General features: G+C 45.1%; 1 protein-coding gene across 1 annotated transcript; it reads left to right on the top strand.

Annotated features, from left to right (window-relative positions):
• The first annotated feature begins 34,499 nt into the window (after positions 1-34,499).
• Positions 34,500-53,685, top strand: UCMA (upper zone of growth plate and cartilage matrix associated). The gene is made up of 5 exons (XM_073619510.1): positions 34,500-34,663; positions 35,616-35,681; positions 35,845-35,937; positions 38,683-38,781; positions 52,895-53,685. Exons 1-5 carry the CDS (start codon positions 34,606-34,608, stop codon positions 52,990-52,992), a joined length of 414 nt encoding a protein of 137 aa, XP_073475611.1. The 5' UTR covers positions 34,500-34,605; the 3' UTR covers positions 52,993-53,685.
• The last annotated feature ends 2,432 nt before the right edge of the window (positions 53,686-56,117 follow it).

Genomic DNA, 56,117 nt, shown 5'->3' with positions numbered 1-56,117 from the left:
CAAGTACAGGGATATCCTGGACGAAAACCTTCTCCAGAGTGCTCAGGAACTCAGACTGGGCCGAAGGTTTACCTTCCAATAAGACAATGACCCTAAGCACACAGCTAAAATAACGAAGGAGTCGCTTCACAACAACTCTGTGACTGTTCTTGAATGGCCCAGCCAGAGCCCTGACTTAAACCCAATTGAGCATCTCTGGAGAGACCTAAAAATGGCTGTCCACGAACGTTTACCATCCAACCTGACAGAACTGGAGAGGATCTGCAAGGAGGAATGGCAGAGGATCCCCAAATCCAGGTGTGAAAAACTTGTTGCATCTTTCCCAAAAAGACTCATGGCTGTATTAGATCAAAAGGGTACTTCTACTAAATACTGAGCAAAGGGTCTGAATACTTAGGACCATGTGATATTTCAGTTTTTATTTTTTAATAAATCTGCAAAAAAATTTCAACAATTCTGTGTTTTTCTGTCAATATGGCAATATGGGATGCTGTGTGTACATTAATGAGGGAAAAAAATTTACTTAAATGACTTTAGCAAATGGCTGCAATATAACAAAGAGTGAAAAATTTAAGGGGGTCTGAATGCTTTCCGTCCCCACTGTGTGTGTGTGTGTGTGTGTATATATATATATATGTATGTATGTATGTGTGTGTGTGTATATATATATATATATATATATATATATATATATATATATATATATATATATATATATATATATATACTGTAAGCTGGGTAACAGGTACAACTCTCCCTGGGATAAGCAGTCTCTCAGGCACAGATGCCAAATCCAGTGAGGTAGTGGCAAAACAGTGTAGTGTTTATTAGTGAAATATACAAGTGCTGTACGCTGTCTCAGAAAACGAACAGAAACAAAAATGGCGAAACAAAAACCTATCCGTGTCTCGGCACTAAGTATACAAAATCTACCCTCACTACCAGGCTGAGCAAGCTTACAGCTTGTCAGTTTCCACATATACAGCTTGATAGCTTTCACCAACCTTTTGCTCTCACAGACAGGAGTTGTCTGATTTTTCCCAGGCAGAGAGCGCTGGCTGTCTCAGGTAAGTTTAAATTGGCCTGGGGTGAGGACCAAGATCTGAACTGGATCGTGGATCAGAGATCCATGAACGTATATGAGAGGAGCCTGGGAAATGTATAGACCCCGAATAGGACTTTTCCCGATTCTCTGGGACACTCTGCTACATATGCCGCTCTATTTGTTTCAACCCCAGGGTTGGAACACCTGTGGCCCAACAGCAGTCAAAACGGGACAGGGCATCTACATTCCCCATCTCGACACCTAGCCTGTGTTTTACTATGGATGAATAATCCTGTAGAGCAAAAAACCAACGGTTCACCCGTCTGTTAGTCTCCTTTTGAGCCCTTCATTTCATGGAAGCATGGTCCGTTACTAAATCAAATTGGCGCCATAACAAATGGTACCTTAGCGTGTCCAAGGCCCACTTTATGGCTAAACATTCCTTTTCAATTACTGCATATTTTTTTTACCATGTTCATTCAGCTTTCTGCTCAGGTACACCACAGGGTGTTCTTCCCATTGTGTACCTGTGACAATACTGCCCCGCTACCTACAAAACCAAAAAATCCTTGGAGGAATCGAGTACAGCACTGGCTGTGCACAAAGCGCCTTCTTCAGGACTTGGAAAGACTCCTCTGCTGTTGGGGACCATTTCACCATTACTGAACCTTTTCGTTTCGTAAGGTCCGTCAGTGGGGCAGCTATAATTGCAAAATTTGGGATAAACCTTTTATAATATCCCGCGATCCCAAGAAAGGCTCTGACCTGCTTCTTGTTTGCAGGACATATGGCCACTCTTGGATGGCATCTACTTTGTTCAACTGAGGTTTTATGACACCACGGCCAATAGTGTAGTCCAAATACCTGGCTTCCTCCTAAACACATTTTTTTGGGTTCGCCGTAAAATCTTGTTTGAAGAGGGAATCGAGGACAGCCTGGACACGGGGCAAGTGAGACTCTCAGTCAGTGCTATGTACCACTATATTGTGCAGATATGCTGCTGCATACTGTCAGTGAGGTCTTAGGGTCCAGTGCATGGCCCTCTGTAATGTGGCAGGGGCAATTTGCAACCCAAAAGGCATTTTTTTGTACTGAAACGAACCCTCTGGGGTTACAAACGTAGTCTTCTCTTCGGCGCTACCAGTCAGGGGTATTTGCAATATCCTTTGGTGAAGTGCAAAGTGGTCAGATAGCGGGTCTTGCCAAGTCCGTCTATAAGTTTGTCTACCCTGGGCATTGGGTACGTGTCAAACTTTGTCACTGCATTAAGCTTTCTGAAGTCGTTACAAAACCTCCAAGTACCATCCGGTTTTGAGACTAACATAATGGGGCTAGACCAGTCACTATTGGATTCCTCAATGACATCTAGCTCCAGCATCCTTTTAATTTCATCACTGATGTCCTTTCTCCTAGCTTTGAGAATTCAGTATGGTTTGAGCTTGACACGGACCCCAGGTTCAGTAACAATATCCTGTTGAACCGCTGAAGTCATACAAGGTAACTCTGAAAATTTCTCTCTATTCCTTATCAGGAACTGTATAGCTTCATGTTTTTAGGAATAAGACAGGGTGTCTGAAATCACAACTTCAGGGACCAGAGGGGACTCAGTACCCCTAGGCATTACAGGGACGGACCTCGCAGTCAGTGCCATCCTATCCTTCCAGGGCTTTAACAGGTTAATATGGTATATCTGTTTGGGCTTCCTTTTACCTGGTTGATACACTTTGTAATTGACCTTCCCAACTCTTTCAATTACTTCGAAGGGACCCAGCCACTTAGCCAGTAATAGGGATGAGCTTCGTGTTCGACCCGAACATCGGCTGTTCGATCGTTCGCCGAATTGCGAACGATATGGGCCGTTCGCGCCAAATTCGTGTGGCGCGTCACGGCCCATAATTCACTGCGGCATCGCAGTGCATTGCTGGCTGATGATTGGCCAAGCATGCACTATGACCCGCATGCTTGGCCAATCACAGCGCCGTCGGTAGAGAGAGCTGTAATTGGCCAAAGCCAGGGTGGCTTTGGCCAATTATGGCTCAGGAGGTTTAGAACACGCCCCACACTATATAGGGCCGCCTGCAAGGCGGCCCTGTGTAGTGTGTTCCGGCGTGCTGAGAGATAGAGAGAGAGACAGTGTCATTTCATTTGAGTTAGCTAGATTAGGTAGGACAGTCAGTGAGTTAGCTGCACTTACAGTGTATTGTGTATATATATGCATCCCAGGTGTTGCATATATATATACACTGTATTCAGTTTAGCTAGATCCGTTCCTGTTATCTTCCTACTGACAGGCAGGCTTGTCTTGTTACAGTATTTACAGCTACCTGAAGAAAATTGCTGGTGTTCTTTTGATCCTATTAGTACCACAGTCAGGCAGCTAGACTATTTACAGTTAGTGTAGTGCGTCCTGCTCACAGTGTTCAGCTAAAACTACAAGTTAGTGTAGTGAGACCTCTGCACAGTGTTCAGCTAAAGCTACAAGTTAGTGTAGTGCGTCCTGCTCACAGTGTTCAGCTAAAACTACAAGTTAGTGTAGTGAGACCTCTGCACAGTGTTCAGCTAAAGCTACAAGTTAGTGTAGTGCGTCCTGCTCACAGTGTTCAGCTAAAACTACAAGTTAGTGTAGTGAGACCTCTGCACAGTGTTCAGCTAAAGCTACAAGTTAGTGTAGTGCGTCCTGTTCACAGTGTTCAACTAAAACTACAAGTTAGTGTAGTGAGACCTCTGCACAGTGTTCAGCTAAAGCTACAAGTTAGTGTAGTGCGTCCTGCTCACAGTGTTCAGCTAAAACTACAAGTTAGTGTAGTGAGACCTCTGCACAGTGTTCAGCTAAAGCTACAAGTTAGTGTAGTGCGTCCTCCTCACAGTGTTCAGCTAAACCTACAAGTTAGTGTAGTGCGTCCTGTTCACAGTGTTCAACTAAAACTACAAATTAGTGTAGTGAGACCTCTGCACAGTGTTCAGCTAAAGCTACAAGTTAGTGTAGTGCGTCCTGCTCACAGTGTTCAGCTAAAACTACAAGTTAGTGTAGTGAGACCTCTGCACAGTGTTCAGCTAAAGCTACAAGTTAGTGTAGTGCATCCTGCTCACAGTATTCAGCTAAAGCTACAAGTTAGTTTAGTGCGACCTCTGCACAGTGTTCAGCTAAAGCTATAAGTTAGTGTAGTGCGACCTCTGCACAGTGTTCAGCTAAAGCTACAAGTTAGTGTAGTGCGTCCTCCTCACAGTGTTCAGCTAAACCTACAAGTTAGTGTAGTGCGTACTCCTCACAGTGTTCAGCTAAAACTACAAGTTAGTGTAGTGCAACCTCTGCACAGTGTTCAGCTAAAGCTACAAGTTAGTGTAGTGCGTCCTCCTCAGTGTTCAGCTAAAGCTACAAGTTAGTGTAGTGCGTCCTCCTCACAGTGTTCAGCTAAACCTACAAGTTAGTGTAGTGCGTCCTGCTCACAGTGTTCAGCTAAACCTACAAGTTATTTTTTTGCGAGCTCTGCACAGTGTTCAGCTAAAGCTACCTGTAGAAGGTTGGTGGTGTTTTCCTGATCCTATCACTACCGCAGGCAGCTAAATAAGCTACAAGTTAGTTTTTGGCGAGCTCTGCACAGTGTTCAGCTAAAGCTACCTGTAGAAGGTTGGTGGTGTTTTCATACTACAGGCAGGCAGTTGATTTTGCTAGCTGCAGTATCAGTACATATATCCCAGCTTAGTGCAGCTACAGGCCATTAGTATGTCTGGAAGGCCAACAAGGAGAGGCAGACAGTCACAAGCCAATAAAAGAGGGCAAGCAGGCTCTGTGTCTAGTGCTGGTCGTGGAGACGGTGCATCCTCATCAGCACGTGGCCGTGGGACACGCTTGGTCTTTTTTTTGGCAGCTGGCTGTGTTGAGTCGCAACATGCGGAAGACTTGGTCGAGTAGATGACCAAGCCGTCCTCATCCTCCTCATCCTCCCCTACCCATGCTCAGGGTACTTTGGCAAAGCAGTGGCCTCTTCCCTCAACTCAATGTCATCAGTGACTCCTTCCCTAGCCCCAACATGTTCTCCTGAGGAGTCCCTCGAACTGTGTGACCACAGTGTTGGGTACATGCTCCAGGAGGATGCCCAGCGTTTGGAAGGCTCTGATGATGATACTGAGCTAGATGAAGGCAGTAACGTGAGCACGGACAGAGGGGGTGCCCAAGAAGGACAGCAATCTGGCAGTCATGCTCCCCCTGCTGCAGCATACTGCCAGGTTTGCTCCAGTGATGAGGAGGGAGGGGATGATGAGGTCACTGACTCAACGTGGGTGCCTGATAGGAGAGAGGAGGAGGAGGAGGAGGCGGCGGCACATCACCAACGAGGCAGGATGCCCTCCAGGGGCCAGCCTAAGGGCAGCACACTGACTGCATCACACCCCAAAGCTCTGCATGTGCAGGGCGCTGCAGTCTCTGCGCGTTATTCAAAAAGTTCTTTGGTGTGGGCCTTTTTTGAGATGAGTGCATCAGATCGCACCGCTGCTATTTGCAACATATGTCTCAAGTGTATCTCGCGTGGCCAAAACATCTCCCGCTTGGGTACCACATGCTTGACCAGACATATGTTGACCTGCCATGCAGTTCGTTGGCAAGCGTATCTAAAAGACCCACACCAAAGAACAAAGAGGACCTCTCCTTGCTCCTCATCAGCTGAGATCTCCAACCCCACTATACCTTCAGTCCTCTCTGAGACCTGCACTGAGAGGAATGAAGGTGTAGAATTAGGTGTGTCACAGCCTAGTACTTGTGGGCAATCTGCTTTCGGTACACCGACGTCAGATTGTACCAGGCAAATTTCCCTGCCCCAGCTGCTGCACCGCCGAAAGAAGTTTGCTCCCAGCCATCCACATGCCCAGCGGTTGAATGCTAGCTTGGCAAAATTGCTAGCACTTCAACTGCTGCCTTTTCAGTTGGTAGACTCTGGCCCCTTCCGTGAGTTTGTGGAATGTGCGGTTCCTCAGTGGCAGGTACCCAAACGCCACTTTTTCTCACAGAAGGCGATTCCGGCTCTCTACCGGCATGTGGAAGGCAATGTCCATGCCTCGCTGGACAGGGCGGTCAGCGGTAAGGTGCATATTACCGCTGACTCATGGTCCAGCAGGTATGGACAGGGACGTTACCTAAGTTTCACGGCGCATTGGGTGACTCTGCTGGCAGCTGGGAAGGATGCAGGACAAGGTGCAGTAGTGTTGGAGGTTGTTCCGCCACCACGCCTCCAAAATGCCACTACTAATGATTGTGACACACCTCTCTCCTCCACCCCCTCCTCTTCTTCTTCCTCCATGGCCTCTTCCTGTGCTTTGTCCTCGGAACCGGTGGTGCTCCGTAGGCGTTCAAGGGGCTACGCATGTACGCAGGCCAAAAGATGCCATGCAGTGCTTGAGCTGGTGTGCTTGGGGGACAGGAGCCACACTGGGGCAGAGGTTCTGTCAGCTCTGCAGGGGCAGGTTCAGAGGTGGTTGACGCCACGCCAACTTAAGGCAGGAATGGTGGTTTGCGACAATGGCACCAACCTCCTCTCTGCCCTCCGACAGGGACAAATGACCCATGTGCCCTGTTTGGCTCACGTCCTTAACTTGGTGGTGCAGCGGTTCTTGGGCAGGTACCCGGGCTTACAGGATGTCCTGAGGCAGGCCAGGAAAGTCTGTGTGCATTTCCGCCGGTCATATAATGGCTGGCGGACCTCCAAAAGGTGTTTAACCTGCCCAAGAACCGCCTAATCTGTGACATGCCCACCAGGTGGAACTCAACGTTGGCCATGCTGCAGCGGCTGCACACGCAGCAGAGGGCCATCAATGAGTACCTGTGGCACCGACTATGGCACCAGGTCAGGGGAGCTTGGTTTTGTTTCCCCACGCCAGTGGGCCATGATCAGGGGTGCATGCACTGTCCTGTCACCATTTGAGGAGGCCACGAGGATGGTGAGCAGTGACAGTGCATGCATCAGTGACACTGTCCCCCTTGTCCACCTGTTGGAGCACACGCTGCGTGGAGTAATAGACAGGGCACTTGAGGCAGAACAGAGGCAGGAAGAGGAGGACTTCCTTAGCTCTCAAGGCCCCCTTTATCCAGACAGTGTTCCTGCGTGCCTGCCGATCACACAGGAAGAGGACGAGGAGGAGGATTATGTCAGTATGGAGGTGGAGCCTGGCACTCAGCATCAGCAGCAGTCTTTAAGGGATCAGTCCCAAGAAACACATGGACTTGTACGTGGCTGGGAGGAGGTGGCTGCGGACTATGTCATCCTTAGTGACCCAGAGCACTCCGGAGCGAATGCCTCAGCAAACCTACGCTGCATGGCCTCCCTGATCCTGCAAAGCCTGCGTAAGGATCCTCGTATTCGTGGTATCAAGGAGAAGGACCAATACTGGCTGGCAACCCTCCTTGATCCACGTTACAAGGGTAAGGTTGCGGACCTTATCTTGCCGTCGCAAAGGGAGCAAAGGATGAAACATCTTAGGGAGGCCTTGCAGAAAGGTTTGTGCAACGCGTTCCCAGAGACTGGGAGGTTACAAACTCCTGTTTCTGGACAACGTGTTGCTTCGGTCAGTCAAAGAAGGAGCGGTGGAGAAGGTGGCCGTCTGACCAATGCGTTCAGACAATTTTTTAGTCCACAGCCCCAAGGTATGATCGGTTCCAGCAAACATTGCCAGCGTCTGTTTTACATGGTGCAGGAATACTTAGGGGCAAGATCTGACTTGGACACCTTTCCCACCGAAAATCGTCTGGGTTACTGGGTCTTGAGGATGGATCACTGGCCAGAGCTTGCACAGTATGCAATTGAGCTACTGGCCTGTCCTGCATCCAGCGTTCTTTCGGAACGCACATTCAGTGCTACTGGAGGCTTTGTAACCGATCACAGGGTGCGTCTGTCCACAGACTCGGTCGATCGACTGACCTTTATAAAAATGAATCAGTCTTGGATCACCACCAGCTACCAAGCACCTGATGCTGATGTAACCGAATAATTTTTTTTTGAAATCTCAGATCCCTTCAAAGACTGCCTATGCTGATGCTGAGTGACTATCCTGAGTAATTATCCTCTTCCTCCTCAATGATCACGCTGAAAGCTTGTAAGAACATTTTTGGTTCTGGGCGCTGTCACCAGTGCCTAAGGCCCAATTATTCAGCCCCTGTTTAACAGGGGCGTGTAATTACAATTTTTGGTGCAATACTTTGCAGCAGGGCTAGTTCCTGCGTTCCAACTAGAGTATCTGTGAGGGGTTGCAGTGTTGTGGCACCAGCACCAGTACCTAAGGCCCAATTTTTCAGCCCCTGTTCAATAGGGGCATGTAATTACAATTCTTGATCTAATATTTCACAGCAGGGCCCGTTTCTGTGCCCCCCAAGAGCGAGTGAGGACTTACAGTGTTGTGGCACCAGCATCCCCACCACCACCAAAGGCCCAATTTTTCTGCCCCTGTTCAACAGGGGCATGTAATTACAATTCTTGATCTAATATTTCATAGCAGGGCCCTGTGAGGGCTTACAGTGTTGTGGCCACAACAACACCTAAGGCCCAAATTTCTGCTGAGTATATAGGGCAGGCCCCTACTTTCAAACATCCAACTTACAAACGACTCCTACTTGCAAACGGAAGGAGACAACAGGAAGTGAGATGAAATCTACCCCTAGGAAGGAAAAATTCTCTCCTGTAAGAGTTAATATGGGAAAAACATTTCTCCTTTCCACTAATGCTTTATCACCAATCCTTGTTTCACAAAAAAACCCACATTTTCAAAAAACATTTGTCATTGGGACAAAAAGTGAGGTGAAATCTTCTGAAGAGGAGCACAGACAGCAAAACAAATGTCACAGGGGTGATGACCCTTCCCTATGTTTTCCAAAAAGCTTAAAAAATATTTTTTGGCTGGAGCTAAACACGTTAAAAATGTACCCGTTCAAAATTACAAACAGATTCTACTTAACAACAAACCTACAGTCCCTGTCTTGTTTGCACTGCCTGTATACTGCTGTTCAGAGTATATAGGGTCTGGTGGCCCCACACCTTTCCTTCTTTTAATTTGGGTGCGGGGTTCCCCTTAATATCCATACAAGACCCAAAGGGCCTGGTAATGGACTGGGGGGTACCCATGCCGTTTGTCTCACTGATTTTCATCCATATTGCCAGGACCCGACATTACATTAAACCCGCAAGCAGTTTTAAATTACTTTTTTTCCTTTAAAAATGACATTTTGTGCAGGGACTGTTCTAAGCACGGGAAACACGCGCCACTTTACAGGCATACTATAGACACCCCCCAGGTACGATATTTAAAGGAATATTTCACTTTTTTTTTTTTTTTACTTTAAGCATCATTAAAATCACTGCTCCCGAAAAAACGGACATTTTTAAAAGTTTTTTTTTGCATTGATACATGTCCCCTGGGCCAGGACCCGGGTCCCCAAACCCTTTTTAGGACAATACCATGCAAATTAGCCTTTAAAATTAGCACTTTTGATTTCGAACGTTCGAGTCCCATAGACGTCAATGGGGTTCTAACGTTTGTGCAAATTTTCGGTCTGTTCGCAGGTTCTGGTGCGAACCGAACCGGGGGGTGTTCGGCTCATCCCTAGCCAGTAACTTGCTTTCAACAGAACTAACATCAGGACCTTGTCACCAGGTGAGAAAACACGGAGTTGGGCCCCCCTGTTGTTTATGCTCTGTTAGGCTGAATGGGCCTGCAGTAAATGTTCTTTTACCATAGGCATGATCGCTGCAATCCTGTCCTGCATTTGAGCGACATGCTCATTGACACTTTTGTGGGGTGTCTGCTCTCCCTCCCAGGTTTCCTTGGCTATGTCTAAGAGATCATTTCATTGCACTGGTGGTCATTGCAAGTTAACCCCAAATGCCTTCTGCATAGGTGGTCATGGCAGTAAAAGTTAATCCCCTCCCTCCCTGCATTGGTGGTCCTGGCAGTGAAAGTTAACCAAATATACTGGTGGTCATGACAGTGAATGTGTTAACATCCTACCCCCCCCCCCCCCATTGGTGGTAATGGCAGTGAAAATTGTAACCCGATCATGTTGGTGGACATGGCAGTGAAAGTGTTAATCCCCCCCATTCCACCACCTCCACGGGTTGTCATGGTAGTAAAATTGTTAACCCTGCCCCATTGTTGATCACTTATCCATCACACACTCCTGTGCCACTTTCTCTGGGCTGGGACTTTACTTGTACTGTGGGTGGAGATGATTCCACCCACAGTAGAGTCTCTTTCTTTCAGTTCTAGGTGCTGGAACACAGCCACTCTGCAATCTGACTGGTGCCCAACAGCCCGTGGGTTGCATGTAAATGACCAGTGGGCCCTAGACCATCTTTCCTTCCAAAAGTGGTTTTAGTGTTCCTTCCCGATGTGGAATGTTCTGCCATCCTTGTGCCCTGTGCCTAAGCATCCATAGGAAATCTTTTTACATTGCATGGATGTTGTTAAAGCCATTAGAGTGTACCTAAAAGCTACGGCTTCCTTTCAACTGATTTCCTGTTTGGACTCTTCTTGGGTCCACACAAAGGACATCCTGCTTCAGAGGCCATCATTGCTAGGTGGATAAGGATTTTGATCATTAGAGCTTATGTATATGTTACATGCACATTCCGCCAGATCTGCTGGAGCATCCTGGGCCTTTAGGCACCAAGACAAAAATCCCCACAAAAAGCTGAATCCTAGGAATGGTATGTGAATTGGTGCCTATGCCCAAAATCAGAGGGGAGATGCTTCCAAATACATGTACATACCAAAACACCAGAAAGAAAAAACAGCACCTACCAAGACTACCAATTAACCACTTCAATACAGGACATTTATACACCCTTCCTGCCCAGACCATTTTTAGCTTTCAGCGCTCTCACACTTTGCATGCCAATTACTCAGTCATGCAACACTGTACCCAAACAAAATTTTTATCATTTTTTTTCATACAAATAGAGCTTTCTTTTGGTGGTATTTAATCACCACTGGGTTTTTTATTTTTTTGCGACATAAGTGAAAAAAGAGCGAGAATTTTGAAAACATTTTTTTAGTTTCTATGATAAAATTTTGCAAATAAGTAATTTTTGTTCACAAATTTGGGCCAAAATGTATACTGCTACATCTCTTTGGTAAAAATAACCCAAATTAGTGGATATTATTTGGTCTCTGTGAAAGTTATAGAGTTCACAAGCTGTGCTGAAAATCATTGAAAATTGATCACACCTGATGCACTGACGGCCTATCTCATTTCTTGAGGCCCTGAAATGTCAGGAAAGTACAAATACCCCCCAAATGACCCCTTTTTGAAAACTAGACAGTCAAAGGTATTTAGTAAGAGGCATGGTGAGTTTTTTTAAGTCATTTTTTTCCCACAATTCTTGGGAAAATTAATAATTTATTTTTTTCACAAAATTGTCATAATAAGTTATTTCTCACACACAGCATATGCATACTTCCAATTACACCCCAAAATACATTCTGCTACTCCTCCCGAGTATGGCAATACCACATTTGTGTGACTTTTACACAGCTTGGCCACACGGAGAGGTCCAACATGCAGGGAGCACATCAGGGGTTCTAGGAGCATAAATTATACATCTAATTTTCTAACAACCTATTACATTTGTGAAGGCCCTGGAGCACCAGGACAATGGAATTACCCACAAAATGACCCCATTTTGGAAAGCAAACACCCCAACATCTATTCTATGAGGCATAATGAGTCTTTTGAACGGTTCATTTTTTTTCACAAGTCTTCAGAAAACATGGAAAGAAAATGAAAAATTTTTTTTTTTTTACACAAAGTTGTCAATTTATAAGATATTTCTAACACATAGCATGTATATAGCAAAAATTTACACCACAAAACACATTCTGCTACTCATCCTGAGTATGGCGATACCACATGTGTAAGACTTTTACACAGCCTGGCCACATACACAGGTCCAACACTGAAGTAGTACCTTCAGGCCTTCTAGGAGCATAAATTACACAACTCATTTCATTCCTACCTATCACACTTTTGAAGGTCCTTGAGCATCAGGACAGTGGAATTACCCACAAAATGACCCCATTTTGGAAAGCAAACACCCCAACGTATATTCTATGATGCATGGGGTGCAGATAGGTACTCTGGTACTCTGATGGGCTGGTGACAGGCACTTGGTTACGCTGATGAGCTGGTGACAGGTACTCAGTTACTCTGATGGGCTGGTGACAGGTACTCGGTTACTCTGATAGGCTGGTGAAAGGCACTCGGTACTTTGATGGGCTGGAGATAGATACTCGGGTAGGCTGATGGCCTGGTGACAGGTACTCAGGTACTCTGATGGCCTGGTGACAGGTACTCGGGTACTCTGATGGGCTACAGATAGGTACTCAGGTACTCCGATGGCTGGTGACTGGTACTCGGGTACTCTGATGGGTGGTGACAGGTACTCAGCTGGGCTGTGACAGGTACTCAGATGGGCTGTCTCAGGTGCTCAGTTACTCGTATACTCAGATAAGCTGTGACAAGTACTCAGGTACTCACATGGACTGTGACAGGTATTCAGGTACTTGGATACTCAGATGGACTGTGACAGGTACTCAGGTACTCAGATGGACTGTGACAGGTACTTGGGTACTCATGAACTGTGACAGGTACTCGGGTACTCAGATGGACTGTGACAGGTACTGAGATGGACTGTGACAGGTACTCAGATGAACTGTGACAGGTACTCGGGTACTCAGATGGGCTATGACAGGTACTCGGGTACTCAGATGAACTGTGACAAGTACTCAGGTACTCACATGGACTGTGACAGGTATTCAGGTACTTGGATACTCAGATGGACTGTGACAGGTACTCAGATGGACTGTGACAGGTACTTGGGTACTCATGAACTGTGACAGGTACTCGGGTACTCAGATGGACTGTGACAGGTACTCGGGTACTCAGATGAACTGTGTCAGGTACTCGGGTACTCAGATGGGCTGTGACAGGTACTCGGGTACTCAGATGAACTGTGACAGGTACTCAGGTACTCAGATGGGCTGTGACAGGTACTTGGGTACTCAGATGGGCTGTGACAGGTACTCGGGTACTCAGATGGGCTGTGACAGGTACTCAGGTACTCGGGTACTCAGATGGGCTATGACAGGTACTTTGATGGGTGGTGACAGGTACTTTGGGTGATGACAGGTACTTTGTTGGCTGGTGACAGGTACTTTGATGGGTGGTGACAGGTCCTCTTTATGAGGGGGGGCAATCACTGTGGTTGGTGTACACTGTGAGCGGTAACAAGATGTTACCGCAATCTCCTCACACACGATCGGTGTGTGAGGAGGAGAACCCGGTAACATCTCGTTACCGCGGTTTGTTGACATTCTGTGACCAGCTGTGATTAGACACAGCCAGTCACGTGGTAAAGAGCCAATTTCATTGGCTCTATACTGCGATCGGGGTTGGGCTGTGTCAGGGTGACACGCCTTGTCCCCAACTGCCGCTCTGTGCATGTGGGCAGTACGTGTGACCGGCTGGGATTGGACTAAGCTGGTTACGTGGTAAAGAGCCATTTTTTATTGGCTCTTTACACAGATCTGGGATGGGTTATGTCCGAGGGATATGCTTCATCCCCGATCGCCGCGCTGCGGGCCCCCAGGGGCCTGAAGGAGCTGCGAGAAACCGAGGACGTCATATGACGCCCGACCAGGATGGAAGGTCCCATCTGCGGACGTCATTTGACTATAGCCCGGTATTGAAGTGGTTAAAAGATAAGGCAGTCCCCCCGACGATGTCATCTCTTTGACGAAATTAGTTGGGCGTGGCTACGACGCTTCATCATCATGCATGCATGCTGACCGGCGGGCGAGTTCGATGCAGCCACACAGCCTGCTGCTTTTTGGGAGAGCAATTGTATCTGTTTTTATTGCTAGATGCAAGTTTTTTTAAACCCTTTTGCCAAATGATTTGCTTAGTGTGATTCCCTTTGCAAGTTTCACTTCTTATTTTTTGAATAAAGGTTTTTTATGGGTTACACTATGGGCGTATGTTTTTTTTATTTTAATTTTTCATCCTGCTGATGAACCAACCCAACTGGACCACGTTTGGCGCTTTGGAGTTTCACTTCATAAGGAGATGTAACACGCGCATTTGACCATACTATATGATCGTTCACAGGATCCGGTAAGAGGCTTTAATACTTGGTGTCACTTGGTGGTGCAAACACTACGAATTGTGATTGCAGGGACACTGATGGAGCAAACGAATCATGGACGATTTGTTTCCTTTTGGACCTTCTTGTTTCACATACGTTTTTCCTTTTTAGCCCTTGTGAATGGGCTCTTATGGACATTTATTTACATATTTGGTGTGATTTCTTTATATACGTTTCACCTAATAAGTTTGATGTCATTATATTGATTCATTTTTGTGTTTTCACAATATTGAGTTCAATTGTTTAGCACTGCTTCATATATTTATAACAATTCTTGCATCTAGTGTCACAGATTGCTTTAAGGGTAAGTTCACCTTTACATAAAAATCTGTAAGGTGAACTTACACATGACCCCCCAGTCCCATCCCGCTGACCTGGACTGTGGCAATCTCCCGTTCTGAACCCCAGTATATCCGCATCAGGAGTCCAGGGCTTAGAAACCCCCTCGGCCTCCGTGCGTCTTCTTTCCAGCTGACAGGATGGGCTATGCGACTGCTGATTGGTCGGCGCCACCCATGTGACGGCGCTGACTAATTACAATGCTCTGAAACGTCCCTCCTGACGAGGTACGTTACATTTTGGACATTCAGCTAAGGGGATTTCTAAGCCCTGGACTCCAGATGCGGACATACCAGGGCTTAGAACAGGAGATTGCCGCGGTCCAGGTCAGCGGGGCCGGGAGGGGCGAGGAGGGGGTCCTGTGTAAGTTCACCTTACAGCTTTTTCTGTAAAGGTGAACTTACACTTTAAGTAACTGCTCATTTGTAATATATATGTTATAGTGCGGATATCCTATATGATTTTCAATTAAAAGATAAGTTTATTGGACATTCACATATTAATAAGAAAATGTGACATAGGCAAACCCCCACCACCACTTGGGGTACTCCCCCACCGCCCAGGCCACTCCAAAACCCCCTCCCCTATGCCCCCCAAGATCCCACCCCACTCCCTATACCCGATACTCACTAGAATCCTTGCGTCCCCTCAAGTGTATAAGGCCTAGTCTATACGGGATCTGTCAGGTTACTATAACCCTGTGCACAATGGATCCATGTATTGCAAGGTAACTTATACAAAAAATGGATGTAACTGCTTGGTCTCCTGGCAATGCTGCCTGTTGAGTCCAGCCAACTATGCATAAGTGCTATGCATATGTGTTTGAAGCGGCTAGTGGACTAAAAAGACAGGCAGCCACGCTATCCAGGAAGACCCTTGCAGTCAAATTGAACAAGGATATAATCGTGAGTGTCAATACTCGCAACATTGACATACTGAGCGGCACATATTAGACAAATGGAATATCCACAGGTACACCATACCATCCTATAGCCGTAAAAACCTCCTGTTTTTTGTCTTGGCTCCTACACAAACCTATTGGGTCCAGCCTGCCATGCAAATAGCATCTGTTGCCCAATACAATGTGGGGACATTTACTTACTAAGATGGTCCCAAAAAAAAAAAAAAAAAAACGGCATGACGTCAGCACGTATCCAACATTAAACAACGAGCGGCTTGTTTAGCAGGCTATTGAAAGGATAGGATAGGCTTTGGCTGGCATGCTCCATATTCCTCCAAACTCATCCACACCCCTACCCTAATCTGTCAAGTGGGACGATAATCCACACAAAAACAGACCTTATTTCTCCTGCTCCATGCTCTTCCAGCAGATCCCCTCTTTCCTCTTCTTCCTTCTCTCCACCCTTTCGGGTCCTTAACCCTTCCCTCTCTCTTTTCTTCCCCCCTCCTCCTCTTTTTCTTTCTCTCTCTCAGTTTGACTTATGTTCATTGTCTGATACCATTTCCACCCCCCGGTGTTATTATTAAAGTTGTGGCACGTAGGCGATAGCCATACGACCTGCTCGCGGCCTTTTGTTTCCTTAATTTTTTCCTCTACACATGAAGTATCAGACATGCAATTGTTATGTTATTTTTCTTGTTAAACATTATCAATAAAAATATTTTCAACCCTAAAGGATAGGATAGGAAAGGATGGGTCAGCACTCTAGTATCCCCTGAAGACATGCATATGCATGAAATGCGTTGGGAGGAACTACTTTCTGATGTCATGCCAACGCTTCTATTTTTGGGACTGGCGGCAATCTTAGTAAGTGAACATCCCCACATGGTAAATTTACACTCTGGTATACCTGTACATTTTGGTGTATGGATTTAATGGATGGATAGAAGCTGATTTTACTAATAAAATACTACACTACAATTGTGCTCAAAAGTTTGCATACCCTAGCAGAAATTGTGAAATTTTGGCATTTATATTGAAAATATGACTAATCATGCCAAAAAAACTGTCTTTTATTCAAGGATAGTGATCACATGAAGCCATTTATTATCACATAGTTTTTTTGGATCCTTTTTAAATCATAATGATAACAGAAATCACCCAAATGGCTTCATGTGATCACTATCCTTAAATAAAAGACAGTAATTTTTTGGCATTATCAGTCATATTTTCAATATTAATGCCAAAATTTCACAATTTCTGCCAAGGTATGCAAACTTTTGAGCACAACTGTATATACCTTTTTCTGTGGCTCCGGTGTGGTGAGTGTTCCTCCTAGACTTGATACATCAGTGGTGCTGGCGACCCCCTGTGCTAGTGGAGGATTACAATGCAGATGGATTCCTATACTGAGATGCCCTGTTGTCAGTGCTAACAAACGCTGTCTGCTGTCTTTCTGATGCAGCTTAACAGCTGGTGAGTGTGCAAAGATGGTGGTTTGGAGTAACACGTGGTGATGTATCTGGACTGTTGGATGAATGCTACATACCGAAAACTGTTGGAGTTATTTGCCACTAAGTAGAGTCACATGTTTGTGGGACTTTCTGGGCAAATTTTAAAGTCACTTTTTTGTTGGACATTTTTGTCATAAGTATAATATTTACATTCTGTTTTTTGATTATATGATTGTTATATTCATTCTTGATCACTTAGGCACTGCACTTTTGGTTTCACATTTCATTTTCGGGTTTGTATACTTACCTTACTTGCTAGCTGCCTAAGTATTGCACTTATCTGATTTCGGCCTGGTGAGTACTTGGATAGGAGACCGCCTTGCCTTGCTTGCTGCTGCATAAATGTTTTCTTTTTCCCTAGTGCTGACTATCCTTTTGAGTTTGCAAAAAATAAAGAAAGAACATTTTTTTACCGTTGGCCCAATGTGACTAATTCTTATGTATGCTGGTTGTCCCTTGAGACACCCCACATGTATAGACAGAAAAAATGACAGTGCTCCTGAATCCATTTTACTCCCACCTGGAAAAGAAAGCAAGTCTCACCCACTTAATATTGCATGTATACAAATATCTCAAGTCCAAAATTAACTTTCTAGAAGCAGTGTCAACTTAGCTCTCCTCTTCCTAGATTTCTCTCTGTATCAGAAAGCACATACCAGTTCCACGGACGAAAAGTCAAAAGCCTGATCACACTGAGCTTGTTAGAATTTGTGCAGTCCCAGCTTTCTTATACTCAGGTCACTGGATCCTACTCCCCTCTACTTGCAGAGGTTGGAACCTGGAGCCCCTGCTACTTCTTACTGCTATGATGCATTTCTCCCTGTCAGTCTTAAAGTGTTTGTGATCCTGCTCCTGCAGAGATCTCCAAACTACGGCCCTCCAGCTGTTGCAGAACTACACGTCCCATGAAAACTCTGACATTCACAGACATGACTAGGCATGATGGGAATTGCAGTTCCTGAACAACTGGAGGGCCATAGTTTGGAGACCCAAAGCATGAACAACAGCACAGTGTTTGTGCTGGGTCATTTGGCCCCTTGTATCGTATAAAATACCTGGCTGATCCTGCCTGGTTCTACCTTCCCCCCTGTAAACTGACCACAGTTTATCATGGCTGCTAAACCCTGACACCGTGGTCAGGTTACGTGCCTCCGACATCCGCAGGTCTCCGCTGTACTCTTCTCCCCCTCCCTGTCTGTCAGCTCCGACAGCTGCTATCATTTCTGAGTCTTATTTCTACAATCCCCTATGTTACATCAAATTATGTGCCCCAGTGTACTGTATGTGGTTTTGTAAAAAAATAAGCTGCTGTATACCTTTTCCATAGCGGCACTCATGTGACCAGCCGCCTCTCTCCTCCTCTCTTCCCCTTCTCCTGGCTGACTTCAGCAGAGGATTCTCAGCCCTCCCCGCTGTAGCTGTCAAATCGAGAGAGGGGAGTAGGGGTCGGTCATGTGAGCTAGCGGCTTACTTTTACAAAGACACATACACTGGATACATCAGTTAATGTAACAGAGGAGATTGTAGAAAGAAGACTCGGTGGCTTAACAACCACTTTAAGGCTCTGTCCCAAGCTTTGCAGCACCCTTCCCTACTTCTTCTACAGCTGCAGATTGCCAACATGTGCGTTTACAGGCCAAAGTGGCAATTTTGCTCTTAACTTCCCAAGGCCTGACCACTGAGTTTGATGCCCCCCCCCCCTTTTTTTTTTCCTTCAGGCATGTAGGTAATTTTCCTCTGCTCTGTGGACTGTCTTGTAAGACGGTTTCATCTAGTGTGCCGATAGGGGACATCATTCTGGTATTCGTTCTCGTTCCTCATCCTGCACATGCTTCTGCCTAGTACTGCTTACAGCAGGGATGTCCAATCTTTTTTCAAAGAGGGCCAGATTTAATGAAGTAAACATGCGTAAGGGCCGACCATTTTGCCTGACATGCTTTGAACCATTAAAATTAATTGCAAATTAACTAATACACTGCCCAACAAAAATTCTCTTGCCTTTGTGGCTGTGTGTGGTGAAGAGTCTAAGGATGAGCTCGGGTGTGTTATTTGGATATATATCAGTGGCGGTGCATTCATAAGGGCGCACGGGCATCGCCCCCTCTCTCCAGCCACCCCTCTAGCATCAATATGGCCGCCACTGCCACCCCCGGGGGCAGGTTTTTTTTTTTAATCGCCTGATTAGAGCCATAGGTTCTAATAGGCGTCAAAAAAGGTGACCTGCGAGCTCCATGCTGGGCACTCGCAGGTCACTCAGCTGTGTTAGAAAAGCGAATGAATATTTGCTTTCCTAACACTAAACCGCCTCTCCGCCAATCAGGTGCTCGGGGCTCAGTGAGGCTGCATTTGATGGGGCTCAGTGAGGCTGCATTTGATGGGGCACAGTGGCTGCATAAGATGGGCACAGTGGCTGCATAAGATGGGCACAGTAGCTGTATTTGATGGGGCACAGTGGCAGCATTTGATTGCACAGTGGGAGAATTTGATATGGCACAGTGGCTGCGTTTGATGGGCACAGTGGCTGCGTTTGGCACAGTGGCGGCGTTTGATGGGCACAGTGGCTGTGTTTGATGGTACAGTGCGGCATTTGATGGGCACAGTGGCTGCGTTTGATGGCACAGTGGCTGCTATTGACGGTACAGTGAGGCTGCAATTGATGGGGGTTTTTTTTTCAGAATTTTTCATTTTGTTTGCGCCCCCCCAAAAATTTTGAGCACCAGCCGCCACATATATATATATATCTTTTGTGGCCCCCAACGAATCCCAGAGTTCCACTCAGGACTAAGGATGAGCTTGGGCGTGTTATTTGGATATATCATATTTATCTGCGTATAACATGCAACTTCACTTTAAGAAGGAAGTTTAAAACTTACATTTTCAATAAAGAACTGTGAAGCAAAATAACGGTCAGTGCTCATCAATGCAGCCTCACCATTGACATGAATGCAGCCTCACAAGTCCCATTAATGCAGCCTCACAAGTGCCATTAATGCAGCCTCACAGGTGCCATGAATGCAGCCTCACAGGTGCCATGAATGCAGCCTCACCACTGACATGAATGCAGCCTCACAAGTGCCATGAATGCAGCCTCACCATTGACATGAATGCAGCCTCACCATTGACATGAATGCAGCCTCACAAGTGACATGAATGCAGCCTCACAAGTGCCATGAATGCAGCACACAACATTGCCATCAGTGCAGCCTGATCCATGCCCATCTGCAGCCTCGGAGGGGACAGGGAGGGGGCGGGACAAGCGCCAACAGATTACATACAGGAGAATCTTCTGTTTACTCTGTGGCCTCTTTAATACAAAATCCCACCTCCTATGATAGCCAGAACAGTAACAGTCGTCCAATCACAGCCCACGAGATAGGACTTCCTATTACAGAGGCAGCTGTGTAAACAGGAGATTCTCATGTATGTAATCTGACAGCACTCATCCCCCCCTCCCTGTCCCCTTCGAGGAACGATAAATAGATAAATACGGTATATATCTTTTATGGCACCCCAACGAATTTTAAAAAAACAGTTACATTCCTGGAATGCCGGGGTTGCTAACTGTCACATTTGTTTGTGTCCTCAACCAAACTGTCAAACCATCAAATGGCTGCTGTCAGAACTGATCACATGTGCAGGACCATGGCAGTTGCAGATCAAACAGAAGCAGCTGTCAGCAGATTGACCTCTACAAATTAGTCAGTGCCTAAAAATGGAGAGCAACTGAGCATGTGCAGAGCAGAGTGAGATAGTGTATTACTGCATATTAACAGTATAGGCACTTATTTTTAATGTTGTACATATCTACAGTGGGGACGGAAAGTATTCAGACCCCCTTAAATTTTTCACTCTATACCTGCAAAAGGGGCCAGCCTGAAGTGATCTAGCAGGACTTTATTTTCTGCCTAAAGTTCCACTTTAAGGCCTTTACAGCACGTAGCATCCATCCTTCAATCCTTGTGCTATTCCACCCCCTGATTTTCTTTTGACATCCATGTGTGTGGGTTTCTGCTCCTGAACTCACAATGTCTGCATATGCAGACACACACTCTTACCCAGGTGAATGACAAATTGGAAGCAGTGACTGTGTCCATGCAACTACTTTGTCCCAATTGACACAAATGGCACTGCCTGCACACAGATGCATTGAACACTTGTGCATCCCATGCAGGCAAACGTTAGCAAGGGAGTATGCTAGGAACGGATTATTTACAGATTTTATTATATCCAGTGTTGTGGAAAGAGTTGGTTGAGTCATTTGAGTTACTTAAGTTCTAACATATTTGTTTACTGGAAAATTTTAGAGGGCGTGTGAAATATTAAATCTCCATTGCATAAAACCTCAGAAGGTAAGGCACTTGAAATACACAGATGAATGATACATTCTTTAGCAGTAATAACTGGAAGGTCCTGACACTGTGATAATACAGCCTTAGAGGATATAGCTGCTTTCAGATGGTTCAGTGACTCCACAGTCTCGTATTGAGTGTACAAAGTCTGTGCCAGTTCTGCAAACACAAACCATACATTCACTGCCGTGAAAACCTCCCCTAGGAAGAGGGGAGCACACACAGATGAAGCATTAAGACTGTATAAATACGCTAATTTATATTCCATTACTTCAACTTCTCAAACAGAGCACAGCATGTTAACTGTATTTAGATCTATTAAAATGTTACTTTATATAACTGTCTGATTATGGCTGGATTCACAACTATGCATTATTTCTTTAATGAAATCAGTGGGAACATATAAAAATACACATCAATGCATGTGTTACGACATACACTATATTACCAAAAGTATTGGGATGCCTATCTTTACACGCACATGAACTTTAATGGCACCCCAGTCTTAGTCAGTAGGGTTCAATATTGGGTTGGCCCACCCTTTGCAGCTATAACAGCTTCAACTCTTCTGGGAAGGCTGTCCACAAGGTTTAGAAGTGTGTCTATGGGAATGTTTGACCATTCTTCCAGAAGAGCATTTGTGAGGTCAGGCACTGATGTGGACGAGAAGGCCGGGCTCGCAGTCTCCTTTTTAATTCATCCCAAAGGTGTTCTATCAGGTTGAGGTCAGGAGTCTGTGCAAGGCAGTCAAGTTCCTCCACCCCAAACTCACTTATCCATGTCTTTATAGACCTTGCTTTGTGCACTGGTGCACAGTCATGTTGGAACAGGAAGGGGCCATCCCCAAACTGTTCCCACAAAGTTGAAAGCATGAAATTGTCCAAAATGTCTTGGTATGCTGACACCTTAAGAGTTCCTTTCACTGGGACTAAGGGCCCAAGCCCAACCCCTGAAAAACAACCCCACACCATAATCCACCCTCCACCAAATAATTTGGACCAGTTCACAAAGCAAGGTCCATAGAGTCATGGAAGAGCAAGTTTTGGGTGGAGGAACTTGACTGGCCTACACAGAGTCCTCAACCTGATAGAACACTTTTGGGATGAATTAGAGCAGAGACTGCGAGCCAGGCCTTCTCGTCCACATCAGTACCTGACCTTACAAATGTGCTTCTGGAAGAATGGTCAAACATTCCCATAGACACACAGTCTTTCCGTAAGAGTTGAAGCTGTTATAGCTGCAAAGGGTGGGCCAACGCAATATTGAACCCTACGGACTAAGACTGGGATGCCATTAAAGTTCATGTGCGTGTAAAGGCAGGTGTCCCAATACTTTTGGTAATTTTAGTGTATGTCAACACAAATCATGACACACGTCAATGCATCATGATGTGTTTGGATGCACTTTAACAAGCAATAGAAATGCATTGCATCAAACGGTATTTTTATGCATTTCTATTGCTTTAAATGGAAAACACACCAGCGGGGAAATTCATGTGAATAGACCCTCAGCAAGGCTATAGTATATGATCTCACTTCATGTCGAGCCTCTGAAGTGGCCGGCAGAGACCGGCGAAACCGGTCAGGCACAGATTATACCTATCCACCTCCAATCCTTGACCCACCAGGGACTTATGCAGAGATGGAGAGAACCCCATATTGGATAACCCACTTACTAAGATTCATTCCACAGGCAGTGAAACCTGATAAGTATACCATTCCAATGGATCTGTAACTTTTGTGTTTGGAACATGTTTTTACGAAGAACTATGCATATATTCCAGCCATCTCTTGCCTAATACGGAACATATGGACAGGCCACTGTTGTTTCTTGCTACCAAGAATTCAATCCCTGATCCCTGATACAATCTAATTTACAGACTATTTGCCTTTTCCCTCCTCTATACTTGAAGTTTGACAAGTTAGGGGAAATCATACTTCATATGATATACTTTATTGGGTCTAACAAAATGGTATTTTGGATATGTGAGGTGGATAGAGAGTTTTTTAAAAGTGTAGTTTGTTGTCTGTGGTACCATTTTATATGTCGTATCTCTTTTGACAATAAATATATCATTTCAATTGATCCAGTGTGTTGAAATATATACAGTATCTCACAAAAGTGAGTACACCCCTCAAATTTTTGTAAATATTTTATTATATCTTTTCATGTGACAACACAGAAAAAATGACACTTTGCTACAATGTAAAGTAGTGAGTATAAAGCTTGTATAACAGTGTGAATTTGCTGTCCCCTCAAAATAACTCAACACAGCCATTAATGTCTAAACTGCTGGCAACAAAAGTGTGTACACCCCTAAGTGAAAATGTCCAAATTGGGCCCAATTAGCCATTTTCCCTTCCCGGTGTCATGTGACTCATTACTGGTACAAGGTCTCAGTTGTGAATGGGGAGTGGGTGTGTTAAATTTGGTGTTATCACTCTCGACCAAAGAAGTTGAGTGCACGTGCTCAGCGTCATATCCAGAGGTTGTCTTTGGGAAATAGACAAATGAGTGCTGCCAGCATTGCTGCATTGGTTCAAGGGGTGGGGGGTCAGCCTGTCAGTGCTCAGACCATACGCTGAACACTGCATTAAATTGGTCTGCATCTGCATGGCTGTCATCCCAGAAGGAAGCCTCTTCTAAAGATGATGCACAGGAAAGCTCACAGACAGTTTGCTGAAGACAAGCAGACTAAGGACATGGATTACTGGAAACATGTCCTGTGGTCTGATGAGACCAAGATAAACTTATTTACTGCACATCATTACTGCTCACTGATTGTTTGCTTTACTGCATATCATTACCACTCACTGATTGGTTGCTAGAGGTTACTGCAAATCATTACTGCTCACTGGTTGCTAGAGGTTACTGTACATCATTATTGCTAACTAATTGGTTTCTAGAGGTTGCTACAAATCATTATTGCTCACTGATTGGTTGCTAGAGTTTACAGCATATCATTACTGTTTACTGATAGGTTCCTCGAGGTTACTGCGCATTATCATCTTTGCATCAAATTGTGGGTCTGGCCAAACTGCACTAACATTGAAGCATTTTTACTTACCAGTAGTTCAGATGTGAACTATATACAGAAGAGTGCGCTACATACGGAGTGCAGGGTTGAGGGATGCGCTACATACGGAGTGCAGGGTTGAGGAGTGAGCTAAGTACTGAGCGCTGGGTTGAGGGGTACACAATGTGCACGGTTGAAGGGTGCGTTATGTGCAGAGTGCAGGGTTGAGGGATGCACTATATACAGAGTGCAGGGTTCAGGGATGTGCTATGTACAGAGTGCGGGGTTCAGGGGTGTGCTGTGTACAGAGTGCAGGGTTCAGGGATGCACTATGTGCAGAGTACAGGGTTGAGGTGTGTGCTATGCGTAGAGTGCATGATGGAGGGGTGCGCAATGTGCAGAGTGCAGGGTTGAGGGGTGTGCTATGTGCAGAGTTGAGGGGTCCACTATGTACAGCGTGCAGGGTTCAGGGGTGCGCTATGTGCAGGGTTGAGGGGTTTGCTATGTGCAGAGTCCAGGGGTGCGCTATGTGCTGAATGCACGGTTAAGCGGTGTGCTATGTGCAGAATGCATGGTTGAGAGGTGTGCTTTGTGTAGAATGCATGGTTGAGGGGTAGGCTATGTGCAGAATGAGGGGGGCTATGTGCAGAATGCATGATTGAGGGGGTTGCGTTATGTGCAGAATGCATGGATGAGGGGTGCACTATGTGCAGAATGCATGGTTGGGGGGGTGCACTATGTGCAGAATGCAGGGTTGAGGGGTGCGCTATGTGCAAAATGCATGGATGAGGGGTGCACTATGTGCAGAATGCATGGATGTGGGGATGCGCTATGTGCAGAATGCATGGATGAGGGGGTGCGCTATGTACATAATGCATGGATGAGAGATGTGCTGTACATCCAAAGCCCTCCCCTCCCCAGGTACAAAGCTCTCCTCCCTCCAGTTCAGAGATCACCCCCCTCCCCCCAACTTTCCTCTGAATACTCTCCCACCAACTAGAAAACAAGAGCAGAAGAGCAGCCTCAACTCACATCATGTCTGTGCAGCTGCCGTTCTCTGGAGGAGCTTCCGCCTGTGTGGATGCCCCACCCCCTCCCTCCTCTGCTCTCACAGAGATCAATGTGTGGAGCAGGGAGGGGTCTGAACGGTCGTACGGAGAGGAGCGCTGTTACTTGTAAATACAGAAGCAGTGCTCCCCTTCCGGAGAGCAGCAGCGAGTAGCCAGTGTGACTAGCGCTGGAGGTGATGGAGCTCCAGTCGCCGGCGGCCAGCGGGCAGCAGCACAGGCTCAAGGGGCAGCTGCTTTGGGCCCCCCAACAATGACAGGGCCCAGGGCAGCTCTCCCTTTTGCCCTGCGTTAAAGACGGCCCTGATTCCAACATGTACTGTGACTTACTGAAGCAGAGCATGAGCCCCTCCCTTCAGAGACTGGGCCACAGGGCAGTAGTCCAACATGATAACGACCCCAAACACACCTCCAAGACGACCACTGCCTTGCCAAAGAAGCTGAGGGTAAAGGTGATGGATGGCTAAGCATCTCTCCAGACCTAAACCCTCAAACAGAAGGTGGAGGAACGCAAAGTCTCTAACATCCCCCAGCTCCGTAATGTCGTCATGGAGGAGTGGAAGAGGACTTCGGTGGCAACCTGTGAAGCTCTGGTGAACTCTATGCCCAAGAGGGTTAAAGCAGTGCTGGAAAATAATGGTGGCCACACAAAATATTGACACCTTGGTCCCAATTTGGACATTTTCACTTAGGGGTGTACTCACTTTTGTTGCCAGCGGTTTAGACATTAATGGCTGTGTGTTGAGTTATTTTGAGGGGACAGCAAATTTACACTGTTATACAATCTGTACACTCACTACTTTACATTGTAGCAAAGTACCATTTCTTCAGTGTTGTCACATGAAAAGATATAAAAAAATTTTTTACAAAAATGTGAGGGGCGTACTCACTTTTGTGAGATACTGTACATATATATTTATATATATTATTAGTCAGCAGGGATGATTAAGCCAAATCAGTTTTTTTATTTGTAGTCTTGGCATTATCTTTTTACCGATAGCTCCCATCCCTTTAGTCTCTCTCTTTTTTCTTTGACACATTTCAGGTAGTTACCCGTATGTGGATACTTCATCTATAGGAGGTAGTATCTTAAGGATCTTTTCTTAGTGTGATAATAAGGCTATAGTATACTAAATGTATAATTACAGTGTCTTCAGACGTTTTCCAGATCAACATTCATGATAAGATTTCATATTTTAAAGGGATCAATTTATGTGAAATCTGAATTTACAGTATCTCACAAAAGTGAGTACACCCCTCACATGTTTGTAAATATTTTATTATATCTTTTCCTGTGACAACACTGAGGAAATGACACTTTGCTACAATGTAAAGTAGTGAGTGTACAGCTTGTATAACAGTGTAACTTTGCTGTCCCCTCAAAATAACTCAACATACAGCCATTAATGTCTAAACCACTGGCAACAAAAGAGAGTACACCCCTAAGTGAAAATGTCCAAACTGGGCCCAAAGTGTCAATATTTTGTGTGGCCACCATCAGGGGCGTAACTAGAAATCACAGGGCCCCATAGCAAAATGTTGTATCACAAAAAAAAAATGAACTATGCCATTGAACAACAGATTACCACACCCATGTGGCACAGTACCCAGGCAACAGCGTATATTAATTTCAAAGTACGCAGTATACTGTATGCAGTAGAGCTGGGCGATTTTCTCCAAAAAAAAAACTCGATTCACGTTTCGAATTGAGTTTTTTTTTTTTTTTTGATGGACACCGCGCTGGTCCTGAGGAGCTGCAGGCAGGAGTTTTTAGGCGAGGCCGCAGCTTCGGCCTTGTCCGCGGCGTCCGGCCTCGCGGACTAGGCCATAGCCGCGGCCTCACCCAAAAACTCCTACCCACAGCTTCTCAGGACCGGAGAGGTGTCAGCGTCGGTCCTGGTGAAAAAAAAAAAAAATCGATTTGCTGAAAATTTGAATCGATTTGACCTCTCAACTCGATTCAAGATTCAAATCGATTTTTTCCCCAGCCCTAGTATGCAGCCCCTGAAAGACACACATGCATACCCCCATCAGTACAGACACCCCCTACCTCAGTGCAGACACCCCAGCAGTACAGACACCCCTCAGTACAGATACTCCCCTTAGTACAGACACCCCCCCTAGTGCAGACCCCCCCTCAGTACAGTACCCAACCCCCCCAGCAGTACAGACTCCCCCCAGTGCAGACCACCCCCTCAGTACAGACCCCCCCTCAATGCAGACACCCCCCTTAGTGCAGACACCCCCCTAGTGCAGACCCCCCCAGCATTACAGACCCCACTCAGTGCAGACCCCCCAGCAGTACAGACACCCCTCAGTACAGACACTCCCCTTAGTACAGACACCCCCCCCAGTACAGACACCCCCCTAGTGCAGACCCCCCAGCATTACAGACCCCCCTCAGTGCAGGACCCAACCCCCCCAGCAGTACAGACATCCCCCAGTGCAGACCACCCCCCTCAGTACAGACCCCCCTCAGTGCAGACCCCCCTCAGTAGTACAGACCTCCCCAGCAGTGCAGACACCCACCTTAGTACAGACACCCCCCATAGTGCAGACCCCCCAGCATTACAGACCCCACTCAGTGCAGACCCCACATGAGTACAGACACCCCCCAGTGCAGACCCCCCTTAGTACAGACACCCCCCCTAGTGCAGACCCCCCCAGCATTACAGACCCCCGTCAGTGCAGACACCCCCTCAGTGCAGACCCCCCCAGCATTACAGACACCACTCAGTGCAGACCCCCCAGCAGTACAGACACCCCTCAGTACAGACACTCCCCTTAGTACAGACACCCCCCCTAGTACAGACACCCCCCTAGTGCAGACCCCCCCAGCATTACAGACCCCCCTCAGTGCAGGACCCAACCCCCCCAGCAGTACAGACATCCCCCTAGTGCAGACCACCCCCCTCAGTACAGACCCCCCCTCAGTGCAGACTCCCCTCAGTAGTACAGACCTCCCCAGCAGTGCAGACACCCACCTTAGTACAGACACCCCCATAGTGCAGACCCCCCAGCATTACAGACCCCACTCAGTGCAGACCCCACATCAGTACAGACACCCCCCCAGTGCAGACCCCCCTTAGTACAGACACCCCCCTAGTGCAGACCCCCCCAGCATTACAGACCCCCCTCAGTGCAGACACCCCCCACCTCAGTGCAGACCCCCTCCCCAGCAGAACAGACACCCCCCACCTCAGTGCAGACCCCCCCAGCAGAACAGACCCCCACCTCAGTGCAGACCCCCCTCAGTGCAGACCCCCCCAGCAGTACAGACACCCCCCCTCAGTGCAGGATCCCCCTAGCAGTACAGACACCCCCCAGGGCAGGACCCCCCCAGCAGTACAGACACCCCCCCAGTGCAGACCACCCCCCAGCATTGCAGACACCCCCCTCCTCAGTGCAGGACCCCCCAGCAGTATAGACACACACCCCCTTACATACCTCAGAACAGCGCTGACAGTCTCCACTCCAGATACACACAGCGGTGTCCCTCAAGGATCGAGCGCAGGCTCCTCCTCCTCTGTGGATGTAAACAGAGAGGAGGGGAGGCGGCTTCGGTCCACGCCGCTGAGGGACAGCGAGCGGTGTTGGTGTTGCGGCTGCCGCTACGCTACCCAAGGGTGTCACCCCTCTGGCGGGTGTCACCCGGTGTGGCCCGCACCAATCTGGCAACGCCACTCATGCGGGCCCCAACTCGGCTGCGGGCCCCATAGTGACTGCGTGTGTCTCTATGGCGGTAGTTCCGCCACTGGCCACCATTATTTTCCAGCACTGCCTTAACCCTCTTGAGCATGGAGTTCATCAGAGCTTCACAGGTTGCCACTGGAGTCCTCTTCCACTCCTCTATGACGACATCACAGTGCTGGTGGAGGTTAGAGACCTTGCGATCTTCCACCTTCCGTTTGAGGATGCCCTGCACATGCTCGATAGGGTTTAGGTCTGGAGACATGCTTGGCCAGTCCATCACCTTTACCCTCAGCTTCTTTAGCAAGGCAGTGGTCATCTTGGAGGTGTGTTTGGAGTTGTTATCATGTTGGAATACTGCCATGCGACCCAGTCTCTGAAGGGGGGGGATCATGCTGTGCTTCAAAATGTCACAGTACATGTTGGCATTCATGGTTCCCTCATTGAGCTCCCAGTGCCAGCAGAACTTATGCAGCACCAGACCATGACACTCCCACCACCATGCTTAACTGTAGGCAAGACACACTTGTCTTTGTACTCCTCATCTGGTTGCTGCCACACACGTTTTACACCATCTGAAACAAATAAGTTTATCTTGGTCTCATCAGACCACAGGACATGGTTCCAGTAATCCATGTCCTTAGTCTGCTTGTCTTCAGCAAACTGTTTGCGGGCTTTCTTGTGCATCATCTTGAAAAGAGGCTTCCTTCTGGGACGACAGCCATGCAGATGCAGACCAATTTGATGCAGTGTGCACCGTATGGTCTGAGCACTGACGGGCTGAACCCCCATCCCTTCAACCCCTGCAGTGCAATGCTGTCAGCACCCATTTCCCAAAGACAACCTCTGGATATGACGCTGAGCACGTGCACTCAACTTCTTTGGTCGACCATGGCGAGGCTTGTTCTGAGTGGAACCTGTCCTGTTAAACCACTGTATGGTTTTGGCCACCATGCTGCATGTCAGTTTCAGGGTCTTAGCAATATTCTTATAGCCTAGACCAGTGATGGCGAACCTTGGCACCCCAGATGTTTTGGAACTACACTTCCCATGATGCTCAACTACACTGCAGAGTGCATGAGCATCATGGGAAATGTAGTTCCAAAACATCTGGGGTGCCAAGGTTCGCCATCACTGGCCTAGACCATCTTTATGTGGAGCAGAATTCTTTTTTTCAGATCCTCAGAGAGTTCTTTTCCATGAGGTGCCATGTTGAACTTCCAGTGACCAGTATGAGAGAGTGAGAGCGATAACACCAAATTTAACACACCTGCTCCCTATTCACAGCTGAGACCTTGTAACACGAGTCACATGACACTGGGGAGTGAAAATGGCTAATTGGGCCCAATTTGGACATTTTCACTTAGGGGTGTAATCACTTTTGTTGCCAGCGGTTTTGACATTAACGGCTGTTGAGTTATACAAGCTGCAGTGGCGGCCCGAGCATTGTGGGCGCACGGGCGCCACCCCCTGACACCTCCACTGCCCTCCCTACTCATGTGCCCGGCCCCTTTCAGGACGCCGGACACATGAAATACTATGGCAGGGATAGGCGGGGGGTGTGTATTTTGAAGCAAGTGACAGTCGAGCCGGGGGACGGGCCTGGCTGCATTTGATGGGCACAAGTGGCTGCATATACTGGGCACAAGTGGCTGCATTTGATAGGCACACATGGCTGCATTTGATGGGCACAAGTGGTTGCATATGATGGGAACAAGTGACTGCATATACTGGGCACAAGTGGCTGCATTTGATGGGCACAAATGGCTGCATATGATGGGCACAAGTGGCTGCATATGATGGGCACAAGTGGCTGCATATACTGCGCACAAGTGGCTGCATATGATGGGCACAAGTGGCTGCATTTGACGGGCACAAATGGCTGCATATGATGGGCACAAGTGGCTGCATTTAAATGGCACAAGTGGCTGCATTTAAATGGCACAAGTGGCTGCATTTGATGGGCACAAGTGGCTGCATATACTGGGCACAAGTGGCTGCATATGATGGGCACAAATGGCTGTGTTTGATTGGCACAAGTGGCTGCATTTGATAGGCACAAGTGGCTGCACATGATGGGGCACAGTGGCTGCATATGATGGGCACAAGTGTCTGCATATGACGGGCACAAGTGGCTGCATATGATGGGGCACAGTGGCTGCATATGATGGGCACAGTGGCTGCATATGATGGGCACAAGTGGCTGCATATGATGGGGCACAGTGGCTGTGTATGATGGGCACAAGTGGCTGCAGTTGATAGGCACAAGTGGCTGCATATGATGGGCACAGTGGCTGCCTTTGATGGGCACAGTGGCTGCATATGATGGGCACAAGTGGCTGCATATGATGGGGCACAGTGGCTGCATATGATGGGCACAAGTGACTGCATATGACGGGCACAAGTGGCTGCATATGATGGGCACAGTGGCTGTGTATGATGGGCACAAGTGGCTGCAGTTGATAGGCACAAGTGGCTGCATATGATGGGCACAGTGGCTGCCTTTGATGGGCACAGTGGCTGCATATGATGGGCACAAGTGGCTGCATATGATGGGGCACAGTGGCTGCATATGATGGGCACACGTGGCTGCATATGACGGGCACAAGTGGCTGCATATGATGGGGCACAGTGGCTGCATATGATGGGCACAGTGGTTGCATATGATGGGCACAAGTGGCTGCATATGATGGGGCACAGTGGCTGCACATGATGGGCACAAGTGACTGCATATGACGGGCACAAGTGGCTGCATATGATGGGCACAGTGGCTGTGTATGATGGGCACAAGTGGCTGCAGTTGATAGGCACAAGTGGCTGCATATGATGGGCACAGTGGCTGCCTTTGATGGGCACAGTGGCTGCATATGATGGGCACAAGTGGCTGCATATGATGGGGCACAGTGGCTGCATATGATGGGCACACGTGGCTGCATATGACGGGCACAGTGGCTGCATATGATGGGCACAGTGGCTGCGTTTGATGGGCACAATGGCTGCAATTGATGGGCACAGTGGCTGCATTTGATGGGCACAAATGGCTGCATTTGATAGGCAGAAGTGGCTGCACATGATGGGGCACAGTGGCTGCATATGATGGGCACAAGTGTCTGCATATGACGGGCACAAGTGGCTGCATATGATGGGGCACAGTGGCTGCATATGATGGGCACAGTGGCTGCATATGATGGGCACAAGTGGCTGCATATGATGGGGCACAGTGGCTGCACATGATGGGCACAAGTGGCTGCATATGACGGGCACAAGTGGCTGCATATGATGGGCACAGTGGCTGTGTATGATGGGCACAAGTAGCTGCAGTTGATAGGAACAGTGGCTGCATATGATAGGCACAAGTGGCTGCATATGATGGGCACAAGTGGCTGCATATGATGGGGCACAGTGGCTGCATATGATGGGCACACGTGGCTGCATATGATGGGCACAGTGGCTGCGTTTGATGGGCACAATGGCTGCAATTGATGGGCACAGTGGCTGCATTTGATGGACACAATGGCTGCATTTGATGGGCACAGTGAGGCTGCAATTGATGGTTCAGTTTTTTTTTAGTTTGTTTGCGCCCCCACCCAAAAATTTGGAGCACCAGTCGGCACTGACAAGCTGTACACTCACTACTTTACATTGTAGCAAAGTGTCATTTCTTCAGTGTTGTCACATGAAAAGATATAATACATTTTTTACACTTTTGTGAGATACTGTATTTGAAAAAATTGTAGGGCGCCTTGATCAGACTGCTTATCGTTATTATGCCACATGATAACCTTTAGAATTCCACAGGTCCTATTAGTAAGGTTGTACTGTATCTAATGATTATGAATATAGATATACCTCTGCTCATATTAATAACTATAACTTTTGTTGTGCAGCACTATTTACAGCTGAATGTCCTTGCATGGGCTAGTCAGAGCCCAGACTTAAACCCTATTGAAAATCTGTGGAATGATTTGAAGACTGCAGTCCACAAATGGTCACCATCACATTTAACTGAACTTGAGCAGTTCTGCAAAGAAGAGTGGGCAAATATTGCAAAGTCTAGATGTGCAAAGTTAGTAGAGACATATCCCAACAGACTAAAGGATGTAATTAAAGCAAAAGGTGGTTCAACAAAATACTGACACAAGGGGTGATCCTTTTTCCAATTCATTGATTCTGATTTTGAATTTATTTACATACATTTTTTTCTGACATGTTGGTGTTACAGTATATCTTTCACTTGGATGTTATAAGTTGCACTGAGTAAATACAGCTGGATAAAACAAAAGCTGTATCTGTCTTCATTTCAGGCTGCAAAGAAACAAAATGTGATTATTTTAAAGGGGGTAATTATTTTCTCTGCCCACTGTATCATACAAAGTAAAGCTGAATTGCTTTCCATTACCTTGAATGAAGTTTCTCACCTGTGTGTTTGTCTTGGCCCAAGCAATTTTTTGCATAGTGAATCCTGCAAGTCTGATTTCTGTAGTGCAGTACCCTAGCACACGATCTAGATCCAGATTGGTGACGTGCCAATTAACCTACCAGTAATTGGTATGCGATGGTCATACCAAGGAGGATGGGCATAAGAACATAGAGAGAACATACAAACTCCATGCAGTGTGTCTTTTAGGTATGCCACTGATACTTAGAAGAAGCGTCAGTGACACACTCAGTGGATTGTGGAAATTGTGTCGGAAAGCCAGCTGTCATTTGTTGCGGAAGCACCAGATTTACCAAGGTCTATGGTCTGATTGGAGTGCCCCTTCTAAAAAAATCCTTGTAAAATTCAAACCCAGAGCTTCAAGGCAAAAGAATGCATGTGATGCCAATGCAGTAATAGTGCCACCACACTTCAATGGCAGCACAGCCATTAAGTGTTTAGCACTTCCTCCTAGCAGCACTGGGATCGTTGGTTCAAATCCCAGCCATGGTACCACTTTCTTGGAGTTTGCATGTTCTCCCTGTGCTTGTGCAGGTTTCCTCCCACACTTCAAAGACATGCTGGTAGGTTAATTGGCTCCTGTCTAAATTGGCCCTAGGATGTGTATGCATAAATGTGAGTGTGGACTAGATTGTAAGCTCCTTGAGGGCAGGGACTGATGTGAATGTTCAATATACATGTGTAAAATGATGGTGCTATATAAGTACTTGTAATAAATGAAATATGTTAATTTTCAAAAGCTCAAAATATACTGAACCCTTACTACTCCTGACATCATAAACTTTAATACGAAGTTCAAAAATCAAATGAGTGTTTTTGAAAAGACATGAGCATTTGGGTACGTTGTTTTTGTTTTCGGCTACAAGTCTAATGATCACTTCCTTATGTCCCCCCTCATTTATGATATTTGGGGCAAGTTCTGTGCAGAATATTTGGCTGGTCATGCCCCTCCTCCTCCCCAACATCCCAGCTGCCTGCCTCACCTTCCTATCTGACACATGAGGAATTTGCTACTTTTTCTCAGTGTTCTGGTGTGTATTGACAAGGCAAGAAATCTCAGCCAAAATGAACTGGAAACAAGTCCTGTTTCTGTCTTTTGCTGCAGCAGTCGTGCTTCTAGCAGGTAAGAAAAGTCTACATTTATTTTGGAATAAACATGCAACTTGTTTCTTCTGATGCTGAATTTAGAGTGATCCTTGTGTGCTTTTTAAAGGGATTTTTTTTATTGTAACTCATTATCACATATAGTAAAATGCACCACTAACTATTTAAATATACGCTAAAGCATGACATCTGTATTTTAAAACACAATTCCCTTGATCATGCAGTGATTGTGTACTAAAGCTCTCCATAGATGCCCAATCCAACAATTCTGGAGATGATAGCATATATTTTGATACCACCCCATTTGCCATATAAATCATTGCCAGAAGATTTCTAAGAAAGAATTGATTTCCTAGTTTAGAATTTCCTGGTTGATTGCTTTTCTTTTCCAGAAATAACAATAATGTTGGGGAGTGGAGGGAGTCTGCACAATACATGAAAATGTAGGCTTGGATGAAAAAAAATCTGCATGTTTATAAACTGATATTTCATGTGAAAAATAATTTCCTGCATGAGGCTTCTCCTGCTTGCAGTACACATCAAATAATAGATATCAATGCAAAAAAAAGTATTTAATTATTTCCAGATAGCCTGCACATACTGCAATAATTTTTAATAGCATGTGCACTTATATTCTATGTACGTCATTTGGAAGGATTATTTAATTTTACTTGATCAGTGTTAGAAATGTTGAAGGAGCCAACGTGAGCTGCAGACTTACTGCATTCAACTTCTTTATTTCTTGTTTCCAAATCCCTTCATTGCTAAGTAGTAGAGCTCTGATTAGTTAATGCTGGTAAAATTTAGGATGTGGTGGTTGGCATGCTTGCAATTTAGGCTTACTGAAACAGTTGTAAACTCACGTTTAGAATTACTGGTAATAAGCTGTTGAGCATTATCTTCAGGTGTTGTGCAATTGAGAATATTTTCTATATTAGCACTATATTCAGTAAGTGCGCTTTTCTCTCTAGTCTCCCAGGTGGCTGAAAGTGCTGCAGTGAGAAGCCGTGATGATGGGGCAGCTGACAAAAAAGAAAGTAAGTACATGAATTAAAGACACTAGACTTAGACTATGTTAACACTTTAGAATCATTCTTTATAAAGGACAAGGATTCATTTGCATGCTATTGTTACAGGGACAATAAACTTTGGTAAAATACAACATTCTACAAACTGAACCTTATATAAATTTCACTCCAGGCTTGAACAAGATCTTCATGCAGGAATCTGACGCTTCCAACTTCTTCAAAAAACGTGGCAAGAGATCAACAAAATCCCAGGATGAAATCAATGGTGAGGGTGTTAGCTTTGTGGAAACTTTTGTTTGTTTTTCTGTCCCACAGTTTCCTTGAAATTGTCCAGGATTCCTGCTGTCACTGTAAGGATATATTACTAGACTGCATTCCTGCCTTGCCTTTGGTTACAAAGATGTTTCTAAATGAGCCTAATGCCCTAGAAGGGTGCCAGATGATTTCATTTTAATATAAGAATAAAGTGTATGACTTTTCTCTAAGTATACCATACAACAGACCCCCATTCCAAGTAATTTGTACCAGGTATTTACAGATTTTGTATTGACCATTACAGGCTTCCCAGACTCAATACAAAATATTCACAGGCACATACACGAATTACAGTAACATATATTTTCTTCATATACCTTGTAACATCTCTATATAAGACACCCCCATTCCAGCTAAAACACACCTTTCCTGCTATCCCTGCTTCTCCATTTTTTGCCAGGGTCCTTAGAGATTATCTAGGTACTTCAGGGTATGATAGAGCATGTGACCTTCTCCCCTTTTTCCCACAGTGCAGTGCTCAGCACTTGGCCAACCAATTGACAGAACTAGGTACTGTGATTTTGGAGTGTGTGTGTCGTGTGAGGAAGGGGGGAGATAGACCCTGTGTAAGCTTCATCAAGGGCCAGCTTTGACATCCAAGCCTCTTGACTCAGGCCTTTGCTGGGTGAACAAGGGAGTGGGGGAGCATGGAGATGACAAGAATCAGTTGGAGGGTGGTGGACAATAAAGGAGATTCCTGAATAAGCAAAGTGACAAATGCACTTTAAGGTAACTTTGAAAACTAATACCTTAAGTGAACTCAGATTCCCCTATGTTCCAGTGTTAGTGAATCACTTCAACAAATTATCTGATACCAGCAATGGACATTGTAGGCAATGAGTTTTAAGTATATAAAAACTTGAAGAAAGCAGAGCTGTAGATTTTAGCAACCACATTACAATGATCATTCCTCTAGTGCACAAAATGAAAGCTACTATTTTGTACAACTATACATATATCCACATCATTTTTACCATCCCTTGTGATCTACTACTAATTAACACAATTTCAGAGGAGAATCTATTCTCTCCACTGTCCTACACACTTATAAAACCTTCAGAAATAAAAATTCAATGCCAATTATATTTTGTCTGATGGATTTGGTTTCTTTGCCAACTACCCTGTTAAAGTGAGGTGGAAGGGGAATGAAATAAACCTGTACTGTAGTATAGACAGTTCATTTAGACATGTTGTGCATGGTCTGATAGCTACGGAAGCCTTCCTCCTACCTCCAGGGCTGCCTGCATTACACTGTACAATGAAGGGCTCTTTCTCCTCCTAGAGCGTCTACTGGACTCAGAAGCAGAATATGTGTGCTGTGTGTTGGGCAGCTGCAGGAGGTGCAGGGCAGCATGGAGAAAAGAGGTTTAGTGCTCTCACCTTCAGCTCATGTTACAAAGCTCATAGGATCTGGGCAAGGACAACACAGTTATTTGCAAAAGACTCTCTTTCAGCTATAGCTGTCATTAAAGCATAAGCGGAGCATTATTGCTAAATGCAAGGCTTTGTTTTTTCCGTTACATCTTTATTGAACTTGTGTTTATAAAACTGGTATTGTTGAAGTTGTACAAGTTATCTTTTTTTTTTTAAGTGTGAGTCCAATAAAGCTTTCTGTCTAGGCCCTTCTTAATAATGAAATGTCTTGAAAGGGTCAGTTGACTTCAACTAAGTTGTGGGTGGACTTTGCTGAAATATCCACATGCCCTTTGTATTAACATATCTGCATTAACAGATTTGAGAGCTCTCCTTAGTGGGTTTCCCAGCTGTGACTCCAGTTTGGTTCTCCTACTGTAGCCAGTAGCCTCTCTTTTCCAGTTGCAATATGCTTAATGTGAAAAAAACAAAAAAACAAAAAACAAAACAAAAAAATCACATAGCAAGACTGTGGCACCATCTGATGTTAAATAAAAAAGATGAGTGTCAATTCATAGAAACGGATCCAGATATAGTTTTTATTTTTTCCAACTAAAAAAGCCTCTCAAGAGTTTACAGCCAAAACCTTTGGGGGTTATTACACAAATTCCTCATCGTCATAGCTAAAATACAACAAATAACAAAAGTTAGCAGCTCTGAAACACTAGCCAGTGCCCTATAGTATCCACTAGATCCAATCAATGTCCAATGTCCATTAAAACCGGAGTGCAACACTCTACCACTCGAACTCTAAAGTGCCCACTGTTATGGCCTTGTTGTGTGAGCTGACTTGGAACTTGAGTAAGAAGACCTTGCTGCTGGGTAAATTAAGGCCCCCATCTATCTACCTAAACTGATATATCAGTTTTGGGTGAACACTGAAGTAATATTTTACATCAGTGTTCCAATATTATCAATTCAGTCTTATTTTTAAACATCACACAAGTACGGTACTTTCTTATGTGTATGGACAATTAAAAAAAAAAAAAAATCAAGCAGCCTGATCCGGGCTTGGGTGGCCAAATTATCTTATCAATGTCTATGATGTTCTGTCACTCAAAATATTGGTTACTCTTTAGTGCAGACAGCAGTTAATGTTTAGAAATATGCATATGTTTTGTGACATTCTGTGAGCAACTACTGTGGAATAGATTACTTGTTAAATTGATTATTTGGAACACCATTGGTGTTTACGTGTCTCATATTGTTGCTGAGGTTTACAATCAAATGCAAAACAAATGTGTGGTTTGTATACTGTAACAAAAAATGAATTTTCTTTCAGTCGAGAACAGGCAGAGATTGTCCGCAGATGAGCGCAGGAGAGAGTACTACGAGGAGCAGAGGAATGAGTTTGAGAACTATGTGGAGGAACAACAGGATGGTAAGAAACATCTGTGTCTGGCAGTTTAGTTTCCTTAGTACTCTTGCCCAGGTAATGATAGGAAATACTGTATAACTGCATTGCTGTTATAAGTCTGCCATATTATTGGTGGAGAAGGGGCAATAGGGGCAATCTGCTATATACTGAGGGTGCAACTAACATATTATTTGCACTGAGCATGAATGACAGATTGGATCACAATAAACTTTCAGTACAATCATGTTTTTACACGGTAATATATTAATTAGGTGTGGTTGAACTGAACTGTGCCCAAGTTCGATTGTTCACCTTATCCACTCCCCCCCCCCACCCCCCACTGGCCTGCATTCACACTGTGCTATAAGGAGGTGCGATTACATCATCACTTCTACCAGCTAGACCGCAGTGATCCCTGCTCCTGTGCTTAGTGATCTAAGGAGTGTTCTGTGCTCATGCACAAGTGAACCCCAAGGTTGCACTCACACTGAGAGTTTTAAACGTTTCTGGACACAATTCCCGTACTTGGTCAGGTTTATGTAGTGTGAGTTCTCTGAACTGCCTGGGAACGGTTAAGCATACTATGCCTAGGTTCATTTGTAGTCTAAAATGGTTCCCTTTAATGTGAGGACAAACTGGGCCTGAGCACAGAACTCTCCATAGATCACTGAGCATGGAAGCAAGGATCGCTGTGGTCTAGCTGGTAAAGGTGATGATGTCACCCGGGAACAGTTCCCTATAGCACAATGTGAGTGCAGACCAGCATAGGAGTGGTGAGGTGCCACGGTTCTGCCCCCACTACCATTTTGGAATCTTCTTACACATCTGGCATCTTTTCTCTGCGCCTGTTGGGCAGCCACTGATAATGTAGCTGCACCTTTTGGATGCAGAAATGACATTGTCTCGGCACCCTGCTCCATTCTTGGCATCTTATAGATGCTAAAAATTTACACAGAGTGCACCATAGCCAGTGTACTGTAAAAAAAAAAAACAAAAACAAGAAAGACAGGGAATTTTTTTGTGCAAAAGTAGATATACAGAGTCAATGGAAAGGTTTAGCAATTATATAAGGGTAAGGGTTGGCTTTAGGGTTACTTTTAGCAGTTAGAAATTAACGTGGAAGAAAAGCCTAAATATAACTATTCTTTAAAAAATGTTCCATCACCCATCCTACCTATCCTGCATACCCTGTATAACAAAGATCTGTATATTGGTAAAGTTAGGGGTCACCTGGATTGCATCGGGGCTGCAGTTATGTGCAAAATATGTATCAAAATTGATACATAGCACTGAACACTTTATATTAGTTGCACCTCATATAATCTTAACTATGTTAAATGGACAGTATTTGCATTTTGAATTGATGCATATTGTGATTTTATTTATGTTGGCTAAGTTGCACTGGGTTTTTGTATATTTAGTTTTCAACGTATTAAGGATACCTTGTAGCAGCAGCAGCTGAGTTAATCATTTTTTTTTAAGGTAGTGCAAGTGTTATTTTCATTTATTTATTTAGTAGGCCTGAGAAACATGAACCTCTGGAGCCTTCACACAAACATTCTCTCCAAGCAAAGCCTGGGAGGGAAGTACCGGACTCTCCTATACACATATCCTTACCAGGGAAAGCCTGGGAGGCAAGGACCTCTCTAGGAGGTTTCCCAAAATATTTATTCTCTTTATAACTAGTATCACTGATATAAACCGCACAGTGATTGAGCAAGGTAGAATAAATATTTATAACCTACAACAGTGTAAATTATCATTATATTTACTGGAGAACTCTCCCCAGAAGCAGGCAGAACCAAACAATGTCCAGGGCTTAGGGAGAACTGAACAAACCCAGATAACGTAAACGATCAGTGCTCAGGCTGTCCACAGCCTAGCTGCCTACACTAAATTAAAACTAGGCACACTCCAGCTTAACGCCTAACTCAAGGAAAACTATGACCGTAAACAGTTGGTTTGGTGCAAGCTGACCCAAACAAATGATTTTGTTTACTAATCAAGGCAGTGGCTGTCATCGCTGTATAAACTGTAGGTAGCATCAGCATCACAGTGGTGGCATGCGGCTCTCGATACATCAAAGAGGCGATCCACTACACAAACCCCTCCCCGGTGCTCAATAGGCCGCGATCCTCTCTCACTGCCACCGATCCATGGCCTTACCTTACTGCGGTAGAGGTGTGGGGAGGAGGATGAGGTGATGATGCTCTGCTGAATCCAGGGTTCCTAGAAGGAGCTGCTGCTGCCAGGGACATTGCTTCTTCTCACAGCCGAACAGGAGGCGGGTCCTGAGACCTGTCCTAAGAGGAGAAGCAAGAAGACATTAGCAAATATTAATTTGCTAATGTCACACAAGTGGATAGGCTCGGGGCGCAAAAACAAAACCCTCATTGAAATCCATGCGTCCAGCATGGAGATTAGGGGTCAGGCACATGGACGGACTGCCACCGCAGCTACATACAGTATACAGAGATGTGTTTCAGGGGCGATAAGGGGACTGCCCATTCCCAGAACAAAATTTTGTTGGGCTGAGTGCTGTGCAGCCATTGTTAGGAAGCCTTGCAATTTTCCGAATTAATACAAGGCTTCCACTGATTGGCTGAAGTGGAGAGGCGATGGATAACATCACAATCTCCACCTAAGCCAAGGAAGAGACTACAGCGCTGACAGCCACTGTATCAATTAGTAAAGAAAATTATTTGTTTGGGCCAGCTTGGCTCAAACAAACTATTTCAAGTCATAGTATTCCTGGAGTTAGGCTTTAAATCTGAAGTTTAGCTTCTTTTTTTTTTCTTTTGCTCTTGAAGGCAGGTCCCTACATTTGTATTTTTGTATATTAATATTTTTTTGTAATTGCATATTCAGTATAAACATTTGATAAACGCTGTGCTGCTAGTTTTTCTTTCATTTATAGCATTCACTTCTTAAGTGTCAAGTTTGTTTATCCACCAAACCTTGTGGCCTGGATACATCATCTAGGATCATGAACTGGAGCCTGAATCTTCATGTTCTATCTCCATCATATAGTTTTTATTTTTAATCCAAACTTTTTTATTTTTATTTGTGGTTGCATAAAGTGACTGTACAATTGCGCCTAGTTATAGTCATATCAGGTGTTCAAAACTATCTGTCAGCATATGGATTAAGCATCGATAAGTCACAGCATATAGATCAGGGATAATTAGCGGACCTCCAGCTGTTGCAAAACTACAAGTCCCGTCATGTCTCTGCCTCTGGGTGTCATGCTTGTGGTTGTCAGAGTCTTGCTATGCATCATGAGACTTGTAGTTATGCAACAGCTGGAGATCCGCTAATTGCATATCCCTGATATAGATTAACATTCACAATGACATAACAGTTAGTAGAAAACTAGCACTTGAAGCAAGTTCTAAATCGTCATTAGAAAGATTTTTTTCTTGTTTTAAAAAAAAAATCAAAACTAGGTACTTAACAAAACAAAGTTAAAACATACATTAGTATTCTCTTCTCTCCTTCAATATATCCCCACTTACGATTCCTAGTGGGCTAAAGTCTCAATAACCTATCCATAACTAACTGTGGTGGGGCAAGGCTAGGGTCATCTAACCAAGGCTGCCAGATAAGGTTAAATTTAGACACAGCATTTCTATGCCGATAGACCAGTTGTTCCCTGAGAAGAAGGGAATTAACATAAGCAAACCATTGTTTCCCAGAAGGTACTGTAGAAGCCATCCAATAATGAGCTTTGAGTCTTCTAGCCAGGTACAGTAGTCTAGTAATCATAATATACATCCCCTTCTGGTACATTTCCTCATCAATTGCACCTAATAGGCACACTAATGGAGTTAGAGGTACCGGTGCCTGGGCTAGACGAGATACACACTGTATGATCTCGGTCTAATAGCGATTAGGTTTCGGACATCTCCAGATCATATGTATGAAATCTCCTTGCTGAACTTTACACTTTGGGCATATAGGGGAGTCTTTCAAACCCCGGGCGTATAGTCTCTCAGGCGTCCGATAGGCTCTGTTTAATATAAATAGCTGTGATAACCTGTGAGACGCTGAAATAGAAACGTCTGAAATCGACTCTAAGGCCATATCCCACTGGTCTCCGTCAATATCTCCAATGTCTGTCACCCATTGAGCTCTACATTTTAGTGAAGCATGATCCTGGATAGAAGACAATAGTACTGAGTATGCTTTCGAGATTAAAGCCCTCCTAACATCTGCCTGGAGGATCTCTAGCAGCAGAGAAGAGGAAGACCCCTCTAGAAGGGAGTGTTTGCCTTTGGGTATGCAGAGTGTGTCAAAGCTCAAGGTATTGGTAGAAGCATCTCTTGAGCATAGAAAACTCTACGCATAATTGTGTGTAGGACTTAGTACAGTCCCTGAATAAATCTGAGGGAAGAACGATATCCCTTTTTGTCGCCATATAAAAAACCCCTGTAGTTTGTTTAGTTCCAGGTTTTTGGGATTGTTCCAAAGAGGGGTAAACCCCAACGGGCCCTCCACAGATAAAGCTTCCATACCTTTCTAAGGAGATCCGCCGTTGGGGAGGACTGGGGTAGACTAGGCAGATCCATCTCCATATGTGAGCCAGCTTTTAGTGTTGGGCAGGACCGGGTCACCAAATGTACTATGGGGTCATCATTATCATCCCGGCCCCATCCCGCTAATTGCTGCATTTGTGAAGAAAAAAAAAGTATAGTTTAGGGTGAGGAACAGCAAATCCCCCCTTATCCTTTCCGTATTGTAAAGTGTACAAATTGATCGTAGCCCTCCTCCGTTTCCAAATGAGATCTCGCAATCTCCATCATATAGTTGACATAATTTATTCTGTTCCCTAGTGGCATATTCAAATCCACTTTAGTCCCAAATAAATTAAGAGGAAGTAACAAACAAACAGGGGCCATGAAAGTCACATAGAAGGAATCAAATATCATTCTATATACAGTATCTCACAAAAGTGAGTACACCCCTCACATTTTTGTAAATATTTTATTATATTTTGTCATGTGATAACACTGACGAAATGACACTTTGCTACAATGTAAAGCAGTGAGTGTACAGCTTGTAAAACAGTGTAAATGTGCTGTCCCCTCAAAATAACTCAACATACAGCCATTAATGTCTAAACCGCTGGCAACAAAAGTGAATACACCCCTAAGTGAAAATGTCCAAATTGGGCCCAAAGTGTCAATATTTTGTGTGGCCACCATTATTTTCCAGCACTGCTTTAACCCTTTTGGGCATGGAGTTCACCAGAGCTTCACAGGTTGCTACTGGAGTCCTCTTCCACTCATCCATGACGACATCACAGAGCTGGTGGATGTTAGAGACCTTGCGCTGCCCCACCTTCCAATTGAGGATACCCCACAGATGCTCAATAGGGTTTAGGTCTGGAGACATGCTTGGCCAGTCCATAACCTTTACCCTCAGCTTCTTTAGCAAGGCAGTGGTAGTCTTGAAGGTGTGTTTGAGGTCGTTATATGTTGGAATACGGCCCTGCGGCCCAGTCACCAAAGGGAGGGATCATGCCCTGCTTCAGTATGTCACAGTACATTTTGGCATTGGTGGTTCCCTCAATGAACTGTAGCTCCCCAGTGCCGGCTGCACTTATGCAGCCCTAGACCATTACTTTCCCATTACCATGCTATATACTATAGGCAAGACACACTTGTCTTTGTACTCCTCACCTGGTTGCCGCCACACCTGCTTGACACCATCTGAACCAAATAAGTTTATCTTGGTCTCATCAGACCACAGGACATGGTTCCAGTAATCCATGTCCTTAGTCTGCTTGTCTTCAGCAAACTGTTTGCGGGCTTTCTTGCACATCTTTAGAAGAGGCTTCTTTCTGGGACGACAGCCATGCAGACCAATTTGATGCAGTGTCCGGCATATGGTCTGAGCACTGACAGGCTGACCCCCCCACCCCTTCAACCTCTGCAGCAATGCTGGCAGCACTCCTAAGTATCTCCTCCAAAGACAAGCTCAGGATATAACGCTGAGCATGTGCACTCAACTTATTTGGTCGACCGTGGTGTTAAACTGTGCTGCAGCTCAGTTTCAAGGTCTTGGCAATCTTCTTCTAGCCTAAGCCATCTTTATGTAGAGCAACAATTCTTTTTTTCAGATCCTCAGAGAGTTCTTTGCCATGAGGTGCCATGTTGAACTTCCAGTGACCAGTATGAGAGAGTGAGAGCGATAACACCAAATTTAACACACCTGCTCCCCATTCACACCTGAGACCATGTAACACTAACGAGTCACATGATATTGGGCAGGGAAAATGGCTAATTGGGCCCAATTTGGACATTTTCACTTAGGGGTGTACTCACTTTTGTTGCCAGCGGTTTAGACATTAAAGTGGTTGTAAACCCAAGAGAAAAAAAAAAATCCTGCAAGACAAAGGCATAACTAGCTAGTATGCATAGCATACTAGCTCATTATGAATTACTTACCTGAGATCGAAGCCCCCGCAGCCATCCTTGTACACTGCTCCGGCAGCCGATATCGCTCCCGGAGTTACTTCTGGATATCGCGGGCTCCGCATGTGCGCGGGAGCTGCCAGTAACGGCACACTCACTGAAGCAACGGCACATACATTCCATTGCTTCAGTTTGCTTCAGTGCGCATGTGCCGATGATGTCGGCACATGCAAATACAGGGGATATCTCCTAAACAGTTCAGGTTTAGGAGATATCCAGGGTAGCTACAGGTAAGCCTTATTATAGGCTTACCTGTAGCAAAAAGTGTGTTGTACAGGTTTACAACCACTTTAATGGCTGTGTGTTGAGTTATTTTGAGGGGACAGCAAATTTACACTGTTATACAAGCTGTACACTCACTACTTTAGATTTTAGCAATGTGACATTTCTTCAGTGTTGTCACATGAAAAGATATAAAATATTTACAAAAATGTGAGGGGTGTTCTCACTTTTGTGAGATCCTGTATGTCATAATACACTCTAGATCATGAGAATGGATCGTTTAGTATGACCTATTACTTTGCATACCAGACAGAGGTTCAAAGCAAGCAGTTAAAGGTAAACACTATTGGTTAACCAGACAAACATAGTGCAGACAAGCTCATATCAATGGTCTCTGAACGGCAGATCCTCTCGATGGAACAGAGACTACTTCTTTAATTACAAACTGCCAACATATTGCTTATTTATTTATAAGGGTTGGGGAAAATTTAGTTAGCATGATAAAGGACCTACATATTTTACATGAAATAAGCAAAAAGTGCTCCATTTCCATTTAGCATACTCTTCCAGTAACCTATATGGTGCGCACTGTGCATTATGCACCACCCACAGCTGGGCAGAAATAAATAAACAAGTTTGGTAAAAACATATTCTAATATTCAGTGATCACCATATTCCACTTAATGCCACATATACAGCTTAAAGTTTAATAACAAAACCTCAATGCCCTAAAACCTCAGGGAAATGCTCCAGAGCTCTGCAGTTATTCATCAAGGAGGTAGGGGAAACTGGAACCTAACATTTTGGTGGACCACGACTAGAAGGTAAACACACAAACCCAGCATTAAAAACCACCTCTCCCACTGTGATCTGTTAGACTGTATTTATATGACATCTAACAGAATAATCACCTAAAAACCAGCAAAATATAAGAGGTCTTAGGGTAGGAGCTCTGGAGTGGAACCTTTTATTGTAAGCAGCACACCCTTCAGCCCACTATATATATATATATATATATATATATATATATATATATATATATATATTCATCATGATGCATGTTCATAACAAATATATAGATTAATCAATACATTAGTTGATTGTAAATCTGCAATGATTGCCTAAAGTAAAATTCTACTTAGGGCAATATAAAAAAGATAATTTTTCCCCGGACTCTGGCAACGTTTGGGACAGGTTTATTGAAATGGCAGCTTTGTTGCAAAAAATGATGTTTCTGTTTCCACTACCCTTCGTGCTGACCAAGCGCAATGTGTTTTCCTACATGTCCCATTCTTCACCATGTATTGCATTTCCCCAAGCCTGTACAGTAGAGTATAGTTTCTGGCCACATTTGGACAACAAAACCTACACAATGGAAGTACAGGATCTCGGCTGTGTTCTAGAAAAGCTAGCAGTAATATGGAGGCAATATCCTGCACATGTGTGCATAACACCGCCATGTTGATGGCAGCCATCTGGGAGCATGGATGTGTAAGCAACTCTTTTTGCTTGTCTTTTGCTGCCCCCCCCCCACCAACCACCAAAAACCATCAAAACTCTTCCTTCCCCAGCATACTCTTCCAATTGCCACCCACCAACTACCGCTTTCTCCGTCCCCGTCAACACTCTGCAGCCCCCAAATTCAACATTTTCAGCCCCAAACCATCACCCTCCTACTAATTTTCATAGCATAATTATTAATGTGGAATGTATGTGCTTTTCTTAAAGAACATTATTGTTATCAAGCCAATATGGGTAAAGTTCTGTTTTCGGAAAATTACTTTTTGTTGATATGCTTTAAAAACATTTTATTGGAAGCCAACTATTCTTATGTCACAATCATTTCTTTACAAATCAATAAAGGATATTTACTAAATCGTAGTCTGTAAACATCTCAACAGCTGTTTGTGACCCTGCACAAATAAGTTCTCCTTATAATTGTTCATTACCTTATTGATGACAAGGTCTGTCATGCTTGAAAGGATCTAGTTTTTAGTTAAATGTTTTTAAAGAAAATATCTACAAGGACATATAAGAAGGACACCATTGCTTATCCCCATCTGTAAGAACTAGTTTGCTGTCCCTCTGGCCTCAATACATTCACTGTTCTGGAACAAGCATGCGTCTAGAAAAGTCTGAACTCCTGATCTGGGTTAGTGACTCAGAAACTATTGAAGTTGCTTGATCAACATAACACCCAGTATTTTCAAAAGGAAAACTCAGCAATGGCAACCTACATATTTACTCAGTACAGGTTTCCTCTAAGGCACAAAAATAAAAAGTGAATTCTAAAGCTTCAGTCCACCTGAAAATTATATTTTTATAGGTGGAACCTGTTGGACTGAGTCAGAGTCTGGCTTCCGACGTCTTGGGCAGACCCCCTTACTATAATTCCCAAGTGATCTTGTCCAATAGGATGATTGTGAAATAAGAAATGGTCTGGTGGTTTCACCTTCCATCATCTATCCAAAACTACAATATCAGTTTTGGGTGGAATAGCTTTGTTAAAAATTAACTCACTACTGAGATTTCTTTCTGAAAAAAAGATTTAATTAAGTGAACATACCGGTAATTAATATATATTTTAAAGTGCAAGAAGATCTTGCTGATCGAATATTCGTATAAAAATCCATGGACCGAATCAGCACCACCTACAGTGGTTATAGAAAAGAATCACACCACTTTAAAATAATCACATTTTGTTGCTTTGCAGCCTGAAATTAAGTTTTTGTTTTATCCAGCTGTATTTACTTAGTGCAACTTATGACATCCAAGGGAAAGATATAACACCAACACGTTAGAAAAAAATTAAAATTAAATAACAGTCGCTGAGTTGGAAAAAGGATAACCTCCCTGTGTCAGTATTTTGTTGAACCACGTTTCGCTTTAATTACAGCCTTTAGTCTGTTGGGATATGTCTCTACTAACTTTGCACATCTAGAATTTGCGGTATTTGTACATTCTTCTTTACAGAACTGCTCAAGTTCAGTTAGATATGATGGTGACCGTTTGTGGACTGCAGGCTTCAAGTCAATCCACAGATTTTCAATTGATTTTAAGTCTGGTCTGACTAGGCCATGCAAGTATATTTACCTTTTTCTTCTTCAACCACTGTGTGGTCATTTTTGCTGTGTGCTTTGGGTCATTGTCATGTCATAAGGTAAGCCTTCTTCTCATTGACAACTTTCTGGCAGAGGGCAGCATAGTTGCCAATAGTCCCGAATTTCCTGGGACATTCCCGGGATTTAGACCCTTTTCCCGATTTTAGTGTTTCCCGGGAAATGTCCCGGGAAATCCCTCTTTTTCATGATTTTTTTTTTGGTAGAGGTCCGCGGATTATCTCCGCCGGCCGCCATTTTCAAGAAGACCAGAACGTCCTCTGTGTTTGAGCTGAGCTTAGCAATGGGCAGCGGTGGGTGTCCTGTGATTGGCCGATCAGGTCATGTGCGGGACAGAGGAGGACATGATTCGCCTGGAGGAGCTGGTGACATGTGGATGCAGGGCTGGACTGTGTCTGTGAGTAATCGCGCCAGCCTTGCATGCTCCCGGAGTGTCCTATACCGTATACTAGCGCTGTGTGTCTCTGTCATCTGCTCTGTCAGCCGCCCCCCCTCTCTGTCAGCCGCCCCCTCTCCTCTCTGTCAGCCGCCCCCTCTCCTCTCTGTCAGCCGCCCCCCCCCCTCTCCTCTCTCTCAGCCGCCCCCCCTTCCTCTCTGTCAGCCGCCCCCCTCCTCTCTTTCAGACCCCCCTCCTCTCTGTCAGGCCCCCCCTCCTCTCTGTCAGGCCCCCTCCTCTCTGTCAGACCCCCTCCTCTCTGTCAAACCCCCCCTCCTCTGTCTGACCCCCCCTCCTGTGTCTCACCTCCCTCTTCTCTGTCTGACCCCCTCTTCTCTGTCAGACCCCCCTCCTCTCTGTCAGACCCCCCTCCTCTCTGTCAGACCCCCCTCCTGTCTGTCAGCCCCCCCTCTTCTCTGTCAGACCCCCCCTTCTCTGTCTGACCCCCTCTTCTCTGTCTGACCCCCTCTTTTTTGTCTGACCCATGCAGCCTAACAGCAGCCTTATGAGTGAGTGCACCAGACCCCCTGTCAGACCCCCCTCTTCTCTGTCAGACCCCCTCTTCTCTGTCAGACCCCCCTCTCTGTCAGACCCCCCTCCTCTCTGTTAGACCCCCCCTCCTCTCTGTCAGACCCCCCTCCTCTGTCTGACCCCCTCTTCTGTCTGATTCCCCTTTTTTTTGTCTGACCCAGCAGCCTTGTGAGTGCACCAGACCCCCCTCCTCTCTGTCAGACCCCCCCTCCTCTCTGTCAGACCCCCCTCCTCTCTGTCAGACCCCCTCTTCTGTCTGACGCCCCTTTTTTTTGTCTGACCCAGCAGCCTTGTGAGTGCACCAGACCCCCCTCTTCTCTGTCAGACCCCCCTCCTCTCTGTCAGACCCCCCTCCTCTCTGTCAGACCCCCCCTCCTGTCTGTCAGCCCCCCCTCTTCTCTGTCAGACCCCCCCTTCTCTGTCTGACCCCCTCTTCTCTGTCTGACCCCCTCTTTTTTGTCTGACCCATGCAGCCTAACAGCAGCCCTGTGAGTGAGTGCACCAGACCCCCTGTCAGACCCCCCTCTTCTCTGTCAGACCCCCTCTTCTCTGTCAGACCCCCCTCTCTGTCAGACCCCCCTCCTCTCTGTTAGACCCCCCCTCCTCTCTGTCAGACCCCCCTCCTCTGTCTGACCCCCTCTTCTGTCTGACGCCCCTTTTTTTTGTCCAGCAGCCTTGTGAGTGCACCAGACCCCCCTCCTCTCTGTCAGACCCCCCCTCCTCTCTGTCAGACCCCCCTCTTCTCTGTCAGACCCCCTCCTCTCTGTCAGACCCCCCTCCTCCTCTCTGTCAGACCCCCCCTCCTCTGTCTGACCCCCCCTCCTCTGTCTGACCCCCTCTTCTCTGTCTGACCCCCTTTTTTTTTGTCTGACCCGTACAGCCTAACAGCAGCCCTGTGAGTGAGAGTACCAGACCCCCCTCCTCTCTGTCAGACCCCCCCTTTCACCTCTCTCTCCCCCCTTTCTCTCACCCCCCTCACTACTGCCTCTCTCTCACCTCCATCTCCATCTCACCCTCCTCAGGCTGTACGGGGCCCCGATAATTTCTAACAGCAGCCCTATGAGTGAGTGCACCAGTTCAGATGTGTCTTGATGTAGAGGCTCTATGACAGGGGGCAGGTCAGTGTGGAGTGTAGGGGTCCCTCTATGGCAGGGGGTAGGTCAGTGTGGAGTGTAGGGGTCCCTCTATTAGAGGGTCCCCTACACTCCTCACTGATCTACCCCCAGTCATAGAGGGACCCCTACACTCCACACTGACCTACCCCCAGTCATAGAGGGACTCCTACACTCCACACTGACCTACCCCCTGTCATAGAGGGACCCCTACACTCCACACTGACCTACCCCTGTCATAGAGGAACCCCTACACTCCACACTGACCTACCCTCTGTCATAGAGGGACCCCTAGACTCCACACTGACCTACCCCCTGTCATAGAATGACCCCTACACTCCACACTGACCTACCCCCTGTCATAGAGGGACTCCTACACTCCACACTGACCTACCCCTGTCATAGAGGGGCCCCTACACTCCACACTGACCTACCCTCTGTCATAGAGGGACCCCTACACTCCACGCTGACCTACCCCCGTCATAGAGGGACCCCTACACTCCACACTGACCTACACCCTGTCATAGAGGGACCCCTACACTCCACACTGACCTACCCCCTGTCATAGAGGGACCCCTACACTCCACACTGACCTACCCCCTATCATAGAGGGACCCCTACACTCCACACTGACTTACCCCCTGTCATAGAGGGACCCCTACACTCCACACTGACCTACCCCCTATCATAGAGGGACCCCTACACTCCACACTGACCTATCCTCTGTCATAGAGGGACCCCTACACTCAGCACTGACCTACCCCCTGTCACAGGGACCCCCACACTCACCTACCCCCTATCATAGAGGAACCCCTACACTGCAACACTGTATACTGACCGACCTGAGATGTAAGGAGGCACTCCGCTGGGGACACTGAGATGTAAAGAAGCACTCCGCTGGGGACACCTGAGATGTAAGGAGGGACTCTATTGGGGACACCTGATGTCATCTGGTGGCAGGCGACGTGACAAGTGACACACTCGGGGCTCCTACTGGTTCTGCATTATGGTGAGTTGAACTATTTAATTTCATATTACAATGTAATAATAATGCACTTCAATCACCCTGACTCCATAACAACCATGGTGCCGGGATGATTGAAGCGCTAACACCAGGTGTTTGGAGTATCTTTATTTGCTGATTGTTAAACTTTCTGAAATACACATATTTATATTGTGGTGTAGGATCTGGGCCCGCTATCCCTTTCTTTCTCTTTCTTTCTCCCTTTGTTTCTCCCTCCATCCCTTGTTTATCTCAGACTCTAACCACACCCCCTTTGAGTCACGCCCCTTTAAACCACGCCTACCATGTCACACAAGCCACACCCATTTTTCAGCACGGCGCGCCACTCGCGCCGCATTTTTCTCTTTCACTATGCCACACCTACTAATGCATACCCCGCCCCCTAATTATAAGGTTACTCCGTCTACAGCCAAAAAAGTGTCCCAAATTTTTCTTTACAATGTTGGCAACTATGGGGCAGCAGATTAGCCTTAAGAACTTGATGGTATTTTGCCCCATTCATTTTTCCTTCTATCCTGACAAGCGCTCCAGTCCCTGGTGCAGAGAAACTCCCCATAACAGGATATCACAACCTGCATGCTATACTGTAGGAATGGTGTTATTTGGATGGTGAGCTGTATTGGATTTCCACCAGACATATCATTTGGTGAAGAGGCCAACTAATTCAATTTTAGTCTCATCTGACCATAACATTTTTTTTTTTTTTCATTTTTCTTCATGGATTCTGTTTTTTATTTTTTATTCTGACATGTTGGTGTTATCTTTCACTTGGATGTTATAAGTTGCAGAGACGTATCCCGACAGACTAAAGGCTCTAATTAAAGCAAAAGATGGTTCAAGAAAATGCTGACAAGGGGGTGATCCTTTTTCCAACTCTGTTTTTGATTTTTTTTATTCCTGACATGTTGAGGTTATATCTTTCACTTGGATGTTATAAGTTGCACTGAGTAAATACAGATGGATAAAACAAAAACTGTGTCTGTCTTTGTTTCAGGCTGCAAATCAACAAAATGTGATTATTTTAAAGGGGGTGATTCTTTTCTATACCCACTGTATAATATCACATTTTGGGTGGATTATTATTATTTTTTTAAAAAACCCTCCTCTTCTTTTTAACTTCCACCAAACACATCTTCCATGTGAATAAATGGTACTTAATCTAAAGCCAAATATGTATAGATAATTTACTAATATTTGTTTCTTAAATCTGCCTACAGAACAAGAAGAACGCACTCGTGAACAGGTTGAACAGTGGCGCCAATGGCACTATGATGGACTTTCTCCTTCTTACATTTACCAGCGACAAAACATTTAAGAGAATGTAGAATTAATGTACATACGTTTTCAATCAAAGAAAATTCTGCCGTAACAGAATCTTCAATTCAGAGCAATTCTAATATCCAATGAGCACAAGCTGTCCTTTCCTTGCCAGGTTTCTATAATATTTGTAGGCTCTTTCTTCTTTCTGTTGTAAAATTTGTTCTCTCTCTGAATCTTGCATGCAGGAAAAAAACATGTTTGACATATAACAGCTTGCCAGTGCTTCTTGTAATACCTGCCCCACACACAGCGCAATTTGATTGCACAATCAACTTAGTTTAGACTGAATTGTATGAAGGAAGAGACATAGCTGTATGATGGTAAACCTATGATCATATCATATATGAGGATAAGCAGAGTCGTATAATTTGCATTCACCACAGTTGGATTGTAGTATGTGTGCTATTATAGTGTGATGTATTTAAAATGGCAGTCATTAGTTTTGATCAAACAGAATCTTTATGTGTATAGAGAACTCTTCCAATCCTTATTGTTTCAGAAAAAAAAAATGGATAATAACTAAAATGGTTAAATCATTTTGTTTGGCTGCCATTGCATAGTAAGCACAGTGTTACTTTTATTTGTTTTTTTTGTATGGATGGGATTGAAAAAGACAAAACAGAAAGCAGTGTTGTCATAAAAAGCGATGTAATGAGATGAACAATTATAAATGACACCTGTTTAAGAAGCTGCTGGCACTGTGGAATTTTTAGTCATTTATCAGTATAAATTAACACATGCAGTTAGGCCTCAAACACCAAAACAACGTTTTTAAATGCTACAGAAATAAATTTGCTACAAGTAAGGATGAGTGAAATTACAATGCCTTGAAAAAGTATTCATACCCCTTTCCATACCCCCTTAACATTTTGTCATGTTACAACCAAAAACATAAATGTATTTTATTGAGATTTTATGTGATAGACCAACACAAAGTGGCACATAATTGTGAAGAGGAAGGAAAATAATAAATGGTTTTCAAAATGTTTTACTAATAAATATTGGAAAAGTGTGGCGTGCATTTGTAGTCAGCCTCCCTCAGTCAATACTTTGTAGAATCACCTTTCACTGCAATTACAGCTGCAAGTCTTTTTGGGTGTTTCTCTACCAGCTTTGCACATCTAGAGAGTGAAATGTTTGCCCATTCTTCTTTGCAAAATAGCTCAAGCTCTGTCAGATTGGATGGAGAGCATCTGTGAACAGCAATTTTCAAGTCTTGCCACAGATTCTCAATTGGATTTAGGTCTGGACTTTGACTGGGTCATTCTAACACATGAATACGCTTTGATCAAAACCATTCCATTGTAGCTCTGGCTGTATGTTTAGGGTCGTTGTCCTGCTCAAAGGTGAACCTTCACCCCATTCTCAAGTCTTTTGCAGACTCAAACAGGTTTTCTTATAAGATTGCCCTGTATTTGGCTCCATCCATCTTCCCATCAACTCTGACCAGCTTATCTGTTCCTGCTGAAGAAAAGGATTCAGACAACATGATGCTGCCACCACCATGTTTTACGGTGGGGATGGTGTGTGGTGATGTGCAGTGTTAGTTTTCCGCTACACATAACGCTTTGCTTTTAGGTCAAAAAGCTAAATTTTGGTCTCATCTGACCAGAGCACCTTCTTCCACATGTTTGCTGTGTCCCCCACATGGCTTCTCCCAAACTGCAGATGAGACTTCTTATGGCTTTCTTTCAACAATGGCTTTCTTCTTGCCACACTTCCATAAAGGACAGATTTGTGGAGTGCACGGCTAATAGTTGTCCTGTGGACAAATTATCCCACCTGAGCTGTGGATCTCTGCAGCTCCTCCAGAGTTACCATGAGCCTCTTGGCTGCTTCTCTGATTAATGCTCTCCTTACCCAGCTGCCAGTTTAGGTGGATGGCCGTGTCTTGTTAGATTTGCAGTTGTGCCATACACTTTCCATTTTCGGATGGTGGATTTAGATTTTAGTTAGGCGTATCAGAGTAAAAGGGGCTGAATACAAACACCACACTGTTCAGATATTCATTTGTAAAACATTTTGAAAACCATTTATCATTTTCCTTCCACTTCACAATTATGTGCCAGTTTGTGTTGGTCTATCACATAAAAATCACAATAAAATACATTTAAGTTTTTGGTTATAACATGACAAAATGGTGAAATTTTTAAAGAGTAAGAATACTTTTTTAAGGCACTGTATTCATTTTTCATCATGGGAATTTCAGACTCTTAGTTTCCCTCATTGAGCTGGTTAGGCATTTTTTTGTTATTTAATTTACAGCAGTCCAGTTTATTTTTTTGTGTGCATTGTTATACCGTTACTGAAAATGTATTTTAGTTTTTTCCCCCATTGCCCATTTTAATTTTGCCTTCCATGTTGACTCCAATGCGTGTAGTCTTTGACATTTCAAGGGAATGAATACTCTTAATTTTGCTCATCTCTCATAGGACACACGATGGCCACATCCAAAGCTGTTTAGCACATCCTGCATATAGGACCACATGATATTCTATACTTCTTTCAGTCCCCATATAAAAAGAATAAAACTGGGCCTGTAAATGTGTTTACTATGCAGGCAATAAGCTGCATATTTAGTTTTAACAGCTGGCCAGAATGAAGTTAAATGTTGGTCTCTTCAAAATTATAAAAAAGGTTTGAAACCTTAGCCTTTTTTGGCTATACTTCTCCTGTGGATAACAGGAGTGCAGTTCGTTCTGCACTCCTGTGATCCATTTTCAGCTGATGTGTCAGGATCCACCCAGAAGCCTGGATCAGCACCTGGCTCAGCCTCTAAGCAATCTGACGACAGCCTGAGACAACCCGTCCACAGCCCAGTGCTAGTGAGCAGCCCAGTGAGCACTGGAGGATTGAGCAAAGAGCTGCTGACTGACAGTTACAGCTCTCTGCTCAGAGTGGAGGGGGAGAACTGAACAATCAGGAGTGTTTGATCACTCAGTTCTCGCTACAGAGTCGGCGAGGTACATATAAATGTAAATAAATGGAGTATAAATGTTATTTTTTTTTCTTTTCTCTTTCAATGTAGAAATCCAGATTAATAAAAAATCATAGTCGAACAAAAACATGCAAAACACAGAAAACGTTTATGGTGCTATATTTTTAAAAGATGTGAACCCT

The sequence above is a fragment of the Aquarana catesbeiana genome, linkage group LG03 (assembly GCF_042186555.1).
Source record: "Aquarana catesbeiana isolate 2022-GZ linkage group LG03, ASM4218655v1, whole genome shotgun sequence".
NCBI classification, from domain to species: Eukaryota; Metazoa; Chordata; class Amphibia; order Anura; family Ranidae; genus Aquarana; species Aquarana catesbeiana.
The sequence above is the reverse complement of the archived record's forward strand: the minus strand, read 5'-3'. Positions and strand labels throughout refer to the sequence as shown.

Coding starts and splice junctions, on each gene's coding strand:
- UCMA (XM_073619510.1), top strand. CDS start 34,606: ATGAACTGGAAACAAGTCCTGTTTCTGTCTTTTGCTGCAGCAGTCGTG. Junction 35,682..35,844: donor GGCAGCTGACAAAAAAGAAA/GTAAGTACATGA, acceptor ATTTCACTCCAG/GCTTGAACAAGATCTTCATG. Junction 35,938..38,682: donor ATCCCAGGATGAAATCAATG/GTGAGGGTGTTA, acceptor ATTTTCTTTCAG/TCGAGAACAGGCAGAGATTG.